Here is a 72089-nt window from a genome sequence, read left to right as displayed (position 1 = left end):
TTTAGAAAAGTGGAGGGGAGGGATTTGAAGTGAAGCTACTTTCTCTCTTTTTTAAATTATATACTTTAAGTTGTGGGGTACATGTGCACAACGTGCAGTTTTGTTACATAGATATACATGTGCCATGGTGGTTTGCTGCATCCCTCAACTCATCACGTACATTAGGTATTTCTCCTAATGCTATCCCTCCCCTAGCTCCCCACTCCCTGACGGGCCCCAGTGTGTGATGTTCCCCTCCCTGTGTCCATGTGTTCTCATTGTTCAACTGGAAGTGGAGCTACTTTCTTTGAGCAAAAGAAAAAAAAAAAAGCTTCTTTTAAAAAATCCTCTGATTGACAGTTTCTTATGAAGGTAAAATACTCTTACCATTTGATCCAGCAATCACATGCCTGTTTACCCAACTGAGTGAGAAACTTCTGTCTGCACAAAAACATGCACATGAATGTTTATAGCAGCTTTCTTTAATAATCACACAAAACTGGAAGCAATCAAGATATCTTTCAGTAGGTGAATGGATAAACAAACTTGGTACATCATACAATGGGATATTATTCAATGCTAAAAAGAAATGAGTTGTCAAGCCATGAAAAGACAGGGAGGTGGCCAGGCATGGTGGCTCAAGCCTGTAATCCCAGCACTTTGGGAAGCTGAGGCAGGAGGATCACCTGAGGTCAGGAGTTCGAGACCAGTCTGGCCAATATGGCAAAACCCTGTCTCTACTAAAAATACAAAAATTAATTGGGTATGGTGGCACACACCAGTAATCCCAGCTACTTGAGAAGCTGAGGCAGGAGAATCTCTTAAATCTGGAAGGTGGAGGTTGCAGTGAACCAAGATCGCGCCACTGCACTCCAGCCTGGGTGACAGAAGGAGACTCTGACACACACACACACACACACGCACACTCACACAAAAAACATGGTGGAAACTTACTCACATATTGGTAAGTGAAAGAAGCCAGTCTGAAAAGGATATATACTGTATGATTCCAACTATATGACATTTTGGAAAAGATAAAACAATAGAGATGGTGAAAAGATCAGGTGTGAGGGGATGTGAGAGGGAGGGGAGAAAGGAATAGGTAGAGCACAAGTGATTTTAGGACAGGGAAACGATTTCATGTGAAACCATAATGGTGGATATATATCACTATGCATTTCTCTAAACCCATACAATATACAACACAGAATAGAACTTTAATGTAAACTATGGAGTATAGTTAATAATCTTCAATATTGATTTACTGATTATAACAAACGTTACAAATGTCAGTCATTATTCTTGGTCAAAGTCTTGAAAATAGGGGAAACTGCAGAGGTGGGAGATGGAGGGGATGGATGTATGGAAGTCTCCATTCTATCTACTCAGTTATCCTGTAATTCTAAAACTCTGCTAAAATATCTATGAGTATTTTGTAATAATCTACTGCCCATTTCTACCAACTTAGTTGCAGACTTTTCACCTGAAAATTTTTCATTTTGTTTGTCCTTGTACTTTCTGTTCTCCTTGTTCATTTATCCTTAAAAGCAGCTTCGTTGTATACTTTAATCCTATCTGTTACCAAGCCGTGCCCAAAAAGTTTTAGCTTCCTTCCCCAAATATTTATCAGAGTATTTTCTTAAACTGATTGTTACTTCCTAACAAAAATATTGGTGCCAGCTGAAAAGACAATTTTTTTTCACCCTGCTATATATGTATGCTAACACTCTACCCTGACAAACTGATGAAGTGTGACTTTGATGACTTAAGAACAAGTAATACTGGTTATGTCATCAAACGAGCAAAATTGGGAGATTGGATGATCAGATATAGTTTACCTATTTGAAGGTTTATTAAGTGTCAAAAATTTTCTGCCTCTCATTTCTTTTTTCCTTTCTGGTTGCCATTTTTTTTTCTCAGCAATATCCTTTTAATTCAGTTTGCTTTGAATAACAGTTAAGCTGTTCTGCCCATAGAGTAGCCATTCTTTATTCCGTTACTTTCTTAAACTTTCTTTCACATTAAGAAAATAAAAAAAGAGTCAGGTATGGTGGCTCATGCCTATAATCACAGCACTTTGGGAGGCCAAGGCAGGTACATTACTTGAGCCCAGGAGTTCGAGACCAGCCTGGGCAACATAGCAAGACTCTGTCTCTATTTAAAAAGAAAACAAAAAATAAAGATAATAGTCACTGTAAGTTTCCTTCAATAGATGTTGACCATATCCTCCATACCTCAATTAATGTGGCTCTTCGATTAGTTTCTCTTGAGTTCAAAAAAATTTGTGTATATATTTATTGACAAATAAAACTGTGTATTTTTATCATGTGAAGGATGATGTTTGGAACTATGTATGGTGGACTTAATCAAGCAAATTAACATATGCATTAACTTATATATTTGCCACTTTTTGTGGTGAGAACACTTAAAATCTACTCTCAGTAATTTTCGAAATACATTGTTATTTACTACAGTCACGATGCTGTACAATAAATCTGTTGAATCTATTTTTCTAACCTAATTGAAATTTTGTATCCTTTAACCAACATCTCCCAGCCTTGCACTCTTCTACCTGCAGCCCTTGATGTTCACCGTTCTACTTCTATGAGATCAACTTTTTTAGATTCCACATACAAGTGGGGTCATATAATATTTGTCTTTCTGTGCCTGGCTTATTTCTTTTTTTTTTCTTTTTTAAATTTCAATAGATTTTTGGGGAACAGGTGGTGTTTGGTTACATGAATAAATTCTTTAGTGATGATCTCTGAGATTTTGGTGCACCCATCACCCGAGCAGTGTACACTGTATCCAATGTGTAATCTTTTACCTCTCACTCCCACCCTTTCCTCTGAGTCCTCAAAGTTCATTGCATCATTCTTATGCCTTTATAGCCTCACAGCTAAGCTCCCACTTATAAGTGAGAACATATGGTGTTTGGTTTGCCATTCCTGAGTTACTTCACTTAGAATAATGATCTCTGATTCCATTCAGGTTGCTTCAATGCCATTATTTCATTCCTTTTTGTGACTGAGTACTATTCCATGGTGTGTGTGTGCGTGTGTGTGTGTGTGTATATATATATAACAATTTCTTTATCCACTCATCAATTGATAGGCATTTAGGCTGGTTCCATATTTTTGCAATTGTGAATTGTGCTGCCACAGACATACGTTTGCCAAGTATCTTTTTCATATAATGACTTCGTTTCCTCTGGGTAGATAGATACCAAGTAGGGAGATTGCTGGATTACATGGTAGTTCTGTTTTTAGTTCTTTTAAGGAATCTCCACACTGTTTTCCATAGTGGTTGTACTAGTTTACACATCCACCAGCAGTGTGAAAGTGTTCCCTTTTCACCATATCCATGCCAATATCTATTGTTTTTTTATTATGACCATTCTTGCAGGAGTAAGGTGGTATTGCATTGTGGTTTTGATTTACATTTCACTGATCATTAGATGTCGAGTATTTTTTCATGTTTCTTGGCCAATTGTATATCTTCTTTTGAAAACTGTCTATTCATGTCCTTAGCCCGCTTTTTGATGGGACTTTTTTCTTCTTGCTGATTTGTTGGCGTTCCTTGTAGATTCTGGATATTAGTCCTTTTGTCAGATGTATAGATTGTGAAGATTTTAATCCACTCTGTGAGTGGTCTATTTATTCTGCTGATTGTTTCTTTTGGTTTGCAGAAGCTTTTTCGTTTAATTAAGTCCCATCTATTTATTTTTGTTTTTGTTGCATTTGCTTTTGTGTTCTTGGTATGAAACCTTTGCCTAAACCAATGTCTAGAAGGGTTTTTTCTGATGTCATCTTCTAGAATTTTTATGGTTTTGGGTTTTAGATTTAGGTCCTTGATTCATCTTGAGTTGATTTTTGTATAAGGTGAGAGATGAGGATCCAGCTTCATTCTTCTACATGTAGCTTGCCAGCTATCCCAGCACCATTTGTTGACTAGGGTGTCTTTTCCCCACTTTATGTTTTTGTTTGTTTTGCCAAAGATCAGTGGGCTGTAAGTATTTGGGTTTGTTTCTGGGTTCTCTATTCTATTCCATTGGTTTGTGTGCCTATTTTTATACCAGTACCATGCTGTTTTGGTGACTACGGCCTTATCACATAGTTTGAAGTCAGGTAATGTGATGCCTCCAGATTTGTTCTTTCTGCTTAGTCTTGCTTTGGCTCTGAGTGCTCTTTTTTGGTTCCATATGGATTTTAGAATTGTTTTTTCTATTTCTATGAAGAATGATGGTGGTATTTTGATGGGAATTGCATTGAATTTTTAGATTGCTTTTGGCAGTATGGTCATTCTACCCATCCATGAGCGTGGGATGTGTTTCGATTTATTTGTGTTGTCTATGATTTCTTTCAGCAGTGTTTTGTAGTTTTCTTTGCAGAGATCTTTAACCTCCATGGTTAGGTATATTCCTAAATATTTTATTTTTGCAGCTATTTGTAAAAGGGACTGAGTTCCTGATTTGATTCTTGATTTGGTCACTGTTGGTGTATAGCACAGCTACTGATTTGTGTATATTAATTTTGTATCCTGAAACTTTGTTGAATTCATGTATCAGTTCTAGGAGCTTTATGGCCATGGGGTGTCAAAAACCTTTGTTTTGTCATATCACCAGAATTGTTATTCTGGTTCCTTCTCATTTGGGTAGACTATGTCAGAGAGAAGATCTGGGACCCAAGGGCTGCTGTTCAGATTCTTTTCTCACACAGGATTCTCCCTTGATGTAGTGTTCTCCCCCTTCCCCTAGTGCTGTGGCTTCCTGAGAGCTAAATTGTAACGATTATTATTTCTCTTCTAGATCTAGCCACCCAGCAGAGCTATTGGTTTTTGGGCTGGTACTGGGGGCTGTCTGCACAGTTCTGTGATGTGACAGGTCTCTCGTTCAGGTCTCTCAGCCATGGATAGCAGCACCTGCTCCAGTAGAGGTGGCAGGGGAGTGAAATGGACTCTGTGAGGGCCCTTAGTTGTGGTTTTGTTTATTGCACTAGTTTCGTGTGGTTTGGCCTCCTACCAGGAGGTAGTGCTTTCAGGAGAGCATCAGCTATGGTAGTATAGGGAGGATCAGGTCATGGGTGGGGGCCTAGAGCTCCCAAGAGATTATGTACTTTGTCTTCGGGTGCCAGGTAGGTAGAGAAAGACCATCAGGTTGGGGGGGCAGGGTTAGGTGTGTTTGAGCTCAGACTCTTTTTGGGTGGGGCTTGCTGCAGCCGCTGAGGGGGATGGGGTTGTGGTTAGGAGGCCAATGAAGTTATGTTCCCAGTGGGATTATGGCTGCCTTTGCTGTGTCATGCAGGTGGCCAGGGAAGTAGGGGAAAGTCAACTGTTAACAGGCCTCACCCAGCTCCCACACAGCCCAAAAACCTGGTTTCACTCCCACTATGCCCCCGACCCCAACAACACCGAGATTATTTCCAGGCAGTGGGTGAGCAGGGCTGAAAACTTGCCTGAGGCCACCGGCCTCTTGGCTGAGAAATCAAGTAGGGAGCTTTCGGATTTTGCACCTCCCTGCCTGCTGTAGCTTCTGTGCTATGTCTGCACTCCTGATTCACCCCCTCCCCCGAGTACTGTCCAGGAAACTCCGTGTTTGGTCAAAATTATTACAAAGTTCAGTTGGAAGTTTCCTTTTCCCTGTGGTCTTTCCCAGTTTTTCTGGCAACCCTCCCCAAGTACTTCTGCAAGACAAAGTCAGAAATGGCTTCCTTAGGGACACAGAGAGCCCACAGGGCTCTTCCCGCTGCTTCCTCTACCCTTGAATTTGCTTGGCTCTCAAAATTTGTCTCAGCTCCAGGTAAGGTCAAATGCTTTTCCCATGATCTGGACCTTCAAGTTCCCCAGTGAGGGTGTGTTTTGGAGGGCAGACGATTCTCCTTTCACAATTTCACACTTTGGGCACTCACAGTTTTTTGGCTGTCTTCCAGGGCCTGCATGGTTCACTTCTTTAAAAGGGTTTATGAATTCTCTTGGCTTTCCTGGTATGTTCCTGTGCTAGTTCTTGGAGCAAAAGTTCACGATGTGAGTCTCTATAGGCTGCTCTGTCTGTTTGAGTGGTAACTGCAATTTAGTCCTGCCTCCTACCCACCATTTTCCTCAATTTCTCCCCATTGACTTATTTCATTTAAACATAATATCTTTTAGGTTCATCTATGTTGCAAATACGAAGTTGTCCTTGTTTTTAAGCCTGGGTAGTATTCTATTTCTGTGTGTGTGTGTGTGTACACACATTTCATATATATATACACATATCCATTCATCTCTTCATGGACAGTTGGATTGATTCTGTATCTTCGCTATTGTGAATAATGCTGCAGTGAATATGGGGATACAGATATCTCTTCAACATGCTGATGTCTTTTGGATATATGCCCAGTAGTAGGATTTCTGGATCACATGGTAGTTCTATTTTTAGTTTTCTGAGGAATCTCCATACTGTCTTATATAATACCTTTACTAATTTGCATTCACACCAAGAGTATTCAAGAAGTCCTCTTCTTTTCACATCCTTGTCAATACTTGCTATCTTTCATCTTTTTTATAGTAGCCATTCTAACAGGTGTGAGGTGATGTCTCATTATGGTTTTAATATGCATTTCCCTGATGATGAATGATGTTGAGCATTTTTTCATACAGCTGTTGGTCATTTGCTAGTCTTTTTTAGAGAAATGTCTATTTGGGTCCTTTGCTTAATTTGTTATCAGAGTTTTTTTTGTGTGTTGTTTAGTTGTTTGAGTTTCTTATATATTTTGAATATTAACTTTTCATCAGCAGCAGTATGATTTGCAAACACTTTCTCCCATTCTATAGGTTGTTTCTTCACTCAGTTGTTTGTTTCCTTTACTGTGTAGAAACTTTTTAGTTTGATGTAATTCCGTTTGTCTATTTTAGATTTTGTTGTCTATGCTTTTGAGGTCATAACCAAAAAAATTATTCTCCAGACTGATATCATAAAACTTTTTTTCTATGTTTTCTTCTAGGAGTTTTACAGCTTCCGGTCTTATATTTCAGTGTGTAATCCATTTTGAGTTAGTTTTTGTATATAGTGTGAGATAAGGATCTAATTTTACTCTTCTTCATGAAGATATCCTGTTTTACCAAACCAATGATTAAAAACGCTGTCCTGTCTCCATTGTGTGTTCTTGGCACCTTTGTTGCAAATTAATTGACTAAATTAATGTGATATTTATTTCTCAGTTTTCTATTTTGCTCCATTGATCAATGTGTCTGTTTTTATGCCAGTGTTATGCTGTTTTCATTACAATAGCTTTATAATATATTTTGAAATCAGGGGGTGTGATGCCTCCAGATTTCTTCTTTTGCTCAAAATTGTTTTGACTATTTGGGGGTCCTTTGTGATTCTATACAAAGTTTACAGTTGTTTTCCTATTTCTGGGAAAAATGACATTGGAATTTTGATAGGGTTTGCATTGAATCTGTAGATTGCTTTGGTCAGTATGAACATTTTAACAATAGTGATATATCTTTCCATTTATTTATGTCCCTCTCAATACTTTTCATCAGTGTCTTACAGTTTTCTGTCTTTCACATCCTTGGTTAAATTTATTCCTAATTGCATTGAAAAAATGGACTCTGAAAAAATATTCCTGTTTTATTTTTGTAGCTATTGTGAATGGGATTGTGTCTTAATTTCATTTTCAAATAGATTGCTGTTAGTGTACAGAAATACCACTAATTTTTATATATGGATTTTGTAACCTGCAACTTTATTGAAATTATTTATTAGTTATAACAGCTTTTTGGTGGCATCTTTAGATTTTTCTATATGTAAGATCATGTCATCTGTAAACACTAACAATTTAACTTCTTTCCTTCCAAGTTGGAAGAGTTTTATTTCTTTCTCTTTTCTAATTGCTTTAAGACTTCTAGTACTATGTTGAATAGAAGTGGTGAGAGTGAACATCCTTGTCATATTTCTGATCTTAAAAAGCTTTCAACTTTTCACCGTTATGATGTTAACTGCAGTTATTTCATATAAGGCCTTTATTGGATTAAGAAATATTTCTTCTTATGTCTAATTTGTTAAGAGTTGATATTGAATTTTGTCAAATTTTTTTCTGAGGTGATCATATGGTTTTAGGCTTTGATTCTGTTAATATGGTTTATTGCATTTATAGAATTTTGTCTGCTGAACCATCTTTGCATCCCTCAAAAAATCCTACTTGATCATGCTGTATGATTCTTTGAAACTGCTGTTGAATTTGGTTTGCTAGTATTTTGTTGAGGATTTTAGCATCTACATTCATGAGGGATGTTGGCCTATAATTTTCTTTTCTTGTAGTGTCTTTGTTTAGCTTTGGTATCAAGGTATTGCTGGCCTCATAAAATGGTTTTGGAAGTATTCCCTCCTCTTCAATTTTTGGAGAAGTTTTTAAAGGATTGTTGTTAGTTATTCTTTAAATGTTTTGTAGAACTCAACAGTGAAGCCATCAGTTCCTGGGATTTTCTTTGATGAGAAACTTTTTATTACTGATTTAATCTCCTTACATGTTATAAGTCTGTCCAGATTTTTTTATTCTTCATGATTCAGTCTTTTATTTCTTCACTATGTGTCTAGAAATTTATCCATTTCTTCTAGGTTATTCAATTTGTTATCATATAGTTGTTTATAGTAGTCTCTTAGGATCCATTGTATTTTTGTGGTACCAGTTATAATGTTTCTCTTTGATTTCTGATTTTATTTATCTGAGTTTTCTCTCTTTTTTCATAGTAAAATGTTTTTACTAAAGGCTTGCCAAATTTGTTTACCTTTTCAAAAAACCAACTCTTAGTTTCATTGACCTTTTCTATTGTTTTTCTAGTCTTACTTTAATTCTGCTTGATCCTTATCATTTATTTCCTTCTACTAACTTTGGACTTAGTTTATTCTTTTTCTAGTCCCTTGAGGTGTAACATTGGGTTGTTTATTTGAGATCTTTATTCTTGTTGGTGTAGGCATTTATTGCTCTAAACTTTCTTCTTCAACCTGCTTTCTTACATCCCATGAGTTTCAATATGTTATGTTTCCATTTTTAATTGTTTCAAGATATATTTAATTTTTCTTTTAACTTCTTTGATTCATTTGTTGTTCAGGAGCATGCTGTTTAATTCCCATGTACTTGTGAATTTTCCAAAATTCCTCCTGTTATTATTTTTACTTTTATATTAGTGTTGTCAGAAAAGATTCTTGATATGATTTCAGTCTTTTTAAAATAAATATTAAATACACATTATATTTTATTATTAAGAGTATCTATCTCATAGATTCGGTATAAAGGTTGGATAAAATAAATTTGTGTAAAGTCCTCTACATAATAAATGCTCAATTGATGTATTTCTGTATTTTCAGGACACTTGCTTCCCCTCCCAAGGAAGAGGTTGTAAAAACATTCCACTTATAGTGCACGATATATTCTTTTAAAAAATTAAAGACAGGATCTTGTTATGTTGCCTCCAAGCTGGCCTCAAAATCTTGGGCTCAAGTGATCTCCCACCTCAGCCTCCTGAGCAGCTGAATAATGTTTTTAAAATAGCCTTTCCTTTATGAAAACCCAAAATCAACCCCATCTGTGTACTATTTATCAATTTATCTGAGGTCTTTTCCACAAGAAACTTACAGGTTAATGGTTGTTGACCTGTTTTCTTTTTTTCCTAATGTAATACCCCATGGATATCATTTTTCTCCTAAGAAGCCATGATTTGTTTCTTTAATGAAAGGGTTGTATGTGTTTAGGTGTGAAAATTCACACTAGCCAACAGAGACTTGCACTTAATGAGTTATTTAAAAAGAGACTGTTTGTGTTCTTTCATTATTACTAGCATACTATTATTATTACTATTTTTGAATCCTGGAAACCAACTTAAATTAATAAAGGCCAAGTAGTTGTCATTTTCTTAGTTGACTCTTGCTTATACTGGTTATCAAGCACATTGCCTGAGAATACTTACCATCAGATTTTCTCCTAGAATGGAGGACTCTGTTATGCTGTGAACACTCATTATTTTAGACATTACGCTGAGAGAGAGCAGAGAAGGCATTTGGGGAGATTGCTTTCCCACATGTCATTGGATCATCTGATTATTGTTTTTTGCTTTATTGATCCATATAGATTCTCTTTGCAGGCATGAACAGTTGCTAAATTCAATAAAGATAAAACTAAAAGGCCCACCAAGAGCTAGAAAGATAATAATAGAATATCTCATTTTGCTGGTCCTGGGAAATGTCCCACTAACTTGTCTGCTATTTCATTCCCCACACCCTTCTCAAGTATGTTGCATATTCACAATAGTAAAGGCATGGAATCAACTTAAATGCCCATCAACACTAGACTGGATAATGAAAATGTGCTATATTATACACTATGGGATACTTTGCAGTCATAAAAAAGGAGATCATGTCCTCTGCAGCAACATGGATGGAGCTGGAGGCCATTATCCTTAGCAAATAAATGCAGGAACAGAAAACCAAGTACCACATGTTGTCACTTATAAGTGGGAGCTAAATGATGAGAACACATGGAAAAATGAGGGGGAGCAACAGACACGGGGCCTACTGGAGACTGGAGGGTGGAGGATGGGATGAAGGACAGGATTAGGAAAAATATTAATGGATACCAGGCTTAATAACTGGGGGATAAAATAATCTGTACAATAAACTCTCATGATACAAGTTTACCTATGTAATAAACCTGCACATGTACCCCTGAACTTACAAGTTAAAAATAAAAATAAAAATATTTTTGTATCATAAAAAATTATAGTATAGAGGAATTTTAAATTGAGAAAGATTCTTAGCAATTATCCAAATATGAACTCCAGAGAGATATTGTAATTTGCCTAGGGTAGCACACCTGGTAAGTGGAAAGGCCTGTGTATTCTCATTAGCTCAATACTTTTTTCACCAACCACTCAACAAGTCATGTACCTGTTTGTTAATAAAATAGAGTTTTCACTCCTTGAAAAAGAAAAATAATTAAAGTCTACATTAATATTCTAACCTTTGGAAGATTCAAGAATCTCCAAATTCATTGCCATATATATGAAGAAGCTTGACTTCTTTTCTTAGCATATTCAGCAACACGTACACATGCACACACATACATATGTACACATGTACACTACCAACTGGTTGAAGTGGTGATTTCAATATAGATGTTAATAAAAGTGATGAGGAGATGGAAACACCATTTACCCTGATGTGATTATTACACATTTCATGCTTATATCACAACATCTCATGTAACCCATAAATATATACATCTATTATGTACCCACACAAATTTAAAAAATTAAAAAATAAATAAAAATAAAATATGCTGTTTTAAACCAATAACACCTTAACTTTGATCATGTTTTTAAAACTTTACACTTTTACTCTCCTCTACATTTTATTTTTTCAATGTCATGATTTAGATATTTTTATATGTATCCCTTAACATATTACTATATGTATTATTTTTAATAGTTATGTCTTTTAACCTTTATACTAAAGTGATTTACCCACAACCATTACACTGTTAGAGTATTCTGAGTTTGACTTTGAAATTAATTTTCCCAGTGTTTTTTATGTTCATTTTTTCATTCATTCATTCATTCATTCATTCCTTCATTCATTCACTACCTACTAGTGTCCTTTTCTTTCAGCGTGGAGAATTCCATTTAGCATTTCTTGTGAGATAGGTTTGGTGGTGATGAACTCTCTCAGCTTTTGTTTGTCTGGAAATGTCTTTAACTCTCCTTTCTGAAGGATAATTTTGCTAGGTACAGTATTCTGGGTTGGCAGGCTTTTTGGCTTTTGTTTTGTTTTGTTTTACCCTTCAACCCATTGAGTATAACATCCTATTCTCTCCTGGCCTGTAAAGCGTCTGCTGATAAATTGGCTGCTAGCCTTATTGGAGCTCTGGTACATGTGATTTGCTCCTTTTCTCTTGCTGCTTTCAGGATCCTCTCTGTTTGTTTTCTGCTAGTTTGATTATAATATGTCTTTGAATCTGATTAGAGACCTTTGACCTTCCTATACCTGGATATTTATATCTTCCAATTAGTAAGTTTGCTGCTATAATTTCTTTAAATAATCTTTTTACCTCTTTCACTCTTCTTTCTCCCTCTTGAATTCCTATAACTGAAATATTTGCTCTTTTGGTGTTGTCCCTTAAATCAATAATATTTCTTTATTTTTTATTCTTTTTTCTCCTCTGACTATATATTTTCAAATAACCTGTCTTTGAGTTCACAGATTTTTCTGCTTGATCATTTCTGTTGTTGATCTCTCTATTCCATTTTTCATTTCATTTATTATATTTTTCAGCTCCAGAATTTTTTGATTTCTTTTTTTAAAGCTATTATTTTAATGTCACTGACAAATTTTTGATTTTCGTTGTTCATTGTTTTCCTGATTTCATTGAAATGTTCTGTATTTTCTTGAAGTTTACTGAGCTTCTTTAAAATATTTGTTTTGAATTCTTTGTCAGGCAGTTCATTTATCCCAATTTTAAAGGTCAGCTACTGGGAGATTATTGTATTCTTTTAGTGGTGTTTGCATCTCTTTGATTTTTCATGTTTCTAGTCTTATGTTGACTTCTACACATTTGAGGAAGTAGAGACTTACTTCAGTCTTTGTAGACTGGGTTTGTCTGGGAAATCTCTTTACCAGTCATGTTGTTCAGAGATTCTGAGAAGGCTGTCTGGCATGGTTCATGGGCAAACTTGCTGCTGGAGTCTTCAGACAGGCTGGCCTGGTGCCTGGCTCAGTGGGTGAATGAGACTAGCACCTGGATATACTAGGCTAGATCTGTTAATTTGGTCCACAAGGATGGGCCTGAAGCCTATATCTGTAGGGGCCAGCCTGAAGCCTGGGTTTTTGAGGGCTAATCTGGCCCTGGAGTAGCCCCTGAAGCTTAGTTGGCAGAGTGCAGCCAGATGGTGACATGGTGAGATGGGCTTGGCACCTGGGTTTACTGGGATGAGCTGGAGCCTGAATTCATGGTGGCTATCCTGATGCTGGGATGAGTCTGGGGACTGAGTTCACAAAGGTGGGCCTGAGTCCAGGGTTTGCAAGGGTGGCCCTGGGGCCTCAGTCTGTAGGGACTGACCTGACACTAGGGTCTGCTGGGAGGGACTTAGACCTTGGGTTTGCTACAGAATACGTGTACTCTTAAGTCTACTAGATCATTGAATGGCAGGGGCTCTCCTGGAAGGTAGAGCAACAGGGACCAGCCTGGCACTAGAAAGACTTGGACCCTCTGTCTATGCATTCTGGCCTAGGGCCTGAGGCCAGGGATCCCAACCTGGCACTAGGGTGGGCCCAAAGCCTGGGTCTATGTGTGCCAACATGGCCCTGGGCTGGCCTGAAACCTGGAGCAGGCTTAGAGCCAGGGGCCGTAGGGGCAGGCTTGACAATGGGTGGACCTGTATCCTATATCCACAGGGATTGTCCTGGAGTCTGGGTCTATGAGTGCTGGCCTGACGACTAGGGCTTTGGGAGATAGCCTGGTGCTGGGGTGGGTTTGAAGCTTGGACTAGGGCTAATCTGAAGCCTGAGACTGCTGGCTCTGCTCAGCAGTGGGGAAGGCCCAGAGACCAAGTCTACCAGGCAAAGCCTGGAGCCTGAGACCTTTGCAACAGTTTAATTTTATTTGCAATTATCTTAAAAATCTGTTTCTCTGAGGTTGTCTTTAAACCCTCCTGTCAGGTATTTCGACTCTTATTTGCTTTTAATACTTCCATTGTCTTGAATTCTTAAATCTTTGCAGCATCTTGAATTATTTAATTTCTTTGGGTTCTGGAGCCTGAGGCTGCAAAATCCTGTCTGGCACCAGGGAAGGCCTGGAAGCTTAATCTTCTGGTACTGGCCTAGAGTCTGGGGCCAGTGGCGGCCTGCATGGCACCGGATTTACTAGGATGGGTCTGGTACTAGGGTCTGAGGCAACATCTAGTGCTCACTTCCTTCTCATTTTCCCACACAGAGGGTGTCTCTTTCTATGTGTGCTACCTGAAATTAAGGAAAGAGTCACTCAAACAATGTAAAACTGTCCTTTCTACCATCTTCAATGTATCACTTTATTTCTGTGCTACATCTAGGTACAGTAGTCTCTCACCTATTTCCTTTAGCTCTTATGAATGCGATTTTTTGTGTGTGTGGATAGTTTTCAAATTGATGTTTCGTAGGGGACTGAGCATTGGAAAGTCTTATTCTGCCATCTTGCTGACATCTTTCTCGAGTCACTTTTGTATCTCTTTTTTTACAGAAAAGCGCATTCACACAGACACACATCCATACAGCACAAAACATACACATTTCTACAATAATTCTTAAAACTTAAAACATATTAATAATTCTCAAATTAACTATAGTTAGTGAGGCTAGAGAAGAGCAAGTCTGGGCCATCTTTTAGTAAAGTTTGAGTTTTGCAATAGTTTCATTTTATTTGCATTTCTCTTCAAACTCTGTTTTCTCTGAGGTTTGTCTTTAAACCCTCCTGTTGGGTATTTAGATTCTTTTTTGCTTTTAATATTTCCACTATCTTGAATTCTTAAATCTTTACAGCATCTTGAATTCCTCAATTCCCTTGAATTAGTGATATGGTTTGTCTCTGTCCCCACCCAAATCTCATCTTGAATTGTAATCTCCATAATTCCCATGTGTCTAGGAAGAGACCTGGTAGGAGGTGATTAGACCATGGGGGCAGTTTCCTCCATGCTGTTCTCATGATAGTGAGTAAGTTCTCATGACATCTGATGGTTTTATAAGGAGCTCTTTCCCCTTCGTTCCTTGCTGCTTCTCTCTCCTGCTGCCCTGTGAAGAGGTGTCTCCTGCCATGATTGTAAGTTTCTTGTGACCTCCCTAGCCATGCAGAACTGTGAATCAATTAAACCTCTTTCCTTTATGAATTACCTAGCCTCAGGCAGTTCTTTATAGCAGTGTGAAAATGAACTAATACAATTAGTATTCTGGTCATGTAGAAAACATGTTTTTACTTTGAACATAAGTTCAATGTGTTGCATTCTGTGGTCACATTTAGACAGTAATAAGCTTAGCCAAAAACATGGGCTGCTGAGGATATTGTATGCCTTGTTTGCTCATTCATAACATCAGAATGTTACCTAAAATTTCCAAGCAGGGTTCAACTGGTACCCAGTATAGAATAATGATTATGCATGGAGTTCTTATAGACTTACGATTTTGCAATGGCAATGAAAAGATGAAAGAATGGAGAAGGACAAACCATGAAATGACAACAAAAGATATTTTACTAAAGTATAACTATAATCTAACAATCTCTAAATAGTAAACAATGAGGTTCTGCTTTAAAATTATTAATGAAAATCCTTAGCCAGTTGTGGATAAGGAAAAGTCTATGCTTTCTTCCTATATTGTTGTTTTTCATTACTTACGGTCCTGAATTGCCTATTTCTTTTAATAAATCTATATACTGTCCATTGCAGATAACTATTTCTGCACTTCAAAGTAGCTCAAGTTCTAAGATTTTAAATAAAATGGCCCATCAACTTGATTTCTGAGGAAGTTTTGCTTCTTACATTTTATAAAATGTAGGTCTCCAATTAATTATTGTTTTGGGATGGTTTCTCTCTTCATTTACATAAACCTGAAACCTGAACTTGCTATTTTCCTCTAAATATGACAGGACTGCTACCTCTCTATTTTGCCACATACGACTTGTTCTTTCTTTCTCTTTAACTTCTTTTGCTTTGAGAGGAATGATCTACAGATCGATAAGGATGAAAAGGCTCCCTTGGGTTTTGTTTCTTTATGTATAAAACAACTTTGTAGCTCTCTAATCTCTTGGCCTTGCTTTAATGATCCTTAGTTTTAGATCATCTAGTCATTCTCTCTGGGCCTGGTTCAATAAAATTTGGTTCTTGTTTCTTTTATCTTTTCAAGGAGCAAGCCCCTGGTGAGCCAGGTGGAAGCTCTGTGGCAGGTCATGGTCATATCAATGGTGGCAGTGAACCCATCTCTCATGGTGCATCTTGCTTTTGATTCTGTCCTGGGATGACTGACAAGGAGTGAGAGGCCAGCCTCTGAACCTGCAGGGTCCCAGTGTTTGGTTTCCATGACCACCCTGCAGCGTCACCATTTGCTCCTGCACCACACATAGTTCATGAAAGGATTTTAGCACACTATACCCATCCTGCTTCTGGGGGAAGTAAATAGATTCTCTGGAGGCTTGGCATATCTATTAATCTTCTGGCACAGAGACTTTAGAAATCTGTTTTCTGAAAAGAACACACTTCTCCTCAGTTAATATTCTATTTGCTAATTAATATCCATACCTTGATTCATTGTGGGTTGGTCAAAGTACATAATTGCTGTTTCTGAAATTCCTGTGACTCAAACACCAAAAAATGTGTGAATTTCCTCCTGTTAAAGAGGAGAAGTTAATGACACTGAGTCACCCAAGAGCATAGAGGAAATTTCTTGGAGCATCTGGCACCTCCAGGAAATTGAGTACAGCATTTCTTGAGCTCCTGCTAAATACCTTTATGAGTGCCAAACAATTTGTGGTAGACAGAAAAATAAAAGATAGTCCGTGGCTGTAGACTACAGAGTTAAGGATACAATTCCAGTAAGTGGAAATCAGCTAGATAATAATTTACTGTGGCACAATGTGTTAAATAGTGCTGAGAACTGGCTAGTAAAGAAAGCTTTATGGGTGAGGTATGCCACAGAAGAAAGGGTGCAGGCCTTGGAATTGCAATGGTGTAGATATGATTTTCCACTATCACCGATTAGATCGAGGATCTTGGGCAAGTTATTTAAATTCTCTGAGCTCAGTTTCTTCAATTTCAAAATGCAACAAATCATAGCTACTTGTCAAGGCTGTGAGAATTAAATGTGACAATTGTAAAGTATAATTAACAGATGGTAATTAAGCTTGAGGAGGTAATATTAGAAGTGCACCACAAAGGCTTGATAAGTAAAGCTGGTTATAGATTGATGGGGAGGGAGTCAGAGAGTGTCTTGTGACTGTTCAGATTTGAGTCATTATTAGTTATTTCAGTTTTGTCTAAGTTAGCATTTTCCTAAGTATGGACCACCCACACAAGATTAACCCCAATCATGTGTCTCTGTGTGTGTGTGTATGTATGCATGTGTGCTTGCATGTATATACTTATGTATTCCATGTATATTCACATAATGTATATCTATAAATACATACTCTGTATTCACTTTTACGGCATCCATTGAAATGATGTATTTGTCTGTCACTTTCCCTCTGAGTTCCTTAACCTTAGATCATTCATCTTATCTACAATCCCTTGGAAATTGTAGTGGTTCAGTGAATGTTTGGGGAAAAAAAGTAAGGGAGAGAGACAGAAAGCCAGTAGAAGGAAAGAGAGAGAAAGAAAGAAGGATAAGTGGAATAGAATGGAATAAAAAGAACAAAATTGAATAAAATTAAATGATATATTATAATCTGATGGTCAAGAATTTGTATGCTAGAGCCAGAGTATCTGGTGTTAAATCATAGTGTGGCTGCCATGCAATAGCTATGTGGTTGGGGGAAAGTTATTTATTATCCTCTTTCATCTCTGAAATGAGAAAAATAATAGTATGTACCTCATAGGGTAGTTACGAGGATTAAAGGAATTGAACATATAAAGCACTTAAAATAGTGCCTAGACTATAATACACAGTCGATAACTTTTGACTATTATAATCTGTTCTTAAAGATTTAGTCCAGGAAGCAGCAGAGCATGTAGGAAGAACATGGAATTTTTAATCAAATAAACTTAGTGTTGAATCTCCTGTTTGACAGTTACTAGTTTAGGAGCAATTTTTGGCCTCCTTAATTTTTTCCTAATAATTGTAAAAGTGTGGGGGATAGTAATTAATAAACTACCACTAAGGTTTGATATGAATATTAAATAAAATAAGGTGTGTAAAAATGTGTAATAGACTTGGCACATTATAATGCTTCATTTTCCTAAGACATATTGTTCCATCACTTATCCACGATTCCATTCTGATATTTAGGAACACTGACATCTAAAATTGCAGCAATTGATTTTCTTGTCTTGTCTACTTATAGCAATGTATTAGTTTTCATGCATGCATTGATAGATATATTATTTTCCTACCTCAACAGGGAGAAGTAAATGTGACATTATAATTTTTACCTATATTCACGGAGGCCCTTCTGTAATTAACAATTTGTGCCAGGGGAATTCACAAGGGAGCCATAAGAAAAAATAATTTAAGTTTATTCATTATGTTCTTGTTTTTGCCTACGTTGTCTAGGAAATTAGTCTCCAAACTATTAAAAAAGCAGATGCTTAGATACTTCCCCAATGCTTACAATTCTAGCTTTCCATCAGTGTGGAAAAGGCTCTAGAAATTTCCAGAGAAGCAGTCGCTCTTGAAATGGAAGCAGACACTGACTTAGTTTTGGTGGGATTTGGACATGAGGGTGGTGGAAGGAAAAATAGTAAGAGAAAGGTGAAATCAAGTTAAAATAGAAATGAACAGTAAGGGTAACTCTGAAAAGCATAGGAGGTCACACAGGTACAGCTCGGGAAAGGGGATCTGACTGTGGAGGAAGGGGAACATTGTGAGAGGGATTATGTAGACTGTACACTGAGTGGAGTCCTAGCATTTTTCATATCATCTTAAGGACCCACATCTCTACTCCCAGCCTACGACAGCTGCTGATCACTGGGTGTGGAAAGTGCTTCTCCTAATAGCTTGCTTGTCTGGGTACTGAGAAGCTTCAGGCAGAGCAATGAATGGTTTAAACAGAAGAGGGATATAACTGGGAAATAAAGAAAATCTACACCCTGGTTTTGCAAAAAACTAACATTAGACTTTGGGCAAGTTATTTAATCTCTTTGGATCCAATTTCCTCATCTTGGGGATGAAGAGATTGGAGTCCATGACCTCTAACGTTTCCGCCAGATTTGTGAGTCTTTGTTTCTAATGTATTTCTCTTATCCACCGACTCACATTACCTTCTAGATTTAGGATTTGTGGCATTTCCAACTTAATGGAGGGTATTTCTCATCCAGAGCCCTATACCCCAAAACTGGTTCCCGACTCTTTCTCTGGGAATGAGAGTTCTGTCTATACCAAGTGGCTATTTCATAAGCTTATTTGGTCAATCTTCAGTGGTCTTAAAAAAAAAATTTTTTTTTAAACCCCAAGAATTAAAGTTTTGTTTATTTTAAGCTATTGTTTGGAATGAAATTCACCGAATCTTACTCCTTATTTTGTACCCAGTTTAAGACAGTGGTTCTTACATATTAAAATATGCCTTTCAGATATTCAATATTTAAACAAACAAAAAACTTTTCTCTCTTCTTTTTTTCTCCCAATTAAAATGTGTTTTTTATTCTTGTTGACATCATGCAAGCGGAATTTTTTCAAAAATATTTTCAAAAATCTGCCTCAGATCTGAGATTACCCTTCAAAAACTGGGACCAGGATAAATAAGTATGAGCAGCCAAAATAGAAAATGTTTTGCAACCTTAATTGCAGCATCTGCTAAATTAGGCTGCAGGTTATAGAGATTCCTTTGCCCAGTGTAGTCATAGCTGTTACCCTCCCACTGCCTCTGCTCTGATTAGACGCTCATCCTCCCACTTTGATTACCAGAACAGTCTTCTTGCTGGTTGCCCTGCCTCTAGTCTCCCTTGCTCCCAGGCACACTCTCTTTTGCTCACACGTCACCTACCTAAAACTGTAGACTCCTATCACTGAGTGTAAAGGCCTTAGAAAATGATCACGCAAAAATCACATACATCTTTTTCCCAAAACCTGGCAGTGAATCTACAAAAAACAACTGAGTCCTTACCACAATGTTTAGGATTCTACAAGATTCAGCACGGAGCTAAAGCTAGCTTTCCAGGTGCTTTTCAAATTTTTCTCTAAAAGCCTTCACTCCCTGCTGCATAGAGAATTCTTAAACCCCAAATCTATCATACACTATCTCATATACTAATCTTTTCCATTCCCAGAGCCCAGAATGTTTTTTTTTTCACTTGCATATAGTTTGCCTCTTCTTCAAAGCTTAGCTCAAATGCTTTATTTTCCAGAAAGCTTTCTTGATGGCCACAGATAAAACAATTGTTTCTCATTATTTATTTCCAAACCACACTGCTGTTTAGCACATATTTCATTCCAACTTGTCTTAGAATTGCTTTTATTCATTTTTTTCTCACTTGGAAGTCAGTAAACTCCACACAATAAGGGTACGAGTATGCCACCATCATTTCCACATCCCATGGGACTTAGCGCAATGTCTGAAACATAGTGGAAGCTCAAAAAATATTGATTGAAACTTAAAGCTATTCCTTAATTCCAACCCACTTCCTCATCTCATTGCACTCATTAAGAAAACAGGAGAAAGAGAAGCAATAACAAACGGAGATTAGCAGGGTCTCTCTTGGGTGGATTTAGGAAACAAACAGGGAAGATTTCTGGAGAGGAGCATTAAAGAGAAGACATTAGGGCAAATCATATTACAACAACGGTGGTCCTGACAGGAGGTCTCAAAGTCAGAGAGATTAAAAGGCAAGTGTTGATTAAGCATCATGACATTCCAAGGTTGAGAGAGGGATTTTAAGTAGTGCTGGTAATGTGTGGGTGTCCTACCAGGAATACTAACTATGCAGTGAACCTTGGCAGTCAAGAGGTGACAGAAAATATATGCTGAGTATGGTGTCAGGGAAGAGGTTGGGGAAAAAGTCGAGCCTAAACTAAGTAAATTGCAGGGGATGAAAGTCCTAGAAAACAAGCTGCATTTAGGAAGGAAAAGCAAGTCAGAGGTGAACCTTACAAACAAGACTCGGCCCATACCATTTGAAGGTGGGAGACAGAGAGGGCCAACACGGTGGTCATACTCAAGACCTATCTTTATCACACTGGATGGTGTCTCTGGCCAGTGAGTTGAGGTTGCGATTGTATTATTTTCCAGGCAAAGATATGCTTGAATTACTTAGTGGGACAGAGCATAATGTAATAGGCTTCAGTGATTGGAGCTAGCAAATCTGAGGAAGGTAGGGACTGGTGGCAGTGCTCAGCTCTGACTTCTTCCAAGGTGAATTATAAACTTAAATGTCAATCGATCAGGTTTTAAATTGTATTCTAAAACCTCCATGCAACAGCTATGGTGATGATAGAAAATTTTCCGTTAAAAAAGTAGGAAGTACTAAGAATTGTGTTAAAATTTAGACAGAATTTTCCACTTCTTAATTCACATTTAGCAGAATTTTTCCACTTCTTAATCCATACTGCTCTACAGAATAGATATCTCAGCTCTGTTGGCACCATTGTCCAGAGAAAGTAACAAATAAGAGATTTACTTTTCTGTGAATTTGTTGCCTGTATCACATCTGCTTATTTTGAGGCTTTTTGCCTCTCTCTTCTTGGAAATGACCTGAAGTTCCCCTGATGTAGTTACTTAGCTTGGCTGAAAGGACAAAGGTAGCCTCGTGTCTTGGTTTCATTGATTATCTGTGAACCTGCATAAATGTCTTCATCATGGCAAGATTAAGTTTTCCTATCTGAAGCATGTAGACACTACTCAATTCATAAGATTGCTGTAAGGACAAAAATAAAATAAAATAACATGATCTAGTTGCCATAATTGTGACTATTACTGATAAAGGCTCCATGAAATTCTGCTTTTAAGTAACCTATGCAAGTAAGTATTCGACTACAGGATTCTTTTAAAATAACACCTTTTTATACTTTGCATAACTAAAGTTTAATGCTCCATTTTTACATAATACAATTATTACCTTGCTAGCTTCCTGAGCCCCGGTTTTTATAACAGTGAAGTGAAAATAGAAAGCCTAGCAGGCTTCTAGAATGTTAAAACTTGGCCTTGTAATTATTTCTTAATTCCGTATTTTAGTCATTTCTCTTGTTCAGCCAATGACTAAAACTTTCTTTGAATACAGACAGGAATACAAGTTCCTTATATGCAATGTAGAAAATGTAGAAAAATAAAAAGAATAAAATTTAAATATCGTATATCCACTGTTAACATTTAGATTTACTTTTTATTATTCTTTTTCATATTCCTACATATAAATATATTTTCACAAACATTCATTTGTATACCCTGCTTTCCCCATTCCCTAACAATTTTTCTACAATGTAACAGTCAATGCATGCAAATATTATGTCCTAAGAATATGATTTAATCAATCATTTAATTGATTGTTCTCCTACTCTGCATACTTTGGAGCAGCTTTCCATTTTTACGAATAAATTCCAGGTGTTACTCGGGATAATTTACATAAGACTTTCTTGAGTTCCTCTCTCCATTTTCACATCTTGTGGAAGTTACAAGCTGTTTCTCTATAGTGTTGGACAAATTTCTATGGAGATCACATTCTCATGGCCAGCTTTGGCTCTCTGCTGTTACAGATACCAAGCTAGCTTAATTTCTGGATAACTTTATTCTCTCCCCTCTTTTCACGCCTCCCCCTCTTCATGCCTTTAACTCTGGCAAGGAGCTTAGGCCTCTTCTGGGATGTACACACAGACATGGTACACCCCTTCCGTTCCAATGCGTGATAGCAGATCTAGCTGAAGCTATGCTGGAGCTTCTTTAGTGTTCTTCCAGAGATGTAGTTAAAACTGGCACCAATTTCAAATACATTTGTTTGCTGGATTATATGTCTTTGAATGCGACACCATGGTGAAATGAAGAGGCCCCATGAGGCCTGGGTCTCTCTTTAAATTACATTTGAGATAGCCTTGTATAAATAAAATTGTTTGGCAAAAGGCTATGATTTCTTTTTTTTTTGAAATGGAGTTTCACTCTTGTTGCCCAGGTTGGAATGCAATGGTGTGATCTTGGCTCGCTACAACCTCTGCCTCCCGGGTTCAAGTGATTCTCCTGCCTCAGTCCCCCAAGTAGCTGGGATTACAGGCCCCTGCCACCATGCCCAGCTAATTTTTTTGTTTGTTTGTTTGTTTTAGTAGAGATGGGATGCCACCATGTTGACCAGGCTGGTCTTGAACTTCTGACCTCAGGTGATCCACCCACCTTGGCCTCCCAAAGTGCTGGGATTACGGGCATGAGCCACCGAGCCCAGCCAGCTATGAATATTTTTATGTCTATGGAAACATATTGCCGAGTTCCTTTCCATAAGTGTTATATTAATTTAGACTCCCACTAGCACTGAGATTGTCCATCTAACAGCCACTGACTCTTAAAATAAGCTGAAACTCCCACTACTTGTTTCCACACTTAGCCCTCTGAAAGTATTCGCAATTCTCACAAGCAGGACTCACATATTTTTCCTTTGTGCACCCACTGCTCTGTGTACACAATTTGTGATAGAACTAATCATGTGGTATCAAAATTATTTGTACATCTAGCTTCTTTAAACCAAATCTCTCAAGGTCAAGGTCAAGTCTTTCTCTCCTCTGTGACCTTAGCACAGAACATAAGTGCCGACTGGAACTGGTCAGGTCTTCAGTGCACATTGTTGCTAGACATAGAAACTGATCTGATGAGTGTGAATCAGCTACTTCTGAACTCTGAGAAGTATCCAGTCTACTTAAGGCCATTTCACAGCACAGTTGCACTTTTCATGTAAGTCCAAACCAGCATTCTCCCTAACCTTCCTGCAGTACTTGAACTCACTTGCTTGGCTTTCTACCATTCTCTCTCACACCTACACACCAATCACACGCTGTTTCCTTTGCTCGGAATGTCCTTCCTTCCATCTCCCACATGACAATTTCCCCTTTATCCCTTAAGACTCAATTCAGAGTTCACCCTAATGTTGCCCACCCCAACATCCTCCAGGAAGAGTTAGTCTTTTTCTTTGCAGTTCAAGGGCTCATTGTTCTTACAGCTCTTAGAGTATTTCCATATCATATTGAATTTATCAGTTTAATGGCCTTTCTTTTTCCATAGATGTGTGTTCTTAAAATTATAGGTCACAACTCATCAGTATCTGGAATTAATTTTAGTTATGGCATTCCACATTAAAAGGAAGAACAGAGTAGAATACATAGAAAATATCAGAGTACATTCCATAGAGTAAGAATAAATATTTCATAAAATTTTGAGTGTGTTGTGTGAGTAGGAAGTGTATGGGGCTGCAATATAAAATGTATTTTTTGAGTTTTATTTTTAATTGACAAATAATAGTTGTATATATTTATGGGGTACAAGGTGATATTACAATACATGTGTACATTGTGGAATAATCAAATCAGGGTAATTAGCATATGAATAATCTCAAATATTTATCATTTTTTGGTGGTGAGAACATTTAAAATTCTCCCTTTCAGCTGTTGCGAAATATACAACACATTATTATTAACTATATTCACCTTCTTCCTTTGGGTTGTGATTGAATTACTTAAAATCAACTGCTCTATCTATGAGCCTTTAGGATAGGGATGCCGCCTTATTATCTTTGTATTCCTAGGGTCTTAAATAGAACCAATCCAAAAATTCTTAATGGTACAATGAAAGAATGAACGCAAGACTGAATGAATATATATATAACTTGCCTTCAAGCCAGAGAAAGTTTCTTCCTTAAGATCAAAACACCAAGACTGGAGACTATATTTGGCTATGCTTTAGTCATAGTTATAGAATGAAATGCCAGCTAGAGATCCAATCCCTTTAGCAAAACCAGTATCTTCAAACACATGACTGATTGGCAGCAGCAATTCCATCAGATAACTGACCATTTTATGCTTTAGAATTTCAACTTTCCTACCGGTATTTGGAAAATCTATTAAAACTGTATGTGAGAATCCCCAGCCATAGCACTGGAAGGCAGCCCACTTAAGAAAGTTGGCTTTCCTGACACCCTGCCTTGGTGCAAATCCTGGCTTTGCTGCTTATTAACTTATCCTCTTTAAGTCTCTGTTATATCATCTCTAAAAGGAAGAAGAGAGTACCTACATCATAAGCCCCAAATGCTTATGTTAATAGTAACCACTCAATAAGTGTTAGCTATTAGTGTATCATAATAGTTGGTTGTAGCAGAGACTACTGATTGCTTGCTTAATATCAGTTCTCTCCTTCATCCATACTAACATATTTGGGGCAGCATTGTACCTAATTAAAATATTATATTTCTCAGTCTTTGTTTCAAGTTTTTTTATTTTTAATTATTATAGATACATACTAGTTGTACATATTTGTGGGGTACATGTGATGTTTTGATATGAGCATATAATGGGTCATGATCAAATCAGGGTAATTGGGTGTTGCCCTTTCCTTCTACCTTTCTTTATTCTGCCTGGAATTTGCATATGATGGCTGTGGCTGAAGCTGCCATCATGGGCCATTAGGCACTCTTCAGCATGAAAGCAATGTGCTAAAAATGGCGGATCAGAAATACAGAAGCAATTTTGAGTCTCTTCTATCGAAACCAGCCCTGGACTATAATCCTTCAAATTTCTCTTACATGAGAGAAAAATTAAACTCCATCCTGTTTAAGCCACTGCTATTTTATTAAGTACACTGCTGGAACTAATTCTAAGTAACGTAGAACTCATAAATACTGGTTTTTTTTTTTTCAGATTTTAAAACAATTTTAAAGTGAAAAATGTAGCATTTAAATTAATACCCATTATGTGAAAGGTACTGAGATATATATATTTTTTTCTGTTTAGTTTTCATAAGATTCTAGAGAGAGATGAAATTGCAATTTTCTTTTACAGATGTTAGGAAAGTTGCAGTTCAGGGATTAAATGACATGAGCAAAAATATGTGACAAGCAGATCAAAGCCAGGTATGCCTAATTCAAAACCTCCTTTCTATCCAATAATAATTGAATATGCTTTAGGGAATACACACAGCTCATTTTCCTAATCAACAGATATCACTGAAAATACAGGGAATAAAATTTTTCTACTATAACCAACACAGATGAGTCATAGAATAGGATTTAAAAATCAAAATAAATAAATAAATAAATAAATAAATAAATAAATAAAAAACAAAAATCGTGGATTTTAAGAAAACACGAGACACCAAGTTCAATTTGTAGGAAGGCACATCTGATGTTAGGAATTCTTAGGAAGTAAAGTTTGAGAGGCACATTATTTTACCACCTCCTAAGGAACATAGGTGGTTCCTTGCACCACCTCAAAGTTCCTTGAAAAATAATGAGCCTCTGGTGGTGGGTGGGACATTTCCATGGGTGATTTGCTGCTGAATCATCAGCCCATAATTCACTTACCTCCACTTCCGGCACTATCCTCATCTCTGGAGAATTTGCCTCCTCCTATCCATTTACTCTTCCTTGGCAATAGAAGTATCTTGACCTCAGTGTGGGAAATGCAGTTTCTAAAAAGCCTCAGTTTTGTCAGACAATGAGAGCTGATGTTATCATCATTAGTAAGAGAAAGCAATGTGCACCCTCATGGTTGATGATGTTTCATCCTCAGATACTTTCTCAGCCTTCTGCCTTCCCTTCCATGGCTCTCTGCCACCTCTCACAGAGGTTTTCCTTTGTTTGATGGAAAGCAGGGGGGCCATTAAAGCCTGCCCTTGGGAACATCAATGTGCTGCAGAAAAGCCTTGATTCTGCTCAGAGGCAGCATGGTATAGAGAAAGAACCTGACTCACCTGTTACTGTGTCTCCTAAAAAGCAAATTACTTTTTAAAGCCAATGTTACAAAGTTACTATTAATTATTTTTATTATAAAAGTAATACATGCTGTTATACAAAAATAAAAGTAAAAAGTAAAAAATAAAAACTAAAAGTTAACCTTGCCCTCAAGGCCATTTCTATCTACTAGAAACATCCACATCCACATCTTATTATTGTCCATAAATTCACGAGTGGATATAAGTATGGACGTAAGTGCTTTAGTGGGGAGTCTACTATATATATAATCCTGCCATTTTCTAGTTCACTTAACAATATATTTTGAGCATCTTTCCAAATCAGTCCACTGCATTTTTCAATAACTTCTATAACAGTTGTGAACTAGAGTATCACAGACTGGGTAACTTACAAAGAACATAAATTTATTTCTTACAGTGCTTAAAATCGGAAAGTCAAAGGTTAAAGATCCACATCCAGAAAGAGTTTTCTTGCTTTGTCATTCCGTGGTGGGTGGCAGAGGAGTGAGGGAGTGCACACAAGAAAGAGGGGAAAGGGGCTGAACTCATTCTTTTATCAGAAATCCACTCCTGTGATAACTCACCCATTTCTACCACAGTGATATTAATCTACCTATGAAGGCAGAGCCTTCATCCCTAGTCACCTCTTAAAAATCTCACCTCTCAAGGCTGTTGTCTTGGGGATTAAGTTTCCAACACATGACTTTTGGGGGACACATTCAACCATAGCAGTATCTCATTGTATGGATATACCTATACCATAAATTATGAATTCATTTTCCATTGATAGAGACCTAGATTGTTTTCAGTTTGTTTTAAATTCACAAAAATATTTGCCAAATACTTAATAGAGTCAAGTTGTCTTTGACAAATAGCCAAAGAAAAAGAACCCCAAAGGAAAGCATATAACATGTTAGTTAAAAAGAAAAGACTCTAAAGTGTCCAGTATATGTATTAAAAAGTTACTAAACCTCATGATTCAGGAAATATAAACTAAAGAACCCTTGATGGGATGTCATTTTTGCCCATCAAAATGGAAAAAAAATAAAGTATATAATAAACAGTATTACCAGGGTGTGGGGGAAAAGTCACAATCGATTTTGTGCAATCCTTTTTGAAGGGCAATTTGGTGGAATCTGCCAAAATGTTATGTGAACATAGGCAGGAATATATAAATACATGTATGTATGTGTGTGTATATATATGTATATATGTGGTTGATTGTACTGGGTCAAGATGAGATCCTTGAGCCAAGTTTTAAAGGATGAATACATATTTGCCAAGTAGACAAATTGGCACCATCTCCAAGAGTAATTATTTGACATAATTTAATGTGCAACAACATCATCATCACTTTCTTCCAGATATTTCACAGTTGCAGTCAGTGGAAATTATGTGACTACTTCAAGCCAATAAACATTATTGCATTCCAACTCATTGGGAAGAAAAGGAATCATGGAAACACAGTCATCATCCTAAATAAATTAATAATGTAATGATGAGAAAGGCATATAAAAATAACTCTAACAAGCAGGAAAAAACTATGTATGCTATTAATAGAAGTTTAAGGTGTTATGGAAGCAGATAGGAAATAGTTTAACTTTGATTTATGAGAATGAGTTAGGGGAAGAATTCAGAGGAGGAGGCGGAGATAGATGCAACTGATCATTGCCCTAAATTGCTTTTATATGCAACTGAATCATTTTTCTCACTCCAGGCCAGCAGCTGAAGCCATAACAGACTGTTAAAGTAGAATATATAAAGGCTGAATGAGGTTAGTCTTTTTTTAATTACCCTTCAGATGACACATGTTTACTCCTATACTTGCTTTTACTAAGACTCCATTGACAGGCAGGACTCACAGAGAAAGCATTATGGGAAGGACAGATTATCTCTCATTAACATTTGGAATTTAAGATTAGTAAAAAGGAAGAGTTAGAGTTGCTTTAGAGTTCCCCATTTTAGTTTACTGGTGGGAAGGAAAGGGTTCCCTTCTATCAAGCTCACTTAATGTATCCAATTTTTAGAGTGTTTTATGCTTTACAGATTAGTTTTGATTACTCAGCAAGAACTTAATGCTACCTTCCTTGGGTTAGGAACAAGACAGAGTCTTGAAGGACTGGTACAACATTGAATTTAGTCTGACCATCTGAGTTTATAGAGAGAAAACTGTGGGTCAGAAGCAATAAAGGACTTGATAGAGTACTGCCTTTAGACCCAAGAAAAAGAGGGAAGAGGTCTTTTGTTGATTCAAAGGGCTCTGCCATGGCCTTTTTCTGACTTATGTTCCTCTGGGAGTGGAGAATCTACAAGGGTAGAGGAGAAGGGCCCAGCTGGAACCTGTGCCCCTTTGCCTTCTATCTAGACTAAGCTGTGAGTACCTGGAACCCTGGATTTCTTGCCCAAATGGTCCAAATCCTGCCTCCAGGGCCTACATAGGTTTCTTCAAAGTGTCTGTCTTTCTGAGAGTGGATGTTGCTGTAGATATGCATACCCCTAGGCTCGAAAGGTGGCCAATAGGTAGCTGTTTGCAGCAGGTGGGTATCTGCTTGGACTTGTGATCTGGGTATTCACCTGCATACCCTCAAGACCCCTTGTAGTCCATGGAGAAGAAAAGGGGGACAGGCTTCAGGCTGGGGGGTAATGGCTGGCTCACCCCGTATTCTCATATTCCAAGGTAGTTTTCTGAGGAGTAGAAGCATTTTAAATTTAATTCTGAATTGTCAAGATAGGATAATAGAACATATTCTATTTAATACTGTGTTGGCTGGATTTTTTGAAAGTTTTTGGGCTTAGGCCCCCTTTATACTCTTAAACATTATTGAAGACCCCCCAAAGTGCTTGTTTATATGTGGGTAATATCTATTTATATTTATCACATTAAAAAGCAAAATTAAAAACTTTAAATATTTATAATGTATTTATATAAAAAGCAATTAAGAACTTATAGTTGATATAAATAACATATTCTTAAGAAAGATACTGTATTTTTCTATACAAAAAGTTAGAAAGAAGAGTGGTATTGTTTTACATTTTTGCAACTTTATCACCTGCTTTAAAGAAGGACAGTGGATTTTCCTGTCCACTTCAGCAATCAGTCTGTTGTGGTAGGTAGTCTTAATTGACATATTTGAAGAAAATATGGCTTCACGCAGATACATAGTTGGAAAAAGAAGAAATATTTTTATAGCCTTTTTACATAATTGTGTATATTCTTTTTTGCTTCCATACCAAAATTGACAAAGAGTAATTTCTTAAAGATATTTCCCAATGTAAATTCTGAAACCATGTCAAATAAATTTTAATGCTTGTTACATTATGCATTAATTAGTCTTTTGGTAAATATTGGTTCACTGGGTTACACAGATCTCTCAAACATTGATATATTTCCTTCTACAATATTTCTTAAACCATTTTATTGAGGTATGATTGACACGTAAAAAGTGGTACATATTTAAAATGTACAACTTGATAAGTATGCTCCCATGAAACTATCACCACAATCTATGACATAAACCTATCCATCACCTCTAAAGTTTCTCCCACCTTTTTATTTATTATTAATATTTGTATGTATGTGATAAGAACACAACGTAAGATCCACCCTCAGCATCTTTTAAGTATAAAATATAATATTGTTAACTATAGGGAGTATATGGTACAGTAGATCTCTAGGACTTATTCAATTTGTACATCAGGAACTTTGTACCTTTTGACTAATACCTCCCTATTTTCCCTTTCCTCTGTCTCCTGGCAACCAGCATTTCACTTTCTGCTTCTGTGAGTTTGACTATTTTAGATTCTTCGTGTAAGTGGCATCATGTAATATTTGTTCTTCTGTATCTGGCTTGTTTCACTTAACATAATATCCTTCAGGTTCATCCAAGTTGCCACAGGTGGCAGAATTTTCTTCTTTTTTTTTAAGGTTAAATTTTGCATGTGTATACTGTATTTTCTTTATCTATTATTCTGTCAATGAGCAATCAGTTGATTCCATATTTTGGCTGTTGTGAATAATGCTGCAATGAACACGGCAATGAAGATACATCTTTAAGCTTCTGATTTCAATTCCTTTTGATATATACCCAGAAGTGGGATTGCTGGATCATATAGTAGTTCTATGTTTAATTTTTTTAAGAAACCTCCATATTGCTTTCCATAATGGCTGTACTAATTTACATTCCCATCAACAGTTTACAAGGATTCCTTTTCTCCACATCCTCATAAACATTTGTTATCTTTTGTTTTTTGGTAATAGTCATTCTACAAAGTGTGAGGAAATACCTCATCGTGGTTTCCAATTGCATTTCCCTGATGACTAGTGGTGTTTAACACCTTTTCATGTACCTGTTAACCATTTGTATGTCCTCTGTGGAGAATGTCTATTCAGTTTGTTTTGTCCATTTTTAAAATTGGGTTATTATTAATATTATTTTGCTATTGAGTTGCATGAGTTTCTTATATATTTTGGTATTAACCCTTTATCAGATATGTGGTTTGCAAATATTTTCTCTCATTCCATAAGTTGCATTTTTATATTGTTGATTTTTTTCCTTTGCTATGTAGGAGTTTTTAGTTTGATGTAACTTGTCTATTTTTGCTTTTGTCGCTTGTGCTTTCGGTGTCATATCCAATAAATCATTGCCAAGACCAATGTCAGGAAGGTTTTCCCTATGTTTTCTCTTAGGAATATTATAGTTTCAGGTTTTATGTTTAAGTCTTTAATCCATTTTGAATTGATTTTTGTTTGTGTTGTAAGGTTGTAAAATAAGGGTTTAATTTAATTTTATTTTTCCATGTGGATACAATTTTCCCAACACCACTTATTGAAGAGACTACTCTTTTTCCATTATGTGTTCTTGGCACTCTTGTCACAATTCGTGACTGTGTATGTGTAGGTTAGTTTATTTCTGGGCTTTTTATTCTGTTCCACTGATATATTTGTCCGTTTTTATGTCTGTATCATACTGTTTTGATTACTGTTGCTTTGTAATCTATATTGAAATAAGGAAGTATGATGCCTTGAGCTTTGTTCTTCTTGCTCAAAATGGCTTTGGCTATATAGGGTCTTTGGTAGTTCCTTTGGTAGTTCCTAAAATCCTATGAATTTTGGGATTGTTTTTTCTATTTCTGTAAAAACTAGCATTGAGATTTTGATAGGGATTGCATTAAATCTATAGATCTCTTTAGGTAGTATGGATATTTTAATAATATTAATTTATCCAATCCATGAACACAGGATATCTTTGCATGTATTTGTGTCTGCCTTAATGTCTTTCATCAGTGTTTTTTAGTTTTTAGTGTATAAGTCTTTCATGTGTGTATTAATTTTATTTGTAAGTATTTATTCTTGATGATGCTATTATAAATGAAGTTGTTTTCTTAATATCCTTTTTGGATTAATTCATTGTTAGGCTGTACAATATTTTAAAAATCCATTAATTGTTAAGTACCAACCCTGAAAGAAAAGAAAACACTAATATAACCACTCATCTCATCAGAAAAGTCATTCAGTATAGGGAAGCTGACAAGCTCATGGTAACGATACAAGTTTTCTATAATTTTATTTTTGCTAAGGGTCCAATTTTATCTTAGGAAACAAATACTGCCAGTTATTTTCTTTGAAGTGATAGGTTCATTTAGTTCATATTTGAGACAATTTCCAACAAATACTCAAGTCTAAATTGCTATAGTTTGTCTATTGGTCATTTTTTCAGGTAAAAATATTTCTTAAAAATGGGGGATGAGGAGTAGGTCACCCCACCACTCAAGCAATTGCACAAGTGCTTTTCCTGCAGATAACATTTATTTTAGGCTGCAGCAAAGTGCTTTATGAGAAGTTTCCATTTCATCTTACAGTATATTTAAAAGATCTCACAGAACATTAAAGACAAGCACTCAAAGATTAAGATTTAATAAAATTAATTTTACTATTTACTGTTTTTACCAAGGAAAATTTTTAGAGAAACCTGCTTTTTATTTATTTTCTGTGAGTAAAGAATATGACTACAAGAACAATTTGGTGCCTCGATTCATGCAAAGATATCAGCACCTTTATACAATATTTCTTTGCAAGCAGCAGTTTAAACGTCAACAGAGTTAAAAAGGACTCAGGGACCCCTAGGAGTCTGTGGACCAGAGGCTGATTTAGACACATAATATGTGTGCTGCCGTTTGTATTTTTGCCCTAAGCCATGAAAAGAAATGTTAGGGTTTGAGCCTGTTGCCAAAGGTGGCTTACAGAAAGTCAAAATCAACATATACAATATAATTAAATGTACATATTTTTACTAACGTATGTACTGTATGCATTAATAAATTATATGTGTACACATATATTGTATGAACATATACAATATAATTAAATAATAAGAATGTACTTTGCCATAGTGTTGGTTATAAGCACAACTGAATTTAAAGAATAGCAAGATCAGTATGGACTGGAGTATTTGAGAGAAAGTTCAAGAATAAATGAAACTTTATCTGGATCTTCGTAAAGATAAACAGGATTTAGAAAAGTGAAAGAGCAAAGGGAATGAGAGGAGGGAAATAGCTTTTATAGTACGTGTATTAAGATTTCCCATCCTGTTTTCTCTCCCAAATTCCAACACCCCAGGAGTATTTCCACTCAATGTTCAGACAACTCAATCTCAATTTGTCCAGAAGTAAAATCAGCATCCAGGACAGTTCCTAGAATGCTTCCCCTGTGTGCCTATCTAAGATCCCTCCCTTTCACTCAAAGCTTTTTGATTGGATCTTACTTCCCCTTCCCTCTATTTTCTCTCCTTACCCTCCTCACTAATAAGATGCTATTTCCAAATAAGGATCAGATGTATGTCATTTTCTTACTTGTTTTCTGGCTTCGACTCTTATTCTCTTACTGCAGTTCTACCAGAGATATCATTCTAAAGCATAAAACCTGAAGGTGAACGAGGAACAAGTCCTTCCTTCCTTCCTTGCTTCCTTCCTTCCTTGCTTCCTTCCTTCCTTCCTTCCCTTTTTTCTTTTCTTTCTTTTTTTTTTTTCTTCTGATGGATACTCACTCTGTTGCCCAGGCTGGAGTGCAATGGCGTGATCTTGACTCGCTGCAACCTCTGCAGCCCAGATTCAAGCAATTCTCCTGCTTCAGCCTCCCAGGTAGCTGGGATTACAGGTGCACACCACCACGTCCAGTTAATTTTTTATTTTTAGTAGAGACAGGGTTTTGCCATGTTGGCTAGGCTGGTCTCAAAGTCCTGATCTCAGGTGATCAGCCCACCTCAGTTTCCAAAAGTTTTGGGATTACAGGTGTGAGCCACCATGCCCAGCCCATGTTTCTTAGCCTGCTGTGTCTGATAGACAAACCCTGTAGACTAACCTGCTGCTCTACTCTTGCCTCATGATCTAAACAGTTCACTATTCTCTGAATACACACGCAGTTCAATGCCTTTTGCCTTTCCGTGGAATGCTTCCTGTCTGAAATATGTTTTTATTTAGGTTACATATTTGGAAACATCTGACTGTGTTTTAGAACTCAATGCGAGAGTCACATCGTTGGAGGCAAATTACTGACCATTATCTGAGCCCCCAACTGTCCCACTCCTGTGGCACCTTATTAATTTTCTTGACTTCTTGCCCCAACTAGACTGTGGTCTTCTTGATTTGAATATGATATCTGATTGGTCTTTGTAATCCCAGTACTAGGGTAAGTACTCAGCAACATTTTAAAAAATAAATAAATAGTATCAAGTTCTTTTCTGATTTTCATGGGGCTAAAGGGGCATCAGAATATCTAAAGCGCATGGAGAACAGGATGGAAAACAAAGTTGGGAGACTTCTTAATGTTGCCAAATTTCCCATGTGTGTGCCCTTTATTTTAAGTAGGAAGACAGAGGTTTCAGTCCCGGAGCCATATAAACATTGGGAAGCACTGCCTTGAGCCTTTTAACACATAACAGTAAACTGAATGGATTAAGAATGTATTATAACTTCATTTTTTAGAGCATAGTTCACTTTGCTCAGAGAACACTTGGTATTGAGGCATTCTTATATGGATGGGGTCAAATTTGAGGACTGGGCAGGGATAGTAGATATTGAGATATATGGGGGGATATGCCTGATGGTCCGGGTTGATTTTTTTAAAGTAAGATGTCAACTTCCCCTTAAGAAAGTTAATAAATTGTACAAAGAAGAATTAGTGATTAATTACATGGAATAAATGAGGTGAGATTATATTTAGGGCAATAATGAAAGATAAATACCACATTGCTAACTATAATCAAGTTCTGAGTTACAGCCGAAGTTGAACGTTAGAGAAATCAGTTTTGCATAATGCTGTTAAGTGATAGTCCTAATTTTTAGATAGATAAACAGGCTTAGAAGAGGAAGGAGACTTGTTAAAGGTCATGGCAGTTCATGACAGTTCCAACACAGTCCAAATTCTTAGACTGGAGTCCATTCCAATGTGCTTTACTGTTCCCTTAGTCACTGCACTGTGCTTTCTGACAAGCTAGAGTCCCACGAGGCATGAAACAAACTACAGGATGTTCCTGAGGGCAATGTTTGTGTTTGGATGACAGCTTTGGAAACCAAACAGAAAACCAACAGAACAAAACAACAATGACATTCTAAAGGCAGTACCTAGCGACAATTGTGGCTACATTGTTTCAGATAATGCTGATAATAATTTCTGCTTTTAATCTCCCCTGTGGGACCACTTCTTTAGGAATAAAAACACTTTGTAGCACATCTTACATGGCTAAAAAAGCCGGGATGATAGTCCTGCAAATATAGGACCACAATTTATTCTATCAGACTCAACTTTGTAAAGTATCACTGTAGTTGGTCTGTCTCTAACATGATTTCCTTTGATTTCTCCGAACTTGCACAGGTTCTGTTTGTCTCATTTCACAGACTGTAACACAAGTATAAAATTGGACGTAGAGTGTCCTCTGATCAGTGGTCCCAGCAAAAAGCTGTTAATCACAGGTCAGAGAGGCTTGACCTCTATAAGCAGGAAATTATGATGACCTCGTCAGTTGTGGTGGGTTGAATTCTGCCTTCCAAAAAGATACGTTTAAGTCCTAAATCCCAGCATCTTGAATGTGACCTTATTTGGAAATAGGATTTTTGCAGGTGTAATCAAGTTAGATGAGGTCATACCAGGTTAGGGTGGTCCCTTAGTTAATATGACTGGTGTCCTTATAAGAAGAGAGAAATGTGGACACAGATGCAGAAGGAGAATGCCATGTGACCATGGAGGCAGAGATTGGAGCAATGCATCTACAAGCCAAGGAATGTCAAGGATTGCTGGCAAAGATCAGAATCTAGAAAAATAAGGAAGGATCTTCCTTTACAGGCTTCGGAGACAGCCTGGTCCAGCTGACACCTTGATTTCAGATTTCTAGCATTTCTAACTTTGAGAGAGTCAATTTCAGTTATTGTAAGTCACCCCGTATTTTGTTATGACAGCCTTAAGAAATGAATATATTCTTATGAGCAGTTATTGGATGGCGATATATAGCTGGTCCTTAGGCTGGGATAATCATGCCTTTACTAAAAGGAAACTGAGAGCCAGTAGAGCAAGCTCCCCAACACCTAGAAGACAACATTGAAGCTCCACACAAGACCCTGTAAGATGAAATTCCTATCTACCTGCTCTGCTTCGTGTCTTAGCACTCCCCCACGCTCTAGGCCCTTGGAGCATACTTCTTCCCATACGAGCTATGCCCTTTCACACCCCCAAGATATAACACTCATTCTGCACTCTTCTTGGAACACCTGACCCTTCACTTGTGCAGCTGAAGAGTGCCTGCCTACGTTTCATGTCTCAGGTTGAGCATCACAACTTTTATGAAGGCAACTTCCTCTGATTCCCTAGACAAATATTGTGTCTCCTATGTGTCCACTGGAAAGTTATTACATCATTTTATGATACTTCTTATTTTTCTGTCCACTATGTAGTGTTTCTTGTGTTGACACCCACAAAGGGCTCTAATGAAACAAAAATGTTCAGAGCCCTCCCAGGCATAGGCTTGTGTTCTACCTGACTGAAGACCAGGAAGATTTCAGTGAACTGAATTCCTTAAGTAGAGGGTGCATGCAATACTACCCAGCGTCTGAGAATCCACAGGGGTTGTCTAAATCCGCAGGTCTGTTCTCAACCTAAACCATGTTGATATTTTGGACAGGAGAATTCTGTGTTGTGGGGGCTGTGGTGTGCATTGCAAGATGACTAGCAGCATTCCTGGCCTTAACCCACTAGATGCCAGTAGCACTCCCCTGTTGTGACAACCAAAAATGGCTCCAGACATTGCCAAATGTCTTCAGGAAAGCAGTAGTGAGACTCACCAGTTGAAATGAATAGATACAATTGTTAAAGAGCTATAGAGTATACCAAAGCAAGGCAGGGGGAATGAGCTATTGGCGCTTTCATATCTTAAACATACAAGCCCTCCTTAAGTAAGGCGGCATGGTGTAATAAAAAGAATGGGTTTAGCCAGCCCAGAGTTTATACTCCAGCTCTGCGAATTAATAGCCATGTGATTCTGAGACTTTAACTTCTGTGAGTCTCAGTTTCTCATATTTGTTATCATGAGGATGGACTAACTGATAAAATACCTGAAGTGCCTGACTAAAGACCTGGCACGTAGCGAGTGTTCGATAAATACCAGTGGTTTTAAAATTGTGTTGGGAGGGGATGGAGGATAAAGCTCAGGGAATTAGATAGTCTCTTTGGCAGCATTCTCCTGGGATGAATAAGCAATTCAAGGAGAGAGTTCTAGATTTCCGGGGCCCAGAGGATGGGAAGGTTAGCAGTGGCGCCTGATTGGGTGGGTTGGAATGCCAGGCATTAGAAATAGAAGCAAAAAACCTTTCAGAAGCCTTGGGAAATGACAATCTGAGTCAGAGGGAATTGGAACAAGCAATATCGAGATGCATTTGAATTTAATTTAAAAAGAAAAAACAAGGCACAAGCAAATATTGTTCCCATACATGTACTCATAACCCCCGAGAAGCGTAGTTTGAGTTTGTGTATCTTACAGTCCCACATCTTCTTTTGTCATATCTGCACTTGAGTGGGAGTTTGCCATATGGTGCCACTTGCTAAAGGGTATTGGGGGGCAGGAACTAATTAAAAATACTACCCCCATGATACCCACATATCACATACACATGCATACACACAGAGACACAGACACAAACACGCACATGCTCATTGCTCTAGGGAGATTTGCTATATTAGGCAGGACCTGAGAGTACAAGGCACAACAATAAAATGGTAATCATTGAAAAATGACTGCATGAAACAACGCAGACTCACTGCTCTACTTACCTAATTACTCTGCCCTTGAGATATTTTTGTTTAAAATCACTAAGATAAGAGTGGCATTGTCATGGCAACCTTACGTTGGATGTTGTTCAGTAGTCTCCGAGCAGATTAAATCACTCACAATTCTCATCAACAATGCTCCAGTGGCATAATTTCTAATAGCCTAGTGCATTTTCCCACTTGATCTTTCTGTAAAGTAGAGCGGAAACTGGATGGTCATTGTCAAAAGGTCCCTGTCATTTCTATGTTTGTCTCTAACAGGGCTTCCAAGAGGCCTCATTTCGGGTAGCAGCTATAATTTACTGGGAGGAGCACTGGAGCTGGAGTCAGATGGTCTGGACCTCAGTTTTACTAGCTTAGCGATTTTCAGTAATCCCCAGCTTAACCTCCTTGAATCTCAGATTCCTCAGCTGAAAAACAGGCTCAAGATTGTTTTCCGTCCTCTCACCACACACCTAGCCCACAGCTTGCTGTGAAAGCTTCATGAGAATATGTGTGCAGAAGCGCATGAGCACTGTGCTAGGGCCTGGGTCGGGGCAGAGGAGGTAGCTTTCCTGACATTTATGCCAGTTTTCTGAACCTATAAGACATGGCCCATGTATATTTTTTCTTTTTTTGGGATCTCTAAAGATATCTCACTCCATTTTGTTTATAAGTTTCTGTCGAAGCCATTCATTCTTTCTCTGACTATGAAAGGCAGATGAAAGACTTCGTACAGAATAAGAAAAATCCCCAGTTTGCTTTTTTGGATGAATAATCAAAGAGTAATGCACTTCCTCTTCAAATATCTCCAACATCAAACTCATCTCCATTTCCTCCAAAGGAGGAAAAATAGACACATTTCCTTAATCAAAGTGCGGAATCATCTTGGAAATGGAATAAACACTGAAAATGGCAAGGGGCTATTGTTACTGGTCTCTTGAGACAAGCAGTCTCTCTCTTCGTAAGTTGGAAGGACCTGGAATATACTAGATGCTCAATAAATGCCTATTCTTTGGAGAAATAGCAGTGATTAGGGTCAGATAAAGAAAAATAGGTGTCTAGATTAGCCGAGGGGAATGGAGTGCTTGAATAAAAGTAGAGTTTGGAAAAAAAAAAAAAAAGAGAGAGGCAACAAATTTCTCCCATTGTTAACACTTTCTCCTTTCATCGCACCTTTTACCCAGAATGACACAACAGAAAGACAAGGAATAAATAAAATAATACTGGAATTAATAACTTCTCTACCTCTGGGTTTGAGTAAGATACTAACTTTGCTTCTGGAATCATGAAAGGATTTAAAATTGGAACTCATGATAGCATCGATGTCTAGATGAGACATTTGAGGTTATCTGTATCACATTCTGCTCACATTCTCAATGTTCCTTCTTCCCCTCCCTTTCTTTTCATGTCACTATTTATATAAATGTCTATTTTTGAGATTAGGAGCCCTATCTTCTTTGCCTTCAAAACAGCCATGAAACTTAGCACTGAACTTTTTAAATAGAATTAGACCAGGAAATATAGTTAATAATAATCATGGTCACATTTTTCAATTACCTGACATTTAAAATGAAAAACATCCTAGCTTCAAGACTTATTACCAAATATCTTTCTAAAATGCATTAGTCCATTTCTGCCTTAAGATGGAAAATGTGGAAAGCATAATTGAATCTCTGGTGACTCAGTGGCTTGAAGGAACATTAGCATGAATGTGAGTTCTCATTTATCAGTGCAGTAGGGTCCTCAGAGGTAGGGTGAAGGGCCCAGAGATAGAGCTTGGGCCAACTATATGCTGATTTTAGATCCCTCTCTGGGTTTTAAAAAATAAGTCTCTGATGGAAATATTTTCCCCCATGACCTGCCTTTTTCTCCCAAAAGTTGAATACTGCTTCAACAGTACAACAACAACAAAAATAAGGTATATAGAGTTCAGCAAATACTGGTTTTACCTGCCCCCTTTCTTCTTCCAGCTCATGAAGTGCAGTCATTTCTGTTTCTCTCTTGTATCCAAATAGTGCAGTCCCTACGCCACATACCGTAACACCTACTGAAACCTGGTAGGACAAACCTACACAGAGTATCCTTACACGTACTGTCAGTCTTTACTTATTCTACTCAGCTTCCAATTAAACTTCCTAACACAGACCTCAGTGATGCCCCCTCTATTTTCTTGGGACAGAAAAGGTATTTCTTAACAGGTGAGTCCCCCCATCTGCCCCTACCCCAAACTTAGTCCTTTGAAAAGAATTCTGCCCCAGTCGTTGTACTTCTCAGGCTTTTGTGAAGCAAAACCAGATGACAAGGGCTTCAACTGGTCAAAGAAGAAGAAGGAGCATGGGAAAGAAAATATCAAGGTTTTTGAGACAGCTAGGTTTCTGGAGAGGATGTAAGTGGAATAGATGAAGAGTTCAAAGTTGCTGAGGATGTAAGATAAGTGGATAGCAGAGAAAGGAGGACTCTAATAAATGCAGCAGTTGGTTATAAACTGGATAATGTTCAAGATCGGAATTTTCAATAATTTTTTCCTTGATTTTCTGTGGATATTTAAAAGTGGCACCAAGAGGGGTCCTGGGATTAAAGTTTTATGTATATATAGTTATCATTATATACATATAGTTATTTATTTAGGTATCTATCTGTATGTGTGAATATATATATGGTTAGAGATCTATCTTTGTGTGTGTGTGTATATATATATGTGTATGTGTGTGTGTGTGTGTGTGTATATATATATGCTCTATTTCTTGAAATCCTAGTCATACTTCAAGGACTACTTAAAATGACACATCGATGAAGTCCTTTCTGTTGTTTTCTAAATGGGTATTATCTCAATCTCTCTCTTTCTCTTGCTCCATTGAACTCCCTTAGCATTTTGTACCTATCTTATGACACTCACCTGATACTATTCTGTATTGTGTTATTTTATTTATTTATTTATTTATTTGAGATGGACTCTCATTCTGTCACCCAGGCTGGAGTGTGGTAGTGCGATCTCGGCTCACTGCAACCTTCACCACCCAGGTTCAAGCACTTCTCCTGCCTCAGTCTCCCGAGTAGCTGGGATTACAGGCATGCATCATTATGCCTGGCTAATTTTTGTATTGTTTTAGTAGAAATTGGGTTTCATCAGGTTGGCCAGGATGCTCCCGGACTCCTGACTTCAGGTGATCCACCTGCCTTGGCCTCCCAAAGTGCTGGGATTACAGGCGTGAGCCACCGCGCCCAGCCTGTATTGTGTTATGTTTAACTTTACTTGCTACTTCTTCCTGTCATAAGACTGTAAAGTGCTTTGGAGGACAGATTGCAACTGCTCATCTGTGTAGTCTGCACTATAAAACTATTGAATTGAATTTAGTTAAAATGGGCAAAGGTAAATTCTGATACAGTGTGGGTGTTTCGCAGGCTCTCTCAAACTAGCTTCTCATCTCGTATTCCCTCAGTAAACAGTACTTCCATCCATTCAACTGCCCAAGTTTGCAATGTAGGATAATTTTTTGATGCCTCATTTTCTCTCAGTTCCCAAACACAATAGATTAAAAATACAGATTGATTTTACCTCCAAACTATTTCTTTGATCCAACCAGTTTTCCCCATTCCCATTGTCATTATTCTAGTCCATGATCCACACATATTTTCCTTCAAAGGATCAGACAGGGAATATTTTAGGGGTTCAGAACCACATATGGGCTCTGTTACATATTCTTCTTCATTTTTGCTGTTATTGTTTTCCCAATTGTCTTAGTCAATTTGGGCTGCTACAACAAAGTACCAGAGAGTGGGTGGCTTATAAACAACCACAATTTATTTTGTACAGTTCTGGAAGCTGATAGTTCAAGATCAGGGTGCCAGCATGGGCAGTTCTGATGAGGACCTTCTTCTGGGTTGCAGGTTTCCAACTTCTCTTTGTGTCCTTATATGGTGGAAAGAGGGTGAAAATCCCTTCTGGAGTTTCTTCTGTAAGGGCACTAATCCCATTAATGAGGGTCCCATCATCATGACCCATTACCTCCAAAAGGCCCCTCCTCCTAATAGCATCACACTGGGGGCTAGGGCTTCAACATATGAATTTAGAAGAGGCAGGTCACAAGCATTCAGTACATTGCAACAGCCCTTTAAAAATGAAAAATTTTTCTTTGTCCTTGGGCCATACAGAAACAGGCTGTAGGCTATGGTTTGCTGACCCCTGCTTTAGTCTGAGCCACCCTAGTCCCACACCAGACCAATGCATTACTTTCTATCTGCTCTCCCCTCTTCTATGCTACCCTGCAATTCATGTTCCAGAATGATGTTTTAAACATGCAAATCTGATCCTTTTGTCTCTTTGTTTAAAGTCTTACAATGGCTCTTTACTCTTAAGGAAAGCTGAAACTCCTTAGCACAGTCAACCCGGCTCTTCATAGTTGGCTTCTTTCTTCATCTATCACTACATTCATTATTAATTGCTCCAATTGCTCCTGTCTTTGACTCTGACATTCTCACTCTTGCCTCCTAACTTTTTAATATGATATTTCTTCTACCTGGAACATCCTGCCTCTTCCATCCTTTTGCCTATTAATGTTTACTATTCTTTCAAACTTCAACACAACTGTTAACGGTAATTGATTAGATTCATTTATTATGTATTCCCGTGGAGCCCTTGTCATTACATTGGATTCCAGAGAAGTAGACCCTGAGATGAGGATTCATGTGCAAGTGCCCGCAGGAGAAACCATAAAGAAGTGCGTGTGAAGAGTAAGGGTAGGGAAGCCCAATGTGTTCGTCTGGATCCTCTGAGGAGCAGATGCCAAGATGGAATTAAGCATCTGAGGATTTTATCAGGGAAATGCTTATAAGAGTAAATTGGCAGGGGGTCATCAGAATGGGCTGAAAAAAGCCATAAGGCTGTGATACAGGTCTGAGTCCATGTGAAGGAAGAAGGCAATGAAGGGTGGTGGGAGCATCCTAGACTCCTCTTCAGTGTAAGAAAAATTGACTGAGGCTCTCAAGTAGTTCTTGAGCCAAAGTTACCTGTCATAGGAATCCTGGGCCTCCTGGGAATGGACCTGTCTTAGTGTCCCTGCCACACTCAGTCGTTGGCTGGGAACAGCCTGGGGGAAGTGCAGCCCTGGGACAAACTCAATCATGGAGTTCAGAAGCAGCAGCTGGGGCCATCAGTCAATTATGCTCTTTATAGCTGGAGGTCGGTGAGGTGCATTCTTAATGGCCACAACATCCAGCAAGGGTTCAGTCATCAAAGGCTCATATTCAGCCTGATCAAGATAACTCTGTAGTGTAAATGTTGCCCCTAACTTTGTTTTCCCAGAAGGCAAGAAGGCTGGGATTTTAGACTCTCCTACCAATCACTGGATAAGGGCACTTAAACTCCTAGGCAACTCCCACTTTCTATGCCTGCAGGCAATCCGCTCCAGTGTTCTGAAGGCAGCGGTCCAGAAAACAATCAGGTGCAGGCAATTAGAAGCAAAGGCCCTCAGAAGCTGGGAGAGAAGTTCACAGAAACAATTCCAGGGTTTCAGAAGAATCTTGTCAGAGCACCAATAGTGTCCAGTACAACTCTGGTCCTCCTCTTTTGTTTTCAACACCCTTGAAATGATGTGTTACTTAATGTCTGTGTTTTGTGCTACATTATAATCTCCATGAGATTAGGGATTATATCTATCTTGTTCCCTGGGCCTAACATAATACCTGAAACAGTAGAAACTCAATAGCTGTTGAATTCTTCATAGAACTAGCCAGAAACCTGCTCTGATTATACAGACTAAATTGAAGTAATTTGCCATTGATTTGAAAATTAACAAATTAAAAAAGATATATGAGCAAAGGCACCCTCAGCCTTACTATGTCTGTCTAATCCTTGTGCTATCAGGCATCCCCAGGCCTTTTCACTCTTGAATGCTGGTAATAATATTTGGAGTCCAGTTAATGCAGTTGGAGCTTTATTCCATTTACTGCATTCTCACTGCTTCTAGCATCCCCTTAAGGCAATCAACAGTCAAAGAAGCTGTCGCTTCCTGTATTTCCATCTATGGCCACAACAGTTGACTCTCCAATACTGATATACTAAAAGAACTGACCTTAAGAAATCACTTATCTCCTTTGTTCTCCGCCTCTTCAGATGTTCTTGGCTGCTGGGTCAGTTAAGGGCATCAGAGTTCGGTTGCTTCATAGTCACTCCATTATTCCCTCTGATAGTCAGTCTGCTTTATGATGAAATGAAGAGAAACTGGATTTATAAGTCAAATAATCTCCTTTCAAGTTTTCATCCTGTCACTTGCTAGTTGTGTGATTTGGGACAAATCATTTAACTCCTTGTAGAGGGAGAGGAGGAAGGGTGTAAAAAAAAATTGAATAATAGACCAGGCACTGTGGCTCACGCCTGTAATCCCAGCACTTTGGGAGGCCAAGACGGGCGGATCACGAGGTCAGGAAATCAAGACCATCCTGGCTAACACGATGAAACCCCGTCTCTACTAAAAAATACAAAAAACTAGCCGAGCAAGGTGGCGGGCGCCTGTAGTCCCAGCTACTCGGGAGGCTGAGGCAGGAGAATGGCGTGAACCCGGGAGGCGGAGCTTGCAGTGAGCTGAGATCCGGCCACTGCACTCCAGCCTGAGCGACAGAGCGAGACTCCGTCTTGAAAAAAATAAAATAAAATAAATAAATAAATAAATAAAATAAAATAAATAAAAATAAAAAGATAAACTCCTTGTGGTATATTTTCTTATTATTCAAAAATATTTGTTGCCCCTCTTAGGATATATTAGGTCATTCTTGCATTGCTGTATAGAAATACCCAAGTCTGGGTAATTTATAAAGAGTAGAGGTTGAATTGGCTCACAGTTCTGCAGGTTGCACAGGAAGCATCGCACCAGCATCTACTCACTTCTGGTGAGGCCTCAGAAAGCTTTTACTTATGACAGCAGGCTAAGTGAGAGCAGGTGTCTCACATGGCAGAGGGGGAGCAAGAGAGAGAGAGAGAGTTGGGGGGTTCCACATGTTTTTAAACAATCAGATCTCATGTGAACTCACTCATCAACAAAGGGATGGTGCTAAGTCATTCATGAGAGATCCACCCACTTGATCCAAATACCTCCCACCAGGCCCCACCTTCAACACTGGGGATTACATTTCAACATGGAATTCGGTGGGGACACAGATCCAAACCATATCATAGGGGGAAGATTCTATTTACCTGCCTTTTTGATATCAAGTTTGTCCAATGAAATATATAATGAAATATAAGCAGAACTAATGTTTGTTCCTTCTAAACAGAAGCTTTCAGAGACGATGCATATTGCGCTATGCCTTCTCTTTGTCTCTGCTATGAGTATCAGTCCTGTTTCAGACAGAGGCTGTTCCAGTAGCCTGGACTCTGCAGCAAAGACGACAATGAACAACACAGTCATATTTGATATAAAAGGACATTCAGTGAACAAGAAACGAGCCTTTGTTCTTTTAAGTGTACTGTGATTTGGGGGTTGTTTGTTACTGCAGTTTAAGCCAGTTTGTCCTGATTGATACACATCTCATTTCTTAGTTTTCTCCTCTGTAAAACATGTTAAAATAATTATTAATCTTCAAATTTGTTCATTCAGCAACTCTTTAGCTTGATCTTACTAAATGCAAGACACACGCTAGAAACCAGTAGGTTCCACAAGATTGAAATGGTGTCAGCCTCTTGTTATCAATAAGTTTATAAAATAACAAAAAGAACAGTAGTATATACATAATTAAATATATGTCAGAAATTGCTCAATCCCACCAGATACGAATTGATAAAAATACTTTGGGAAATTAAAAGAACGAGGTCCCTTTTTAACTGATAGCTTCAAAAACTCTTCCTGTAGGGGTATTGAGTTTGAAGGTTGGATAGCACCAAACTTGGGAAGATAAAGTGGAGGAGGTTTTTCCTTCTAGTAGAAATGACTTGGGTATCAGGAAGCACAGATAATTTAAAGAGAAAAATATTTTAGAGTGTTTGTGAAGGGAGTAGAAATTAATGTAGAATAGTACTTGGATGTCATGTTTTGGATAGTCTTAGCTAAGAAATTTGAACTTTATTTTGTAGAAACTTAGTAGTATTAACTTTTCAAGGCAGAGTATGACAATAATTTGTTTAATTAGGAAGAGGGAAGTCAACATGGAAGTCCATTTAGAATATTATTGCTGTTTTGTAGACTAGCAGTCATCATTTTTTTTTTTTTTTTTTGTAAAAGGCCAGAAAGTAAATATTTTAGACTTTGTGAGTCATACGGCCTGTGTTGCAACTTCTCTACTCTGCCATCGTAACATGAAAGCAGACATAGACAAAAAATTAAATAAATTGGCATAACTGTGTTCCAATAAAACTTTAGCACTTTCAGAGAATGTCCTGAGGGAGTGGAAAACTCCCCTTGACTTCCCTCCCTCCAGTGGCTTCATGTCACTCTGTACTATGCACTAATGTTCTGCATGAAGACTTCCTTTAAAACAGGGTCATTTCTGCTTAAAAGAGAAATGATGACATCTGTTCCAGGGGAGAAAGTCTAAAAAGTAAAGAGAGTCTAAACTAGGGCAGTGAGGGATGGAGAGAGGAACAGAGTGAGAGACATTGATAGAGGGTGGATTTACGGGAATAAAGAACACTAAAGGCAGAGTAGCTTTGAGAGGGGGAAATCATTTCAATTTTGAACATACTGAGTTTGATGTGAAAGGCAAATGAGATAATGTAGTAAAAGGTGCTTCACAAACTGAGAAGTGAAATGAAAGGGTTGTTTTAAAAGGAAATGACTGAAACAATTTTATGACTCAACCCAAACCCAATCAACACTCCTGCAAAAACAATCAAAGCGCATGAGCTATACAGATTGTGGGACAGTCCTATTAAATTTCTAGGTCAACATCATGGCATTATGATATTATTTTTATCACTACTATTTCCTTTGAAATGAAGGGCAGCTGTTCCTATAGACTGATGTAGGTGAATACATTTACCTGTTTACACATGAGCCTAGATAGAACTGCTAAAAGAGTTGCAAAGCTATTTGTCTGCAAATCTTTAGTGGGTGAGATTTTTAGTTCAGGAGTGAGGGATAAAATTTGATAAGCCCTCCTCAGCTTGGTTCTCCTTATTAGGTTTTTTTTAGTGTTTCTTTAAAACTTGACCTTATAGAAACAGATAAGATTATTTCTTCATACCTTAATTATCAAGTCAAATGATAAGTTAAAAAAATGCAGCTTTTAAAGATTTGTACTCATAGGAATTCATTTACTGGGAGGAACTACTGCATGAATTTGTCAAACTTAAAGAATTGTCCTTTCCTTTTTATCTTGCCTTACTTTAACTTTTTAGTTATATTAACGCCAGTTGAAGACTGAAGATTAAAGTTATTAGATAATTCACTGACACCAGAGACGTTGACTCCATCATCTTGCTTCCCTGAAAGGAAGGAAGCAGTGTACACATGCTAACTATTTTTAGAACGAGCAAGCTCATGAGATAGGAAACTTCTAATAACTTATTATGGCTAGGCAGAGAAGCAAAACCAGCAACAGGTAGAATTACATGGTGGTTAAGAGCCTAGCCTCTGGAGCCAAGCAGGTTGAGCTTGCCCTGTTATTTCTTAGCTATGTAACAGTTGAGCAAATCACTTAACTTCTTTGTGCCTCAGGTTCATCATTTGTTAAATAAGAAAATAATACCTGGTCAGGTGCAGTAGCTCACGCCTGTAATCCCAGCACTTTGGGAGGTCGGGGCGGGTGAACCACTTGAGGTCAGGAGTTCAAGACCAGCCTGAGCAACGTGGTGAAACCCCATCTCTACTAAAAATACAAAATTAGCTAGACATGGTGGTGCACGCCTGTAATCCCAGCTACTTCGGAGGCTGAAGCAGGAGAATCACTTGAACCCGGGGGTGCAGAGGTTGCAGTGAGCAAGATTGTGCCATTACACTCCAGCCCAGGCAACAAGAGCGAAACTCCATCTCAAAAAAAAAAAAAAAAAAAAAAAGAAAAAAAAGAAAAGAAAAGAAAAGAAAAGCATATATATATATGCTTTTGGAGGCATGGTGGAGGGCGTGCCCAGGTTCATATATTGCATTAAGTGTGAGAAACTCTGGACTATGAACCAAGAAAATGCAAAAGCCGGAAGTGATGGAGGAAACGAGACACAATAATGAAGATATTGAGAGGAGAGTGTGGGCCTAGAGTGAAGCTTTTCATGCCAGTATGTCTTTTGAAGGCCCAGCTCTCTTCTCTCTCAGGGGCTCCTTCATCTGTCATAGAGTCCACAGCTTTTAAGGGCCAACATTTGAAGTCAGCCTGGTTCTCTCATTTGAGCTGGATAGAACATTTTAGAGCACTGTCTATTCTTAAAGAGGAACTTTAAAAATAAAAGAACCTTGAAGAGGAAAAAATGTAGACACTCAATCTAACCTTTTCATTTTACCAGCCAAAGCTAAATAGAATGCAGGTTACCTGTTTTTCAGTCAGGCACCATCATTTCCTAATTGCTGTAAAATTTATTATTGTTGTTGTTATTATTATTATTTGCCATAAGAAGTTTCCCGTATCCTTTTAGTATAACAAAAACACAATTCACAAGCATTATAAAACCCATGGTGTCTGACTATTAAAAAAATTAAGTGGCACACACTTGTCCCAGCTACTGGGGAGGCTGAGGAGGGAGGATCACATGAGCCCAGGGGGTCAGATTGTGGAGAGCTATGATTGTGCCACTGCACTCCAGCCTGGGTGACAGGGCAAAACCCTGTCTCTAAATTTTTTTTTTGTTTTAAACTAACCTGGTTTTATTACAGAGATTTCAGAGACAGCTACACGTAAAAGGGTGATATGCCCCAGATTAGCTACCCAGGGAGGTGGCATGCCAACTTAGGTGGTGTCACCACTACTAAAAATTCCCCAAGGCAATCAAAACTGAGAACCTCCTAGGAGCTTAGCACTTTGCAAAAGCAGCATAAAACACTTAAAGAGGTCACAGTTGTTTTGGAATGGGAAGGCCTGGAAATACAAACCAAACAGTGTATTGTCTAAATTGATAGAGATTACAATTGTCTGAAAGAAAAAGTTGACTTTTAACTAGAATGTTCAGAGTAAATTTACAGAAGAAACTCTTAAATTGAGTTCCAGTGGATTTGTCAATGCTTTGGAAGCTGGTGGGGTGGGAGGGTTGGAGCGGGCATAAAAAGTCATGTTGCTGTGCTCTGCTCAAGTCTCCATTCTGTTTCCTCTCCCTCTTTTCAATGCCATGTCCCATTATTTCACTATGGGCTTCCCTTTATCCAGGATCAATATGCCACCTCCTGGTTGTCTTTTACCTACTTCTCCACCTCACTGTAGAATCTTCTCTGGGTAGCTCCTGTGCTTGGGGTCTTTCACTGGCACTTTTCTGATGCCTTGATTCCAGCTTTACTCTTAAAACTTAAATGCTGAGGGGCCACACCAGGGCAGTGGTAGGGATGGGAATGGGGGTCTTGTAACATACTACATAAACTACACGAAACTCAACATATTTGCAAGACTCAGTTCACATCCATGAGGATCTCATGCTTCTGCCTCCTGCTCCCCTAGCACACGTGATTATCTCTATTTGGAAATGTCTGGCATTTTCGGTGAAGTGAATGGTTCAATAACTTTCTCCATCAGAACAAAAGCTCTTTAAGGTTAGGGATGGGATCATATCCACCTGTCTTGTCCAAGTCCCCACCATCCCTTATCTAGGCAATTGCTACAGTTTCCTACATACTCTCCTAACCTCTTGCAGTCTATTTTTCATAAAACAGCTAGAGAACTTTGAGATGTAAGTCACAAAATAGAACATGTCGCTCCTTCCCATTGTTTTTAAAATAAAGTTCAACCCCCTTACCAGGGTTGACAAGGCCCTGCAATGATCTGGTCCTGTCAAAAATTCTTTAGCCTTAACACATGCTATTCTTCTGTATACTCACTGCATTCTAGCCATTGTGGTTTCTATGCATCAAACTTTTTTCAGTCCCAGGACTGTGCACATCCTTTCTTCTGGGTAGAATGCCCCTTGATTTATATAATTAGCACTTTCTTCATCATTTAGGTCTTAGTATAACGACTACCTTCTTAGAGAAGCTCTGCTTCTTCATCCTATAAAAAAGTAAAATTCCTTACCCTGTTATTTTTGGGGTAATCCGTGTTTTATTCTGTTAAAGTACTTATCACAATTTATCATTATTTTATTTATAGTCTTGTGTCACATCACAATGTTTCAGTCAGGGATAGAGCACAAATGTATCTGGCCCCATAATATTACAAAAGAGCTGAAACATTTCTATTAACTAGTGATATCACAGCCATCATAACTTGTAAAGCAGGACATTACCTTTTCTATGTTTAGATATGTTAGATACACAAATATATTTCATTGTGTTGTAATTTCCAACAGTATTCAGTAGAGTAACATGCTGTACAGGTTTGTGTCCTAGGAGCAACAGGCTACACCATATAGCCTGGGTGTGTAGTAGGCTGTAACCATCTAGGTTTGTGTAAGTATACTCTATGATATTCCCACGATGATGAAATCACCTAACTACACATTTCTCAGAATGTTTCACTGTTGTGAAGTGACCCATGACTATATTTTCCTATATACTTGATATTTTTGTGCATCTGCCCATGAGAATGTAGTGTAAGATCAAAGGATGCAGGAATGGGTTCTAGCCAGTGTAGTACCCACTGCACTGGTGGATGTCAATTTGTATTTGTTAGATTAATATCTCAAGAACGAGCACCTTTCTCAGACACATAGAAGATGCTCAATATAAGTGTTTGTTGAACTGAACGTTACCGGCAAATGTAACACGATCAGATGTAAAGAGGAGCAAAACAGAGGTCTGACTCAAACACCATACTTCCAGAGTGCATAAGAGGTAGCAGTTGATTACCCCTGGGGACAGAAGAAGAGAGAGCTTGACAGCAGGGTATTGTGAGAAGGACATTTCAGGTTGACAGCACAGAGTAGGGGAAATATATAAACGTACAGGAATATTCAGTGGTCTGGGATGACTACAGAGTAGAATATAATGAAGAAAAGAGTGGAAGGGAAAGATGGAAAGTTGGACTAGGGTTGAATTATGAAAGTGCCAGAATGTTATACTAAGGAATCTAGATTTTAAAATGTGAGGGCAAATTGAAGCCCAGGGCATGTTAGAAAACTAGAGGTCACAAAGTTTACCTAATTTACCAAGATTTCCTAGAGGATCTAGAATTGGAATCCAGATCTCCCTCTCTGTAAAGTTCAAGCACTTTCCATGACACCATACTGTTTCTTTCCACCCGCACAATGCAAATGAATTCTTATGAAACTGCTGTTTCTATTCAGGGCTAAATGCTTCAGAAAAAAGATTTAATCTTTGGGATAATGCTATTTTGGGTTTTCTCCTACTTCTTGGGAAAAAAGGGTTTTTTTTTCCCTAGCTAATTAAGTGTGGTATTGTTCTCCCAGGGAAATCAGTGATGCATCACCTGCTGCTATCAAATGTCAGGGTTAGTGTTTCTGATTTATTGCATGTGCCCGCAAAGCTTGGTGCAGAGAATCAGACACATTTCCCAAAAGTGAGACATATTGGGAAGTCCCCGTTTACCTTCCTGGTATACAGCCCCATATGTTTGCTTCTTAGTCCTGAAAATCAATAGCTGAACTCTCATTGATGTCTAGGCCATTGTAGTAAATAAAGAAGGAGGGAGGCTTCTGATAGCTGAGAGGAAATTGTCATTTGAAGTGGTGCAAGCACAGCCTGGGGCTGAGCCTTGGCCTACATCCTGCCCAAGTGGAGGAGCAGTGCCCCATTTAACATCTGGTAGAAGTAAAGGACGTAACTCCTGCCACAATGACTTATTTCCTTGTATTTGATACTGTCAATCCTTGAGAAATGTTTTCTTTTGTTCTCCCTGAGCAAAGGCTGGAAAAATTCCAAATTTACCTGGAGACCACACATAGTTCACATCCTGCTGTGTGGTTGAATATCTGTCCCCCAGGAGGAAACAGTTCTTCTAAAGCCTGTTGTCAACAATACCTTCCAGATGTTAGCATTTTACAGTTCAAGGAACTTAAAATAGCCTTCAAACTTTTTGCCAGTTTCTCTCATATCCAATCTATTCTTTTACTCTGCCTCCCAAGCTTTCTTTCTAGAATAGCAACCTGATCAGCTTAAGTACCTGAACTACCTCTTCTCCCCCATCAACTACAGAGTAAATTCTGGTCTTCAGAGTAACAAGAAACATACTTTAGTTCTCAGCATATCCATGCACCTTCATTTATCTCTCCTTCTCTCTCAAAGCGGCAGTAGGGGTGAAGATGTGTGATATATTTTCTCTTCCATCATAAAGGTCACAACCAACACTCCTATAATAAAAGGTTAATAAGAGAAAAACATAACAAATCTATTTAATCCAAGTTTTACATGAAATGGGAGTCTTCAGAAATGAAGACCCAAAGACCCAGGGGAAACTGTCTGTTTTTATGCCGAAGTTCGATGAAGAATGGATAGCCTGTAGCCATGTAGATTAGACAAAAAGATATGATTTAGTGGTAATGGACTCAGGGGGAAACACGGCAAGGCCTGTCCAGATTCTTCTTGATCTCGCTCTCTCTGTGTAGCATTCTTTCCTCCTGAGTATGGGGCAGGACTCTTCCTCAATGAGGGTCTTCAAGGGAGAAGGGAGAGAGTGGCCTTTCTAGGTTTTATGGCTTGCTTCGGGGAAGAGGAGTTCTAGTTTCTATGACCCATCTTGGGGAAGAGGAATTGTGGTTTCCGTGACTTGTTTTCATGAAGAAAGAGTAGTAAGAGGCAGAGGGCAGGAGATGGTCAGGAAGAGACGTGGCTGCTTCTGAGGGCTTCCAGTCTCCTTTAGTTCCAAGTACTTAGCATGCCACAGCACCATACTTTGGCATACAGTCTTCTGAGCTCTAACATTGCAATCATGCTAAATTCCTCTGTGGCCTTCAAACATTGCACTTGCTTTTATTCTTTATGGTTCAGATGACATAGAGGTCAATAGCAAAGACCTTGGAGTCAAACTGAACTGGCATCACATTACCACCATTTAATCAATGTGTAAGCTCAGGTAAGTACTAAAGTCCTCTATGCTTCATCTGTAAAATGAGAATCATTGAAGAACGTTCTCTTAGGATGGATCATGAGGAATAAGTGAATTAATTGGCATAAAGTGCTTAAACCAGTGCCTTGCTCAGTTAGTGACCAATAAAATAATCTGTTATTACTCTGTCCGCTATTGTGATACTCTTCTCTTCTTTGTACAACGACTACATCTCTAGTTTCCATTTTAGGGTCTCCTTGTGAAAAACCACTCCAGATTCAAAAGATTGAGTTTAATCTCTATCTTCTGTGCTTTCCTGGAGTTTTGTAAAGTAAATCTTCACCTGACATTATGGATAGGTTCTTGGAAACTACAACTTCAAATGAAACGACATAACTAAACCATTTTTTTCTCATCAACGTTATAATGAAATGACATTGATGAAATGATGGCATTCAAGGAGCTGCTGTACATTGTTTCACTTAAAGTCACAGTTTTCAATAACCTACTGAGGACATTGAGGACTTACTATATAATAATACATATATATATAATTGACGAAACAGGATTCAAACTGCTAACTCTGCTAACTGGTCTCCCTGCTTCCACACTCTGCCCACTCATCTCAGTCTTTCTTTCACAAGAGTCAGAATGATCAGATGATGCCCCTCCTCTGCTTCTGTTTCTTCCGCGGATTTCCACTGCACTCTGATAAAGTCCAGCCTCTTGACCACAGCCTAAAAATCCTTGCAGGATCTATCGTCTACCTTTCCATCTCCTTTTATGCTACTTTCATCTTGTTCTCAATTCTCCCACTGGCCCCCTCTTGTTCTTTCCCAATTTTTTTTTAAGTTTTAGATTTGTGTATATTTATGAGTTATAAGTGAAATTTTTTTACATGCATAGATTGTATAGTGGCAAAATCAGGGCTTTTAGGGTATTCATCACCTGAATGATGTACATTGTACCCCTTAAGTAGTTTCTCACCATCTGCTGACTTCTTGCCCCTCATCCTTCTGGGGCTCCATTGTCTATCATTCCACACTCTACGTCTATGTGTACACATTATTTAGCTCCTACTTATAAGTGATAACATGCAATATTTGTCTTTCTGTGTCTGATTTGTTTTACTTATGATAATGGCCCCCAGTTCTATCTAAGTTGCTGCAAAAGGCATGATTTCATTCTTTTTTATGGCTATGTTCTTTCCCAATTTAGATAAAGAACACTGGCGCTTGCTCTTACTTCTATTTGGAATACTAATTCCTAGGCTTCTTGTGTTGCTTTCTCCTTCTCACCCATCAAATCTCATTTGAGATACCACCTCTTCAAAGAGGTCTTTCCTAACCACCTTGGCTAAATTAGCCCTTCACCATCTGATTACTCTCTAGCACATCACCTGCCCATTTTATTCATGGTACAGGTCAAAATCTGGAATCACCTGATTTGTTTGTTTTCTGACTCCTTCTACTGGGATGAAAACTCTACTACAGTGGAGATTTTGTCTGCTTGTTCACCATGCTAAATACAGTTCTTCAAAGAGTACCTGACACAAACTAGGTAGTCAAAAGATATTTCTTAAACAAATGCATAAATAAAAAGTAGATCTTTTGAGAGTAAATCTCTTCCACACTACCAGAGTCATTCGGGAATGACAAATCACAGAATAACAGAATTTGATGCTTTGTGCATATCAGAGAAAGAAAGTGGAAGGTTGTCAAGGTATCATGATGTACCAGTCCTCGCCTCCTCAAACACAATCTGCAAGTCCCACAGTGAAAAAACAAGTTAACTCATGTGAAGCATTTTACACACACTTTTTAAAAAGTTTTAAAACTCCTAGGAAAGCAAGATTTAATAGTCAAAGAAGTGAGTAAATATGAAATGCCTGAACAGAGTAATGAGCTAAGCACAAAGTTAGAGACCTGGTTTTAATAGGGAACCAGCACATTGAGGTCTGCAGCAACTCCTGCTTTCACGGAGCAAGAAATTGGGCAAGTGAACACTCCTTGAATAAAATGTGTAAAATTAATTTTGACTTATGTTCTATACTGTGTATAATAGAATGATAAAAATTATTTGATTAGCACTTCACTTTGTAGTTTAGAAATATCTCTATTTACACAGTTTATCTCATTTGAAAAGACGGTTGAGTGATAGGGTAGCATGGTGGACAATCCACATAACTGAGTATCGAGACACCTGTATCTGGACCCAGCTCTGTTAGTGAGAAGCTGTAACCTCAGCAAGCCACTTTCTCTTTCTGGGTCTCTATTTCCTTTTTGATGAAATAATGGTGTTAGGCTACATTGCCTTTAAAGTCCCATTTTGTCTTTAAAGTCCCATCTATTGCAGTGATTTATATTTAACTCATGACAAATCAGGCTTCTCTTATTCTAAGTCCAAGAGATAAAGCTCTTATTGTGGAATTTCAGGCATCAGTAAACCTTTTCGGGTCCTCACTTATGTTCCTAAAATCAATCTGTTTGAGCGATCACTCTTTTAGGTGTCCAGGTAAACAAAGAAGGCTGTGGTCTTTCTCTGAGTGACCTTCTTTCCCTTTTAATTAGTCTGTCCTCTTTAATGTCAGTTCCAACTGATTCATCTCCCTGGTCCATCTTCCTTGGTCTAAGGGCCTCCCTAATTTCACATTGCACTGCAGTTCCTTCCACACCACCATCAAGGATGGCTGTCAACATTCATTTGTTCTGTTATAATTCAAGGAAGAGTTGCCCAGTATCTACTCTAATAAATGTCTTTCTATCTTTATGGGCGGCTAGAGGCTTTTTCCTATAATTTAAATGCATCTTCTGTAGATCATGGTCCCTCCACCATCTTACATTTGTCTGCTGTCCCCTTGCTCTGCTAGTCATGGAAGGTGTTGGTAGTGGGAGCAGTGTGGGATGTTCAAGGGCATGTATTGGGTCGGGCCATGTATGGGCATTGCTTTGTGACATTCTTTCTATATTTTTGGTATTTTGCGTTTCACTGGAACCTAACTATTTTTCATCTCTTCCACCTAAACCATTTGATGCCTCTGTTTCTTAAATAAAAAGTACAGCTCACTGTAGCCTACGATCAGGAACCTATCTGCTTTCAAAATGAAAGCTGTTTTGGTCAGATCTAGTAGTTAATTCTCTTCTTCCACTTATAGCTTTCTTCTGTAACTCTGGTGTAGGTATTTGATATATGGCTATAAGATGTGAAACACCCGAATGATTCTCTCTATGCAGGCGTTTCAGTTTATGATATTGTGTGTAAAAGATACTAATTGTCCAGGTGTTCAGAAACACCTATAGGGCTTAATATTCTTAACGATTAGTTTTAAGGCTGGTGATACGCAAAGCAAACTACGTATTTTTCTGCCTGCTCTGTCTCTTTCTCTCTACATCCCTCTTTCTTTATCTTTTGAAATATCAGTTTGGAGACTTAGAATTACATAAGACATAAACCCATTTGATATAAGAATTGCTGTGTATATTTGCTCACCTACTCCCTCCTTTGGTCCTCAAGCTGCTGGTTTAGACTTTTTACAGGATGCAGGCATGTAAAGGAGAAACTGTCAGTGCTAGGCTGAATTCTGTTGTTACCAAGATTTCTAGAAAAGTATTCCTCAGTCAGGTTGATTACGGATATAGCAAATCTATTTTTCCTAGGGTAGTTTCTCTGTGCTCCCGGGCTTATAACTGTCTGTCATCCAGCTATTTCTCTCCACCTTCTTGTTTGCATAACAACCAAGGCAACTTCTGCAAATCACTGCGTGGAGATGATGATCCTGCCAGCTCCCTTTTGGAAATCGTGAGGATCAGATCTTGGACCATGTATCATATGATGCTTCTAATCCAAAAGAGGAAGGGCACTGGGAGTCAGCTCCTAAGTAAGCTTCAGAATTCCTGCCGGTACTTTTCCTTCCAGGAAGCAACTTTCCTTGATATTGTTTTTTACAGAAATATGAATAAATACTATATTTTGCAGCATTGTACACTTTTTTCCTTTTCTAGAAATTCTAAACCTCTGACATTGGTAGAGACATTGAGTACATTTTTTTCCATATCCCTACTTTGCAGAAGGATTTTCTCTGCTCGTTCACTTAGCATTGCTGATGCGTCAGTCTTTTCCTCCTCATCTCTTTCAGGGGCTGGAGAGGCAGAGGGAGACAGAGGAGTTGGTACTGCAGAGCTGTCGTCTGATTGGCTGGACCGTCGTAGCTGGGCTATAAAAGAGACCCCTACAGGCTTAGGAGGAAGACGCTCAGAGGATTCTGACAATATCTTTACCAGAGAAGAGGCAAAGTACGCTCAAAGCCGAAGCCACAGCTCCTCCTGCCGCATTTCTTTCCTGCTTGCGAATCCCAAGCTGTTAAATAAGATGTGCAAAGGGCTTGCAGGTCTGCCGGCTTCTTGCTTAAGGAGGTAAGATTGCTTTCAGTCATTAACTGTATTAAACTTTTGGATAGACTTTCTCAGTTATTTACATGTTGTACTTACTAACCTAGTTCTGTGCAATTAGAAACAGTGTGGTCAGGAGAGCACGACTTTCTAACTTTCCTCCAAGACTAGCTAGATACTGTGACTTAAGACATGTGCTCCCCAAATTTCAGTCCTTATGTGTTGTTTCATGTGACCTCAGTTTTGAGAACTGTTCTTTAAGCCAGGTCTAAGCAAGCTAGTTTTAATTAAGAAGTGAGATGAGGCTTGAGGCTATGTATAGTGGTCTGCAATATCTCCATCTGTGATTACTACTGTTATTTAAGCATCCCTGGAGTACATAGAAGCCTGGGTCTGGGCTTTCTGATTGTATGCTACATCTTGTTTCAGGAAAGGTACCCCAGAATGAGGTTTGGCTCCATCATCAGAAAGGCACTATGCTTTCTGTGTAGTGCTGCAGTATCTTTCACTCTCTATGTTCTTATAAGCAAATGTTACAATGAGATATGAGTTCCAAAGCCAGATCTTCCTTATCTCTCTGCCCCATCTCTAGTTCTTAAAGTGTCTTATATGAGTGTGGTTGAGAAGTATTGATCATTACAAATCAGTTAACAGTTTTGTAGATCTCACCTTAAAGATATTGTTTTGTTAATATACTCTCTTGATTTTTTTAAAAGACTTTACAGACGTACAGCTATTCATTTGTTTTTCGTTTGTTCAAAAAAGGTATAAACAAATGCATTCAGAGAATGATCATATAGTAGTCAGTTGAAAATTAAACACAAAATGGGTGCATATTACATTACTTAATCTTGCAGTTAAAGGTAAAAAGTCAATCTAAAGATATACTACCTGCTTTCTTATCGCACTGCAAATAGAAATTACCCCAAATTTTATTTTGGAAATAGTCTCAGAAAACATAATTTTTTATGTACTATTAAAACATTTACTTTTCAAATATTCTATCATTCGGGAGTATGGAAGTATCTATGGCTTCTTTAAAATGAAGCAGGAGGGTCTGGCAGAGAGTATCTATGAAATAAGTTCCTCTGACCTTCATGCTTAATTTTCTGAATGGAGTGGAGCAAATTACTTCAAGCTTCAGTTAACTTACATATAAAATGAACCATACAAAAATACAAGAGTGTCAGGAGAAAGTTATGCTCTGGTAAATATTTTGCAAAACAGATAAAAGATAATACTAGAGCTCTGTCCTCAAAGAGTTAAGCAGCTAATCTAAGGAGGTAAACTCTATGTCAGCAGGATGAACTGCTCTTCCCTTTCCTCACCAGTAAATTGCAAATCGTCTAGTCCAACATCTACCACCAGTGCCTGAGGCTCCAGAGGAGCCATCACCTGCTCAAGGTCACATAGGTTGGTGGGTGAATTAGGACCAAATCTAGATTTCCTGACTCCAATAACTTCTGAAGTCATTTTGGTTTTTATTTTTATGTTTTTTTTTTTTTTATAAGAATACTTGCTAAGCACACTTAGCCCCTGCATTGATCAATAACTCTCAGATCTTAGGTGGATCCAGCACATAGAAATATGAATTCTTTTCTATTTGGACTTCATGATATACTTATATTATCACCTTGGAATCACCCTAGCATTCAGGATTATATCTTGTTATCATCAAAAAGGATGTTGCATCCCCTGAACAGTCATCAGTCAGGGAAGCAGAGGAAGGAAAGTAATCTTGCAAGGAAGAGAAAATACTATTTAAGGGGCAGTCAGGGAACATAATGGAATTCAAACTTTCTGGGAAAACCTACATACATAAATGTATTAGGGGCTATGTTAAATGTCTTTCTATCTTTGAGGCTTTATTTTCCCCACTCCAAATAGATAAATTTAGTTATTCATTTCTCTTAAAATGGTATTTCTATTTTTAAATTATTTCTTGGCCTTTTTAATAAAAGAGATACAAGCAAGAGGATATTTAATAAAAAGTAAGAGAGTTGAGCTTAAGGCTTATTAAAAGACCCCCTTTTTCTAGTTAGTCAGGAACCCTATTGTGCCAGGCTACCTATTAAATGGTGGCAATAAACTGGAAGCTCAGTGATGACTCTAGCCTGCTTCTCCTAATAGCTTTTAAGCCTCAAATGCCCATTAGAGTGTGTATGTCCTTTAAAGTAGCGTTAAAAAGGAAAGCAGCAGCAGCAGATATTGTCTGGAAAGAAGCCCCAAGGGGCTGCGGTTTCAGCTTGGGCATTTGCTTTCACCGTCCTATGTTCCATTTCCCTCTGCTGGAGCTGCGCACCTCAGTGTATTCTTCCTCTATACCTCATAGCAGGAACTGCGTGGCCCCACATATATGACTGGAACTGAATAGACTTACTTTCCCAAGGTGCTTCTACAGTTCCCTCTGCCAGCAGGGGAACAGATGGAAATAGCAACCACCTGCCAGAAGGTGGCGTGCAGCAAGGATGTGCATCTTTCGCCACTACTGCTTTCCAACTCCTAAAAATTACTCAGAGATCACTCATGTTTTCAGTGATTCAGGTTCTACTGAAGATACCAAAGGTATTCTGTTGGTCAAAATGACAGGCATATAAAGGCTTCTGAGGTTTCTGAGGTAAACTGAAGGGTCAGAATTCCAGTTGTGAATGAAGGAACTAGTGTTACGACTCTGCCTCAAGGTTTTGTAGCAAGTCGTAGGGAACCAAAAGAGGAATCTTGTTTTCCTGAGAGTTCATGCCAAATCCAACTCCCATTCCCTAAATTGTCTCTGAGCCATAGACTAGTAATGGACTCTTCAAACTCTATCATTAGGTATCTTTTAAAGAAAGCTGGTTATCACTATTTATTCATTTTTTTCTCTTCTGTGCAGTGCAAAAGATATGAAACATCGGCTAGGTTTCCTGCTGCAAAAATCTGATTCCTGTGAACATAATTCTTCCCACAACAAGAAGGACAAAGTGGTTATTTGCCAGAGGTAAGAGAAAAGGCCTTGGTGAATATCTACTGAGTATTAACTATCTGACGATAAAGACGTTCTGTAAGAGGGAAGTTGTGCTCCTAGTTAAGCCAAATTTGGATCAAGATAGCCTCCATTTTCATGGAGATCTTAACTACATTTGAAATGTCTATACATTTAGTGAAAAACTGCCCTCATCAATAACATATTTTGTCATAATGATGGAAAATAAAATCTCTGCCTTTATTCGGGATCTTAGATTTCTTACCCCAATTTTTTATCGTGACATTCCAATTATTCTGTTTCTCTCTATTTTTTCTAGGGTAAGCCAAGAGGAAGTCAAGAAATGGGCTGAATCACTGGAAAACCTGATTAGTCATGAATGTAAGTCTGACAGCAACCTGGGATGAGGTACTCTGGATAAGACAAGTTATATTATGCTGGTCTAATAGAAACTGCAGCAAGGCCTGGCTTCTTTCTGATGTTCAGACTCAGGAGACTCTTTAGGTCTTAAATTCAGTCTGTTTATAATTTTAATATGCCCTAGAGCCTTGTGATATACAATGAAAAGTTTAAGCAGGAACCATGTGGAAAACCATCTCTCTCATCACAAGGAAAAAGGGAAGAGAGAAAAAAAAATGATAAATATCGATTCCTCCTTGCAAAGTCAATCTCAGTTTCTCTTTCCCAAATCGACCTTGGTAATTGATAGCTGCATAGGTATTTCAGAAACAAAATACTTTCTTGAAAGAGGCTTCCAACTTGGGTAAGAATCATTAGGTAGAACTGGGATCCACTAGATATCAAACACAGATTAGGTTTACCTGACTCCTAAGTGACTTGAAAAAAGTGGGGGAAAAAGGAATTGCTTGAACCTACGCTTTATCCCCCAAGTACCTCAGCTTTATGTGAAATATCATATCCAAGAGGCTAGCCAGTGTGATGACAACTGTGGTCCTTTCTCCTGTATCATAGGTGGGCTGGCAGCTTTCAAAGCTTTCTTGAAGTCTGAATATAGTGAGGAGAATATTGACTTCTGGATCAGCTGTGAAGAGTATAAGAAAATCAAATCACCATCTAAACTAAGTCCCAAGGCCAAAAAGATCTATAATGAATTCATCTCAGTCCAGGCAACCAAAGAGGTAGGTTTTTTATGGATACATAAAAATTGTACATATTTGTGGAGTATGTGTGATATTTTGATACATGCATACAATGTGTAATGATCAAATCAGGGCAATTGGTATATACATATCTCAAACATTTATTATTTCTATGTGTTGAGAACATTCCATATCTCCTCTTCTAGCTATTTTAAAATATACAATAAACTATTGATAACTATAATCACCCTAATGTGCTATCAAACACTAGAACCTATTTCTTCTACCCAACTTTCTATCTATTCCTTCTACCCATTAGCCAACCTGACCAAAAAGGTAAGCTTTTATGGCAGAGAAATCTCTGGATCTTAGTGAAGGTTCCTAGAATATTGGAGTTGACTATCATAACCTTGACAACTCCAAATAAATTAGTTTTTAAAAAAATCTCTTCTATCCAGGTGACTTACCATAACCTCCCTTCATGAAATTTTCTGATGAATCTCCCCAATTTGTTAGACAGAACAGATCTTGCCCTGCCCACTCTCGAGCAGAATGAACCTTTTATACTCTCGCACATGTGCCGAGGAGGAGCCTAATGTCACTTTTTTTTGCTTCTGAAATACGGAGGGTGCACAGTCACTTACAGGTCACTGCAAAGCATATAGCCTTGCATCCTCAACAGGGATATAGGTCTAATGAAGCCTTGGCCTTTGCCCCTCAGGTGAACCTGGATTCTTGCACCAGGGAAGAGACAAGCCGGAACATGCTAGAGCCTACAATAACCTGCTTTGATGAGGCCCAGAAGAAGATTTTCAACCTGATGGAGAAGGATTCCTACCGCCGCTTCCTCAAGTCTCGATTCTATCTTGATTTGGTCAACCCTTCCAGCTGTGGGGCAGAGAAGCAGAAAGGAGCCAAGAGTTCAGCAGACTGTGCTTCTCTGGTCCCTCAGTGTGCCTAAGTCTCACCTGAAGGCAGAGGGATCAAATGCCAAGACTCTATGCTCTGGAAAACCTGAGGCCAAATATTGATCTGTATTAAGCTCCAGTGCTTTATCCACATTGTAGCCTAATATTCATGCTGCCTGCCATGTGTGAGTCACTTCCACGCATAAACTAGATATAGCTGTTGGTGTTTGAGTGTTCATCAGGGTGGGACCCCATTCCAGTCCAATTTTCCTAAGTTTCTTTGAGGGTTCCATGGGAACAAATCTCTAAATAAAGGCCTGGCAGGTCTGGATTTTCAAAGATTGTTGGCAGTTTCCTCCTCCCAACAGTTTTACCTTGGGATGGTTGGTTAGTGCATGTCACGTGACATCCACATGCACATGTATTCTGTTGGTCAGCATGTTCTCCAGACCCTAGATATTTAGATGAGGTTGATCTATGGTATGCGCTTGTGTGTATGTCTATGTCTATATATAATATATATATAAAATATATATTACTCAAGTTGGAATATTATATTATGTCTATATTATATATAGACATAGACATACACACATATACATTATTTCTGTATATAGATGTCTGTGTATACATATGTATGTGTGAGTGTATGTATACACACACACACACTTTTGCAAGAGTGATGGGAAAGACCCTAGGTGCTCAAAACTAGAGTATGTGTATGTACTTACATGCATGTTTTCATCTCTGTTCTTTCATACTACATTTGAACAGGGCAAAATGAATTAACTGCCATGTAGGCTAAGAAAGAAATGCTAACCTGTGGAAAACTGGTTTTGTAAAATTCCATGGATCTTGCTGGAGAGGCATCCAAGGAACTTCATGCTTGGTTTGACCACTGACAGCCTCCACCTTGAGCACTATTCTAAGGAGCAAATAGCTTAGCTCCTTTGAGCTGGTTTTCACTGATGGCACATTTGAGCTCCTAAGCTGCCAGCCTTCCCTTCTTTTCCTGGGTGCTCAGGGCATGCTTATTAGCAACTCGGTTGGTATGGAGTTGGCAGACAGGATGTTCAACTGAATGAAGACATGCAGTTAAGGCCTTGCCAGCAACACCTGCCGTAAGTTACTGGCTGAGCGAGGGCACAGAAGTGAAAGGTTACTGTTTTTATCCTCTATCCTCTTTTCCTCTCCTGATCAAGGTGCTCTTCTCATTTTTTCCTGAGAACCTTAACCATCAGATGAGGCTCCTTCGTTTATTGTGGTTGGTTGTTTTTCTTTATAATGGCTCTGGGCTATATGCCTATATTTATAAACCAGCAGCAGGGGAAAGATCACAGTTTATAAGAAGGAAACAAGTTTTCACCATTTGAAAAGCCCACATAAGTGTTCTCTTTTAAGGTAGAATCTTGTTAATTTCATTCCAAACATCAGGTCTAACAGAGACTGGAGGCATTTCTTTTTAGGCTCTGAGACTAAATGAGAGGAAAAGGAAAGAAAAAAATGCTTGTCTAACCAATTGTTAGAATTACTGTTTGAAACTTTTCAAGGCACATTGAAATACTTGAAAACTTCTCATTTGTGTTATTTATGATGTTATTTTGTACGTGTTATTATTATTATATTGTTTTATAAATGGAGGTGCAGGATATCACCTGAATTATTAATGAATGCCCAGGAAGTAATTTTCTTCTCATTCTTCTAAAACGACTGCCTTTGAAAGTGCACACACACGCATCCACATATACTGCATTCGTTGCTCCAGTATAAATTACATGCATGAGCACCTTTCTGACTTTTAAGCCAATATAATGGGCTGCAAAATGAAGACACCAGAGTGTGTGCATACAAATCTCACTGTATTAAAGATGTAGGTTTTCTAATTGTACCCTTCTTGTCTCTTCGGCAATCTTGCCCTTAATATCCCTGGAGTTCCTCATCAGTGTCATTTTCTGTTATACGCAGTTCCACAGTTTTGTCTCTAGTTGACTTCAAATGTTTAACTTTATTGGTCTTGCCCTACTATAATTGTCATGACTTTCAGATTGTATCTGAACTCACAGACTGCTGTCTTACTAATAGGTCTGGAAGGTCATTCTGAATGAGAAGTAAATTATTTTATGTAATACATTTTTGAGTGTGTTTTTCAGTTGTATTTCCCTGTTATTTCATCACCATTTCCGATGGTGAGCTTGCCTGCTCATGCTCCCTGGACAGAATACTCCTTCCTTTTGCATGCCTGTTTCTATCATGTGCTTGACAGGCCTCAAAGCTGATGCTTCCAGTGAAACACATGCATCTTAATAATAAGGGTAAATAAACGCTCCATACAAAACGATTTGCTTGGAAACACATTAATGATCCACAGAGACACGCTATGAGAAACATCAGGGTGTAGGGTGACTTTAGAAAAATACTCATACTGAGGCTTTAATCCCTCCTATGCCAGTGAACTCTGGGAAAGAAAGGACAAACTGAATATTGTTTATTCTTTACTTCATGCCACTGCTCTGCTTGACTCAACTCATAGAACCAAAGCAATCTTAGCTTCAGAGACTGCTAAACAGATTAAGTGATTTGCTTGCAGATTCTCTATCGATTTTCAATGGATAGAGTTCACCTTCCAGAGCCATTCTTTTATTTCCAGTTAACTGCCTGTTTGAGAGATGGTAGAGCAGTGGGAAATTGAGAGAGTTGAAAGGAGCTATAGATTCTTACCCAAACTTCAAAATCCTTCCCTCCCTTTTGTTAATTCTCTTTCCTGGAAAAGAGGTCATAGAACGTTCATATCCTCAGTAATAGGCCTTGCGCTGTGTCTGTTATGTCATGAGACTCCCATTTCCTGACCTTTCTTTCCCATTGGAAGAGTAGTAGTTACAGAGTGTTAAGGTTAGATGATCTTCAACACTTTTGAGTAATAGATCCTTTTAAGGATCTGGTAAAAACTATGGACCGAACTGTCTTTTAAGAAAAAATTAAGAGAGGAATCTAAATCTAAATTTTGTGTGTTTTGAGGAGAAACTCTCAGAATCTCCCCTCAAAACACACAAAACTATCATTCTTCTCTTATACTATAGGTGTGTCAGACTCTCACTGAGTCTGTATAGTTGCTGCTCCCTGTATTTGATAATATCTATCAAGAACTGCAGGGTAATTCAAAGTCACTACTATTAGCTGCAAGTGTGAGCAGTGTTGGTGTGAGCACCTCCCTCATTCTTTCTTTCTTCTTTACAGTTGTCTGTTAAAGAAATAAAAAAAAATTGGCTGACCCTTTTTCTGAAGATAATGTATATCAAGGACCACCTTTTGAAAAACACTTGTTATTGCTTGTTCTGTGAATGGTCTTTATATGAATAACACACTTAATTCTCACAACAAACTTAAGATATATATGCCAATCACGAGCATTTCCCCTGAAAATTTTTATAGATGGGGAAACTGAGGCACAGAGAAATAACTTGCCAAGGTGCCTCAGGCTGTATTCTGGCACTCCACGTTAATAATGCATAGATTTTTAAAGTTGGAAATGTGATTACAGAAGTATGAAAAAGGAAAAGGGAAGGAAAATAAATAAAAAAGAAGTATCTTGATGATAAAATCAACTACTTACCAGCCCATGCCAAACATGTGGACAAAAAGAAAAGCATCAGAGCAAAGCCAGTCAGATAAAGCGGCTCATGTAATGAGCCAGACTCAAAAACACATCATAAAACTAAACTGCACCATTTATTTAATTCAGAGGCTGAGTTCAAAACATGAATCTGCTTAGGCCATTAAACCACAAGATGACCAACTAAATTATCTGATGTTTTAATATGCACTGTTTTGTTAATCCAGATGTCACATGGAAATATGACATGAGGAAGGAAAATACTGGGTTTTCTTCTGTTTATGATATAAATTGCAAAAAAACTGATGAGATGACTTAGAATCCATTTAGAATTAGAATACAGTTTTCAAAAATTTTGCTGCCCAGCTAACTCAGTCAGTAGAGCATGAGACTCTTAAAATCTTGCATGCAAAGAGATTATTGAGAGATTTGAGATCAGAAATTATTCTATTTCTAAGGCACTCAAATGGAGGCAAACAATGCCTAGAGAGAGAGCTAGGTTTCCAAAGGAGACTTAAAATTTAACAGTAGAGCTTGGTACAGTAGCTCACACCTGTAATCCCATCCTACTTGGGAGGCCTAGGCAGGTGGATCTCTTGAGGTCAGGAGTTTGAGACCAGCTGGCCAACATGGTGAAACCCCATCTCTACTAAAAATACAAAAATCAGCTGGGTGGTGGTGGGGCACACCTGTAATCCCAGCAACTCGGGTGGCTGAGCCAGAATCTCTTGAGCCTGGGAGGCAGAGATTGCAGTGAGCCGTGATCACGCCACTGCACTCCAGCCTAGGTGACAGAGTGAGACTCCCTCTCAAATATATATATATATATATATATTTAACAGTAGTATCTTATAGTATGTCCTGCTTATGCTGAGTGCTTTGCAGCTTTACATTATCTTATTAAATCCTTATAACAAAACTCTAAAGCATATGGTATTAATATAGTTTCATTGTAGATGGGGAAATTTTGATATAGGAGAATTTAAAAATTTACCCAAGATCATATACGAAAGAAGTGGTAGAGCCTAGGTTAAACCCAGAAATTCACCTCCACACGGCACACATTTGAGTACTCTAGTCAAAGAAGCCAGAAAAATAGGGACAAATAGAAAGAAGGAACAAAAGCAAGCAAAGGAAGAATAACAGGAAGAAATGGAAATGGAGAGAAGAGGTAAACAGATGAAAAGACTGGAGAAAAGAAGGGAAGGAAAGAAGGAAAAGACAGCAAAGAAAATGTGGAAGAAAAGGACATGAAAGAGAAGAAGGAAAGGAAATGAAGATACAAGTGGTAGGGAAGGACAAATGCCAAATATGCCCAGATCCTCATGTCATAAGTCAGCTATGCCTACCCTAGAGCACCATGCCACTATTGGCTGATCTCCATGTAGTCAGCTGTGCCTGTCCTAGAGCACCATGCTACTCCTGACTGGTCTCCATGTTCTACCTGAGCTGGGGCAGGTAAGAAGGTTCCCAAGGACTAGTGAAAAGTAAGTTTTGGAAGCAAGAAATAGATACCGAGGCCAGATTCCTCTCAGAATCACTTTTCTGTAATCTTTTCTTTCTTTAAGTTTGCTAGATATTGAACAATCCACAGAGTGACTCTTTTGCTGTTGCTGTTGCTGTTGTTTAACACCTGAAGGAAAAAGAAAAAAGGATAAAGGAATACCTCAACTCTCCTTGATTTTATTTTACCACTGTTTGGGGAGGTATTTTACAGGGAATCTGAGTTAGTCAGTCACTCCAGGAATCACACTCAGACAGCATCTTGGCAGGAAATAGGCACTCGGCACATGGTCCTGGTCACATTGTTCCTGTTCCCCTTCTCGGAGGGGAGCCAATGGTGACCAGAGGGTTTGAGTCAAAGGGAATTGACCCCAAACACACACACACACACACACACACACACACGAGTCCCATAAAGGCAACAGCATGTGCAAATCAGTGGTAAGTTAGACCGTGATAATTCGTGAGTAGTGACCTCTTGAGAGTGACTTTGCAGGGTTAACTTTGAAGTTGTTGCTTCTGAAAAAAAGTAAAAGAAAATTTTTGTTGATTTTTTCAAGTATTATTTGTAAAATTCCTAGACTATTCCATGAATCGATTTGGTCTTTGTGTAGCTATCTTCTTCCAGGACAGGATATCCTTGAGACATCTCCTCAATATCAACAAATTATGGGAAACACATTCTAGTGAAGTCACATAAGACAAGATTTGCTTATCTTTTTCTCTCACCACCATACCTTTGAGATCTGCCTGCCTTCTGTTCTTCTTGTTTCTCCCCTGTCAGGCCATGGTATTTTTACTACCCATTGCCTTCTGGGAAAAGGTATAACAAATAGGAAATATTCATATTTTTAATGCCTTTGGGGGTGTTAAAAAGCACAACTGTAAGGACTGTTTGTAAATTCCAGGTCAGATGTTGTTTCTCCTTCTCTCTTTCCTACCTTGATGATGGCATGATCTTACATGGAGTCACTCCAATTACAAACCACAGAATCATCCCTAGTTCCTACTTCTGACTCACTTCATGCACTCAAAAGTCACCAGACTCTGCAGAATTTCTCTAGAAAAACCCTATGAAAACCTATTCCCTCCTCTCCAACTGCACAGATGTAGTTTCATCCAGGCTCTTATGGTGCATGGCCTGGGTTACTGCCTTATCCTTTCTCCTGGCCTCTCAATCTCCCATCTGATACCCACTAATGTACTCCAAATAACTACTAGTCTGCTCTGAGATGCACATTTGGTCTATTACCTGCTTAAAATTTGCAAAACTCTCAACTCTAGGCCAATATTCAATACTCTTTATGATTTTGAATCTCTCTTTTTGGCCTCATCTTCTACAACTCCTCCTTTGATTTAGTCATAAATATTTGCTGCCCCTGAAATAGCATGTTCTTCATTGCCACTGTCATTGTCCAGCTCGGTCTTCTGATCTTTTCCTTTATCTAGCTAACCCCTGCTCTTTATTTTAAACTCAACTCAAGACTAATCACATTGAGAAGCCTTCCCCCACTTTCTGGCATGATTTAAATGTTCCCTTGTGGGATTCCCTTAATACTCTGGCATGCTTTTATTATTACTAGCACATTGTCCTGTGACCATTAACGTATAATTGTATCTCAAGAGACACCGCCAGTTCCTCAAAGTTATGAAACATGTCTCATTTGATTTGCATCAAGACATGAGCCTAGTACACAGAAAATGACTATTTGTTGAGAGTGACTGACACCAGTTTACGTACTCCTAGATGCAAACAGGAAGTTTGCATCCTCCCACTTCCTGAGTGCTTACTGTGTACTGAAGTTTACGTGACACAGTCCTGTTACAGTCTACTATATTCCTGCCATTTCCCTCTTGAAGAATACAAGGATGTTTTTCCTAGCCTTGTGCTGGGGGATGGGGTAAAATAATCAGAATAAGGAAGATCTGGTTGAAGCCACTTTACGGAGGAAAGATTTTAAAGACTTTACCAGAGAACAGTGTCTTCATGTAGTTATTTTATACATATTATAAAAGTTTACATATATTTTATACAATTATTTATATATATTTTACAATAATATGATTCTTTATATGTGCAACCTTCTCATTTATAACCAAGGCATAAAATCACTACAATTTATTATTTAGTCTCTACTAATACCACTTGAACCAATTTAATACACAGGACAACTCTTTGATGATGAGCCACTAAAATGTATTATCTTCCTTTTACAAATGAGAAACTGAGGCACAGAGGGGCAAGTTTACTCCAAGACCTCATGGCTCATAAGCAAAGGAGCCAGGACTTGGCCCCAAGGCCATGTGGCCCCAGAACTCATACTTTTTGCTAGACTGCATCTCACACAAGCCTGGAATTTTGTCCACATGGTGATTACTCAAAGAGTGTGGATTAATTGACCACTCTTTCCTAAAAAATTATTTCTCTGAAAGTTTCTTCTGTTAATCTTGTACCACACTCATTTCTGGGTATACTCCTATTTCTGTTTTTATCCTCTATTTCTCGTAAATTTTTAAATAGCTTGCTTAAGATTATCATCGAATACTCCACTCCATGCTGCCTTCTAACCCTCCTATTGTGATCTACACAGTATATTCTTATCATTGGAGTGATAGTTAGGACTTCTAAAACCAAACTAAATCTGCAGCGGTGATATACTGGCATCCCCAAGACAGATGGCTCATTAAGCTGTCTCCTTAATTTCTACATCCCATTGACATATGAATTCGGCCCATGGAATAATTATAGATTGCAGGTGGGGCAGGCTCCATACCTGCCTCCAATTCTGTTCACTGATTTATGACTCTTTAGCAAATGGATAGTTGAGAAAATAAGTTGGGTATTCTGTGACCTCAGCACTAAAAATGAGTGCTGAAAATAGGCTCCTGGCACTGTTTACTTTTCAGGATGAAATATTTTGGGAAGTTTGAGTCAGATGAATAACTTAATGTATAAATAGAAAGCTCCATGCAAAGCAAAAGGAAATGAGGGAATAATTACAGGTAAATGTTTAAGTTTATATTTTAAGGTCATAATAGTAGTTTTTGTTTACTGGGGACTGCCATTAAATCTCTGTCTGGAATTGTGCTTTACATATGTTATTCCACTCAATTCCCCCAATATTTTTACCTTGCATATTAATAAAGCTATTCAGAGTTGAGTGAGGTTGAGTCATTAGCTCAAGATCTCACAATCAGTGAGCAACAGATTGGTGATTAAAGGTCAGTTTGAATCCACAGCTTGTTGGATAAATTATACTTCTTTCAATAATCAATACCAAATGGCTCTCTCAAATAAGAGTTACCAGCATTTGAGGGTAACTCATCTAGTTACTAATCTAGTTCTAGAAAACTAATCTGGGGCCAGAGAAAATGTTTGTCTGAAGTAGAAACTGGGGAAGCTTTATATAAATGATAGATTCCTAGGCCCCAACTCCAGAGATTTGGAGTTTTAGGGACAGGTACCTAAAACAAAACAAAACAATGTAACAATATCTCTGTTGAGTTTGGAAACCATTGATCTAGAGGACAAAGCCAAGAACCAGGAGACAGAGTTTCTATATTCATTCATATTAGGTAAGTTTCTACCACTCTTTGTATGTTAGTTTCCCCACTGGCAAAATAAACTTAAAAATAACCCACCACATGACCTACACACAGGAACTCTGCAGAGGAGAGCAGTTTGCATGAAACACTTGAGGGATCATGGTAAAGGGCATCTGTCCAGTAATTTACATTGATAATTACTCTCAAGCATAGCATATTAGAATTCAGAAAGTACATTGGCTCATTCAACATTCACAACAACCTGTGTAGTAAATATTATTTTATGATGTCCATTTTTCAGATGAAAAAACAAATTTACTTAGCTAATAAGTGGTAAAGTCTTCAGTCACCTAATTGTATGTTTTTCTTATGATACCACACCACTTTCTAAATTATAATTGTTGTTTCCTGGATAAATTAATAATAATAACATAAAGGAAAACTTGATAGGGCAATTACGTGACAGTAAATTGAGATGATAAGGTTGTTGAAGAACTTCAAAAGTCATTAATCTTTAGGAGTAAACAAATCCAAAAATTACTGGCTTATGTCATGCACCTTTGAGAGACAAGTTTTGAAAATCAAGGATGTAATGTGGGCAAGCTACTCAGAATGCCTATTCTTTCCAGTAAGGTCACTGTAGAACCATTCATGAATAATAATGAAGTCCCTTACTGAATGTTGAACAAAAGTGAAAGGAAGTCAGTAGAAGACAGCATTTCCCTGAGTTGGCTAACCATTCTCCTAGAAATGTATCTGCCTGGAGGTCATTACGAGACTTTAGGATAATACCTGTTATATATAATTGCTTAATAAATGTTGTCAATTATTATTATTGTTATTGTTATTTTACCTGGAGACCACTTCCTTTGTGAAGTTTAAACTTTAGAGATCAAATGACAAATTATTACCCTTCAGATCTTTTTGCTATTCCATAATGGCTATTCTTTATGTCTCCTAATTAATGCATTTTCTCTCATCTATTTCCATAGCATAATCCACCCTGTCATTAAAGCTGCTTTTGTGTGTGTTTTCCAAAATTTGGAAAAAAAAATTATTAATGATGAGAATGTGTGGCTAGGATCCACCTGTTCTTCAGAAGTGCTAGGTAAATGGCCCAGAGGATGGCAACAAGCAACTGCATGCTCTAAGAGGCTGGAG

General features: G+C 38.1%; 1 protein-coding gene across 1 annotated transcript; it reads left to right on the top strand.

Moving 5' to 3' along the window:
- The first annotated feature begins 56715 nt into the window (after nt 1-56715).
- RGS4 (regulator of G protein signaling 4) lies at nt 56716-64399 on the top strand. Its single transcript, XM_007989723.3, has 6 exons — nt 56716-56788; nt 57047-57323; nt 60172-60276; nt 60581-60642; nt 61234-61400; nt 62083-64399. Exons 1-6 carry the CDS (start codon nt 56731-56733, stop codon nt 62320-62322), a joined length of 909 nt encoding a protein of 302 aa, XP_007987914.3. The 5' UTR covers nt 56716-56730; the 3' UTR covers nt 62323-64399.
- Nucleotides 64400-72089: the final 7690 nt, after the last annotated feature.

Source organism: Chlorocebus sabaeus, chromosome 25 (genome assembly GCF_047675955.1).
Source record: "Chlorocebus sabaeus isolate Y175 chromosome 25, mChlSab1.0.hap1, whole genome shotgun sequence".
NCBI classification, from domain to species: Eukaryota; Metazoa; Chordata; class Mammalia; order Primates; family Cercopithecidae; genus Chlorocebus; species Chlorocebus sabaeus.
The sequence above is the reverse complement of the archived record's forward strand: the minus strand, read 5'-3'. Positions and strand labels throughout refer to the sequence as shown.

Coding starts and splice junctions, on each gene's coding strand:
- RGS4 (XM_007989723.3), top strand. CDS start 56,731: ATGTATCATATGATGCTTCTAATCCAAAAGAGGAAGGGCACTGGGAGT. Junction 56,789..57,046: donor CACTGGGAGTCAGCTCCTAA/GTAAGCTTCAGA, acceptor CATCTCTTTCAG/GGGCTGGAGAGGCAGAGGGA. Junction 61,401..62,082: donor CAGTCCAGGCAACCAAAGAG/GTAGGTTTTTTA, acceptor TTTGCCCCTCAG/GTGAACCTGGATTCTTGCAC.